At 46.1% G+C, this 71,430-nt stretch overlaps 1 protein-coding gene and 1 long non-coding RNA gene across 4 annotated transcripts; one reads left to right on the forward strand and one right to left on the reverse strand.

Annotated features, from left to right (window-relative positions):
* Positions 1–3,640: 3,640 nt before the first annotated feature.
* MINAR1 (membrane integral NOTCH2 associated receptor 1) lies at positions 3,641–28,910 on the forward strand. Its single transcript, XM_080980335.1, has 4 exons — positions 3,641–3,810; positions 14,990–17,338; positions 21,388–21,642; positions 25,927–28,910. Exons 2-4 carry the CDS (start codon positions 15,041–15,043, stop codon positions 26,122–26,124), a joined length of 2,751 nt encoding a protein of 916 aa, XP_080836461.1. The 5' UTR covers positions 3,641–3,810; positions 14,990–15,040; the 3' UTR covers positions 26,125–28,910.
* A 6,369-nt stretch (positions 28,911–35,279) lies between these two features.
* On the reverse strand, positions 35,280–58,168 carry LOC308462739. Of its 3 annotated transcripts, XR_013979292.1 has the most exons (8): positions 56,484–58,168; positions 52,334–52,413; positions 51,700–51,786; positions 45,274–45,364; positions 44,055–44,234; positions 36,104–36,298; positions 35,690–36,005; positions 35,280–35,471 (listed from the first exon to the last, which is right to left on the reverse strand). It is a non-coding gene; the product is annotated as an uncharacterized lncRNA (long non-coding RNA). The 3 variants fall into 3 exon arrangements; XR_013979293.1 differs by having other exon boundaries at positions 35,280–36,005; XR_013979291.1 differs by lacking the exon at positions 44,055–44,234 and having other exon boundaries at positions 35,280–36,005.
* Positions 58,169–71,430: the final 13,262 nt, after the last annotated feature.

Consider the following 71,430-nt stretch of genomic DNA (forward strand, 5'->3'; position numbering starts at 1 on the left):
TAACAAATGTTGGAAATGTAAAGAAACTGAAGGTACATTTTTTCACCTTTGGTGGACGTGCCCAAAGATTAAGGCTTTCTGGGAAATGATATATACTGAATTAAAAAAGGTATTTAAGTATACCTTCCCTAAGAAACCAGAGGCCTTTCTCCTGGGCATAGTCGGCCAAATGGTGTTAAAAAAGGATAGAACTTTCTTTATGTATGCAACAACAGCAGCAAGAATACTCATCGCAAAGTATTGGAAGACACAAGAACTTCCCACGCTGGAGGAATGGCAGATGAAACTTATGGACTATATGGAACTGGCGGAATGACTGGTAGAATCCGTGACCAGGGAGAAGAGTCGGTGGAGGAAGATTGGAAGAAATTCAAAGACTATCTTCAGAAACATTGCAAAATTAAAGAATGTTAGAGTGATGTTGGACTGAAAATAAGCGGTTTCCAGCTGTACAGGTTAAAGTTAATGATAGACTAAGATTAAGATTAGGATTAAAGATGTTTAAAGAAATGGAAATTTGACAATTAAGAGGGAAAACTTTAATGTTATATTATACTAAGATTAAAGATAGGTTTAAAGAAGTTGAAGTTATATATTACAATATTATATTAAAGTTAAAGATTGGGATTAAAAAAGTTGAAAAGAAATTGCTGGACAAACAATTTGGATTGGAATACAAAAGAGGGAGGTATGAGGAAGTCCAGAAAATAAGTAAACTAAAAAAACGGAAATGGAAAAGAGATATTGTTTTTAATTGTTATGTTTTTTGTTTTTTATTGTTGAATTGTGTTTTTTGTGTGTGTTCTTGTTATCCTTTTTTTTTTGAGATATGTATTGTGTATGTTTTTCTTTTCTTTCTTTGTTGTTCAAAACCTAAATAAAAATTATTTATACAAAAAACCTGCTGTTTCTTTTCACACAGACACCTGGGTTACATCATCCTTAGCTGGGATGTGGGAAGAGTTATGCCCTGTTTCCAAAATGGCTCTCAGGAGACTCTCCAACTATTTCCTTAGTCATCATGGGCCAGCAGTTGAGAGCAATCCACCATTCTCTCCAATCTTAAGATATTCACCAACCATGTCCCTGGATCCATTAACCTTCTGCTATCTAACCCCCACAAAACTACAATCTCACTGAGACTGCAGACCCTCTAAGTGTCCCTGTTTTCCAGGGAAAGCCCTGGATTTACAGAAGCCATCCCAGTTTCTGATTTGATCCTGGAATGTCCTGCTTTTCCTTAGGATGTCCCTATTTTTATTGGAGAAATGTTGGAGGGTATAGAGTTATGTGACCCCCGAGCCAAGGAGATAAGTAACTATACAACCTTTAGAAGACATCTGAAGGTGGCCCCGTAGAGGGAAGATTTAAATGTTGAATGTTTTATTGTGTTTTTATATATGTTGGAAGCTGCCCAGAATCATTCAAGCAAGGTATGAGCCACTGCCTGACTTGAAAATGATCCTCCCTGTAGTTCCACAAGACTTTCCTTTAGTCCACATACTATGGAAACTCTTTTATTTTAATTTCCCCCCAAAGTAAACTTTTTTTCAATCTCTCTATCTCTCTAAGGGTTCTATCCAATGCAAGTTCCTCCAGACGCCATTAACCTTTGTGATGGCTTCTCTCAACTATTGGGTTGTTGCTGTTGTTTTCTGAAAGCTACACGAGGCCACGATTTGACTAAAATTGGGGTGGAAACAGAAGGTGGTTTTCTAGCATTCGATGCCATCATATGAGCACTGGATAGTTTTAAAAGCTTTTTAAAAAAACACATTTTTAAAAGCCTATATAAACTTAAAGACAGCGTCCGGTGGTCTCCTATCCAGCACTAATTGATGTCCATCACATGTACCTCCTCAGCCTCACCACTGCCCTAGAATAAAAGCATCCCAAGCCTTCCTTTTGTATCATCCCTGATAGTAGGAATCAGCTGTAAAGCTGCACATTGTCATTTAAAATGCATCAAATAAGAGCACAGCATACAGGTTTTGGACGACCTCCAAGCAAGCCATATCATACATCAAGTGCATCGGCAATTTAATTCTGCAGAGGAAGTGACAGGCAGTGACAGAGAGAGGATGGGGCAGCTGCAATACTGTAAGAAAGTAAGAAATGCCCTACCAGATCAGGCCAAAGGCCCACCAAGTCCAGCATCACAGTGGCCAAACAGATGCCTCTTCAGGGGAGCCTGCAAGCTGGACCTTGATCTTTTGTTTTCCTAATGGCACATTCTCCCAGGCTATCACCTTATGAGGAAGTTAGCTATTAACACCTGCTGATTCCAGGCTGTTAGCATTGTCTAGCACACAGCTTAGAACACAAGGGTCTGGCTTAATACACACGAGCCTGGCATCCAGTTTTAACACTCCAAGCATTGATTAAATTCTAAAACCCAGGATGATTTCCCTACCAGCAGCACCAATTGCAAATGGGGCAGAGCGAGACAGAGACTGAGAGAATATGCTTGCAACAAAATAAATATCGAAAAACCAGCAAATCCAAGGAAACAAGATTTATCAATGAGTAAACACTGTGGTGCAGTTAGGCAATTTTCATTCCATCCTAGTTTAATGGGGAAAGGGGTCTGCTGAATGTTGGAAGATTCAGAACAGCCAAAAGTACTTTTGCCTAGTTAAACTATGGAACACTTCCACATGTGATAGTGACGGCTATCAACCTAGATAGCTTTAAAAGAGGAAGAGACAAATTCATGGAAGAGACAGCTATTGAGGGCCAGGCCAGCTATTTTCTACCTCCGAGTCCACAGTTGCTGAAAATCACCAGAGGGCAGAGTGCTCTTGTGTTTTAATACTGCTCGTGGGTTTCCCACAGATATCTGGGTGGCCACTGTGGGAACAGGACGCTGGACTAGATGGGCCTGATCCAACGGCGCTCTTCTGATGTTCTTACGGATGGGAATGTGCATGTCTTTCCTCAGCCCTACCACCACGTTTTTAGGGGTAGCCTTCTGCTGCGTGGGCCCCTGACCCCACAAAGTACCGCTTCCCGGAGTAGCACCATGGGAGTAAACGCGCCGAACATCGCCTTGTGCGCCCTGGGGAGTTTGCAGCGGCTCCAGAGCCTGGGCTTTTGCCTGCCCACCCCCCCACTCCGCCTATATACTGTGGGGCTTCTTGGCCAATGATTTACGAGCCACTCTTGCAGGGGGAGCTTTGGAGACGGGAGAAAAGGCCCCGGAGAGAAAGAGAGAGAGGATGAATGAATGAATGAATGAAGGAGCGTGCATGTGCGTGCTTGCTGACTTGCGCGCAAAGGAGACTGTGCACAGCAGCCTCCGTCTTGCTCCTTCTTCCGGGCTCAAACGAGGGTCCTGACGTCTCCAGGCTGTTGGGGAGCGGCACACCCACAGACCCAGGAGGCGGGGGGTGCAGAGAAAGAAACATCCAGGAGGGAGCGACCCCCAGCAGCAGCGGCAGCAGAAACGTCCCGAGCCGCCCGCAGTGTGCGTTTTGCGTCGCTAGTTTGCAACGACGGGGGTTGACCATTGCAGTTGCGCCCCCTCTCCAATGCCGGAGGAGCGCTGGCCTTTTCTTGCTTTGCCTTTTTTTATTGGATTGCAAACCGACGCTTGGGGGGGGGGGAGACTCTGCTGGGGGGGGGTTGCTTCCCGTTCGCTCCGCTTTCCCTCCTCTCTTCCTTCTTCCTCCTCCTCCTCCTTGCAAGGTCCCGGCTGCAAGAGCCGCGGCAGAAGAAGACCCTGACGTGAAGGGGACATTGAGGGGAGGGGAGGGGGGAGAAGCAGGCGCCGATCATCCCTCCCCAACTCCGCCACAAGACAACTTCGAGGTAAGAAAGAGAGGATCCGGGATCCTGCAATTCCAAATGCGTAAATAGCCCAAACCGCCACAGTTGGCTTGGACAAGGCTTGGTTTGCTTTCCTGAGGAGTGCTCCCTCCCTCCCCCCCTCCTTCCACCCACCCACCCCACCCCAGACCGCATTTATAAAGTAGGGGAGAGAAATTTGGGAGAGGTTGGAAAAGGACAATGCCAAGGAAAAGCCGTGTGGGAAGGCCAGGGCCCCCAGTTGGCGAGGAGAGGGGGACAGAGGTATTCATGAAGGCATCCTTTGCCTCTTATAGATGTTTATTTTGGAAAGAGGATTTTGGCAGGTATGGGGCTGGGAGAAAAGCTGTACCTGCTGAAATTCCCCACTCTTAAAGGTACAGGAGTCCATTTCCTCCCTCTTGATTGAGCCACCCAAGCCAGAGTCTGGCTGGATCAAGTAGGGAGACTTTTCAACTGACACGGAATAGATTTGGAGTAGGAACACTGGGCTGGCTCTGCCGGCTCCTGCCAACCTCTTTCTCTTTTTATCCTGGCTTCCTCATGGAGCTGTGAAGTGGGGTCCTGCTGTTTCTTGGTGCTTCAGACTCCCAGGGGGGCAAAGAGAGGGAGGGGGATACAAAATTGTTGCAACAACTTCAGCTTTTGTTGGTGATACTTCTCTGACTGCTTGAGTTCCGTAGGAGCCCAGCTGAGGCTTGGTGATAAGTTGATGGCAAGAGAAAAACAACAGCCCAAACCCTGCCGCCACCGCCTTTCCGGATGGGCAATGGCAATGGCAGTACCAGAAATCAAGGCGAAAATCTGGGGGCTGTAGAGGTCTGGGATGAGCGGGTAAACATTGCAAAAGAACCTGGCTTGCAGGAATGAAAAGACTGTTGTGGATGGGATAGTCAATTCTGGCCAAGTCATCTTTGTTTTGCTTTGTGAAATGGAAACACGGGGAAATGGGCTTCAGGGAGGAGGGGGTGCAATGTTTTGGAATCTACGGTGGGATTGTATGCTTTTCCACTTGTTCCATGCTGCAGATCCTCAATATTAAAAACAACAACAACAACACAGAATTAAGGTGACCATGTTTTAATATCTGTGTGGGCAGGAGAGTCATTCTTGTGCTGAAACTGTGTATACATGTGACAGCGATTGTGGAAGGATTGTTCTCAGGGTGTGAGGGAGTCAGGAACCAAATCATAACATTCTGTGAGGTTTTATTATGGTGTTTTTTTACTATCATAATTTGCCCCGCTTCCCCCACCCTCCCCACACATGTAGATCACTTACCTAATACAGGGGGTTAGTTGCATAACACAATAACAACAGGTATTAATTTAAAGTGTTCTGTAAGGCATTAAGCATTCTTTGAACTTGTGCAGAGAGAAAGAACCAGGGAGGGAATGCTGTGTGGATATACAATGCATCCTCTTTGGAATGTGTGTGTTCAGTCGTGTAAGAGGCGGTGTGTTTGACAACATGGCAATCGAGCCAGCACAACCTTCTTTTTTTCCCTGTGTAGGAAGCCGGGTTTATATAGAGTTTTTATCACCGTTCCTATATCAGAGAAGAGACATAAACCTCACAACTTCCTTGGCATCCACCTATGCTTCTTTGTGTGATGGATGCTTGATGAGAGAGATGAGGAAGCAGATCCACCGAGTGTTGTTCTGTGCAAAGCTTGCTTTTCTTCCCCTTTTCTCCTGCTGCGGAGAATGCAGACTTGCAGTAAACTGTTTGCTGATGAATAAGCCTCTAGCAAATTGCATTGCTTTTTGCTTCCAGGCTGCAGGGCATTGTCCTCACCTCACCACCACCCCGAGCTCCCCATTGGCTTGAGGAGAGTGAATAAAAATCACATTAAGGAGGCGCCTTGCCAGCAAAGTATCTCATACCTGCCCCATGGGGTGGGGATTTGCAGAGAAGCTGAAAGCACAAGCTGGTGGCCCTGGCATTGTGTTCCATTGTGTGTCACACAAGGCTGGCTAGAAGCAAAACTCAACCCCCTGCCCTCCACCTCCTCGCTTTGTAAGAGAATGGGACAGGTTGGATTGGAGTGAGCCTGCATGGGGCTCTCTACCTCCTAAGTGCTTTCTTCTCTTCTTCTCCACCAATTCAGAAAGCAAATGGGCAGGGGCATTGTTTGGCAACATGTGAAGCCACGGAGTGGTCAGGTCTAAGAACTGGCTTGCAGCCTGGTCTTTTGTATATTTACTCTAAGTATTAATGCTTATTTTAATGGGGCTTCTTCCTAAGCAAATATACCCAGGCTGTTTCGATCACGTTTGGGAGAACAGCCAAGAGTCTTGTGGGATCTTAAAGGCAGTGTTAGAAGCTCAGATATATAAGCTAATCACCAAATGGTACCTCAAACCTAGGTTACACTTGCCACAACAGAATGTCTAGGCACCATTTTTTCCTCAATGAGTTTTATTATTATTATCTTTCATTTCATTTCTGTACTGCTTTATATTTTAAAGGGGGGATCTCAGAATGTTTTACAACACATTAAAGCATCAAATAAAACAATCCAGGATAAAATAAATTCAGCCTTCGAGGGAAATATTTCAAAGTAACATTTTGCTTTCCCCATATTTATTTACCTGCTTAATTTATATAGCTTCCCCCTAGCAAAACTTCAGGTTTATTGCGGCATACGTTTTCTGTGTAGGGCTTGTTTTGTGAAATGCTTTGGCTGTTTTATTCATGGATACAGTATATGTGTGTGTGTTTGTAAATAGTATGGCCAAGAGGCTATGGCATAAAAGGGAGTCTCTAGGAACAGGAGCAACCCCACCCAACACAACTAAGCTGCACTCGGAGTAGACCAGTTGGAGTTAATGGACCTAACAGAGTCATGTTGATTAATGCCACTGGGTAAAACTTGGTTGAATGCCACCCACTCACTGTTTAAACTCCTGTTGTTTTGGCTATTTAATTTATTTATTCTTCCATTTATATCCTACCTTTCCTCCCAGGTAGCTCAAGTTGGCTTACATGGTTCTTCCCCCCCCCCTTCATATTATCCTTGCAACAACCTTGTGAGGTAGGTTAGGCTGAGAGTGGGTGGTGATTGGCTCAAGGTCGTCCAATCAGCTTCATGGCTCGAGTGTGGGATTTGAACTCGTCTCGTCCGACACTCTAACTGGTTCTGTGCTGTGTGTATTGCTAACTGAGGAGAACGCTCCGTGTATTTGGCAGAGTGGATTGTCGTCAACGAAGGCTTATGTCGCAATAACATCTTTTGGCTGCAATCCTAAACACAGTGACTGGGGAGGAGGCACCATTGAGCACAATGGGAGTTACTTCTGCTGAGACATGCTTGAGATCGCACTGTCCATCTCTATGGTGCTACAATACCAATTTCATTTTGGTTCCACAGACTAACATAATCTGAATTTTGGAGATAAGGATTGATGGCAAATAAGGACGGCCCTACTATTGGTCGGAGTGGGGCAGCCGCCTCAGGCAGCAGATGCTGGGAAGCAAGGAGAAGCAGTGAAAAATTGGAGATATTGCCGTTGTGGTTGACCCTCTGCTCTTTAAAGCTAACCTGCTGCCTTCACTTGTCATGCAGTATGCTATCCCATCACTTGCACTGAAGTAAGATTCAGTTACCAGGCCCCATCTCTGCTGTAAATTTAAAGCATTAGAGTGGTACCTCAGGTTACATATGCTTCAGGTTACAGACGCTTCAGGTTACAGACTCCGCTAACCCAGAAATAGTACCTCGGGTTAAGAACTTTGCTTCAGGATGAGAACAGAAATCGTGCAGCGACGGCACGGCTGCAGCAGGAGGCCCCATTAGCTAAAGTGGTGCTTCAAGTTAAGAACAGTTTCAGATTAAGAACGGACCTCCGGAATGAATTAAGTTCTTAACCCGAGGTACCACTGTATTATAAAACTTTAAACAGTTATGGCTTCCCCCAAGAATCCTGGGAACTATAGAGTGTTAAGCGAGCTGCAGGGAGCCCCCTATTCTTCTCACAACTCCTAAAGTTCCCTGGAAAGAAAGGTTGACTGTCCAACACTATTCAACCAGCATGGTGTAGTGGTTGATGCACCAGACTGGGACCTGGGAGACCAGGGTTTGAATCCCCGCTCAACCATGAAACTTACTGGGCGACCTTGAGCCAGTCACTCACTGCCTCTGAGCCTTGTTGTTGTTGTTGTTGTTGTTGTGTTGTTTAGTCATGCCTGACTCTTCGTGACCCCATGGACAAGAGCACGCCAGGCACTCCTGTCTTCCACTGCCTCCCGCAGTTTGGTCAAACTCATGTTGGTATCTTCGAGAACACTGTCCAACCATCTCGTCCTCTGTCATCCCCTTCTCCTTGTGCCCCCCATCTTTCCCAACATCAGGGTCTTTTCCAGGGAGTCTTCTCTTCTCATGAGGTGGCCAAAGTATTGGAGCCTCAGCTTCAGGATCTGTCCTTCCAGTGAGCACTCAGGGCTGATTTCCTTCAGAATGGATAAGTTTGATCTTCTGCCCCTGAGCCTAGCTTAACCTCAAATGTTTGTTGTGGGGGGCTTGAATGAGGAGGGGGGAAATCATTGATGCCACTTTGAGCTCCTTGGAGAAAAGGGTGGGGTATGAATTAGGTATATGAATAAAGTGTAGCTCTGTGAGGGGAATAGAGGCTCTCCTAACAACTGTCAACACCCTTATCAGACTACAGTTCCCATAATTCTTTGGGGGAAGACACAGGTGTTTAAATCGGTGTGATACTGCTTTAAATGTATAGTGCAGATTGTGCCTCGGCCTGCATGTGGGATTGGAATGGGGCTCTTCTACGACTCAGGCAGCAAAATGTATTGTTCAGCCTACCTCTCTGCACCTGCAAAACATGCTACGTGAAAGTCAGTTCTTAGGATTTCTACAATTTGATTCCACATTGCTGTGTTGTGAGCTGCTTTGGGCATCCTTGTATGGCAAAAGTTCCCCTACAAGGTGCGATATTGATAATAGTGTTAGTAACAGTATGGCAAAAATGGGGCTAAGTGATCTGAAACCCAAGTATGCTTTTCTTGGTTTTAAGACCACCGGTCTCAAATGCCAGGTTCTGAAGAGTTGCAGCAATTCTCAAAGAATGATGGGTGAATATTGTGCAATAGCAAAAAAATCCTGAAGATCAAAGTAAGAGTGAAATTTTTAATTGGAGATACTTCTCTAGTATCACAGTATTAGCTCTGCTTGTTTGAAGGTGATTGCCTTAGTGCTGTCCACACACTGTAGCAAAGCGCTGGAATTTTGCATTGAAAAAGTAATGCATAACCTGCATATTGGATAAGGTTTCCTTAATATTGCCTAGTCCTGCAGGGTGTTTTTGGTTTTTTAAAGATAATTTTGTGTTGCTTTTCTTTTTTTGAAGACAAAATAATCTCATTGCCTCAGAGAAGGTAGTCTTGGGAAGGTAAAATGGAATGATTAATGCCACGGTCTGATCTCCCAACAGCTGAAATGCTGGGCTCAGGCTTTTTCCACCTTCACACAAGGAGTATGACGTGTAGTCAACCTGCTTTTGTAGAGGTCATGAAAGGATTGATCGGTAGTGAGCCCGTAGCTCGTCCTAAAGACCAACCCCGGTAGACTCTGGCAAGTTGTCAGGTGGTGTTCTCGTGTGTGCGTTTTCACGGCAGTGCGATTGCTTTGTTCCAGTTGGGAAAATTGAATCTGGGGAAGACTGATCTCTCTTCAAAGACAAAGCTTTTCCTTTATTGTTAATTGAACAGTCACAAGGCATTTCGTTTTGAAGGTGGCATGGAGCAGATAAGAGAATTTCTTTTGCTAAGTCAACCTCTTTTGATGTGTAATTCTGCAAGCTTTTGAGCTCACGCAGGACTCTTCGGCAGGTAGACTAGGAAGGCATTTAAATGCCCAGCTGTTCAAAAACACCCAAGTTAATTTGGGGATCAGATCAGCACTTGAGCTTCCCCTGATGCTTTTTTCTATAGTCTATTGCTTGACTCACTTGCTTGAGATTTGGGAAAGGGCCATTGCTGAAGTGGTAGAACATCTGCTTTGGAATCAGAAAGTTCCAGGTTCAAATCCCTGGCAGACCCATGTAAGGCAGAGGACAGAGAAGCCCCAGAAGCCAGTAAATTTATTTGGCAGGGGAGGTGGGCAGCATTCATGCCTTGGTAGTAGCAGGGGCAGAGCTGGGTTCTCTGGCACCCGGAGTGGCACACATGCCGTGCGTCTGGAGGTGGAGCCACAGGGCAGGGCGATCTGCCCACAGGCTGATTGACGTGGCTGCGCGATCCTCCCCTACAGAGAGCCAGGGGAAGGGGGAGAGTCGCAGCTTTGCCGCTCACCGGGGTTGGGGGAGTCGCAGGCAGGGGGGGCACCTACACCGAATGTCACCCCCCTTCAGGATGACACCTGGGGCGCCCCTGAGTAGTAGAGCACATACTTCTCAAGGTCAGGCCCCTGTCAAAGGATTCATACTACAGTGGTACCTTGGCTTACAGACGCTCCAGGTTACAGACACTTCGGGATACAGACTCCGCTAACCCAGAAATAGTACCTCAGGTGAAGAACTTTGCTTCAGGATCAGAACAGAAATCGTGCTCTGGTGGTGCGGCGGCAGCAGCGGGAGGCCCCATTAGCTAAAGCGGTGCTTCAGGTTAAGAACAGTTTCAGGTTAAGAACGGACCTCCAGAATGAATTAAGTTCTTAACCCGAGGTACCACTGTATAGAAATGGGACGCGGGTGGCGCTGTGGGTTAAACCACAGAGCCTAGGACTTCTTGATCAGAAGGTTGGCGGTTTGAATCCCCGTGACGGGGTGAGCTCCCGTTGCTCGGTCCCTGCTCCTGCCAACCTAGCAGTTCGAAAGCACATCAAAGTGCAAGTAGATAAATAGGTACCGCTCCGGCGGGAAGGTAAACGGCGTTTCCGTGCACTGCTCTGGTTCACCAGAAGCGGCTTAGTCATGCTGGCCACATGACCCGGAAGCTGTCTGCGGGCAAACGCCGGCTTCCTCGGCCCATAGAGCGAGATGAGTGCCGCAACCCCAGAGTCGGTCATGACTGGACCTAATGGTCAGGGGTACCTTTACCTTTACCACTGTATAGAGCAGGGGTAGGCAACCTAAGGCCTGTGGGCTGGATGCGGCCCAATTGCCTTCTAAATCCGGCCCGTGGACGTTCCAGGAGTCAGTGTGTTTTTACATGAGTAGAATGTGTCCTTTAAAAAAATAATAAAAAAATTATTAGTATTTTCCACACAACAACAACACGGAAAATATCTAAAAATAACAATACACAACACACTAAAACCAACATTCGAAAAACTAAAAAAGCAACAACTAAAAAAACAAAACAAATCCATATCTTACAAGTTAATAATATAAAAACTATAAAAACAACAACAAAACATTGACTTCCACCAATCCCACAGCACCTCCTTTATCTCTCTTTGTGTCTTCCTGTTTTTACTGTTTTCCTTATCATCTCTAGCCTAACATGTAGATATAAATCCCTTTCTTATCCTTTCACTTCACAAGGTTATTCCAGACTCAGCCAGATTTCTGTCCTCGAACCTTGACTTTTGAGGTATTCATTTAGGCACTCCCATTCTTTTTTTACTTTACTTTTTGGTTTTTGTCTTATTATGTCTGTCAATTTGGCTAATTCTAAGTATTCTGAAAGCTTACATAACCACTTAGAATGTGTCCTTTTATTTAAAACTCATCTCTGGGTTATTTGTGGGGCATAGGAATTCGTTCATTTTTTCCTTCAAAATATAGTCCGGCCCACCACATGGTCTGAGGGACGGTGGACCGGCCCACGGCTGAAAAAGGTTGCTGACCCCTGCTATAGAGTATCCTGTAAGAATGACACCACCGTTCCTTTCCTTGGTGTGTTTGTTTTCCGGCTTACCTGCTTTGCTCAGAGATCCACCTTCCCTGAATTCTACTTTCAGCTAGAATCCCCACAATTAATTTTGGAATTGGGCCATTTAGAGATCGACAAAGCAGAGGGGACGAATCGCTGAAAGAAATGGATGAAGGCAGGACACAGGCTGCATAAAAATGTGCATGCGCTAATTTATACGGATAGATGCAAATATGAAAAATAATCACTACAGTTCGAATAGAGATGCAAGAGACATGCCTGCTCAGTTTGCTGTTCAGGTATTAACTGTTGATGGGCAACTTCAAGGCCCTTCCTCTCCTCTCTTATGGTCCTTTAATCTGTCAACCAGACAGGACTTCAGATAGAAGACTCCTTCAAATACAGGACTGCCCTCTGTAGAGTAGGATGCATGGACCTTCCTGAAAAAAGGCTGCAGGTATTGATGCCTTTCTTCTGCTCGCGTCATTTCCCCCTCGCTCCCCATGGGCATTGATAAAACGCTGGGGAAAGTCATCCTAAGGTGATGTACGGTCAAGATTCCTTTGATGCAGTTTTACTGAGACGTACGTACACTGCAAGCATGTTAGTAAAGCATATCTTGAAAAACATCCTGATGCAATCATTTTTTTAAAAAAAAAAGTTTTTATTTATACTTTTCAAGTTTGTGCATTTCATTAGTATTACAATCAAATTAACATTTCAAAGTGTGACTTCCTTCCCCCTCTTTCTGCGGTTCCTTAAATTTATTTTTTAACATCTTCTGCAGATCCAAATTCAGTGCTTTTTTTTCCTGGGGGAATGCAGGGGTACGCATACCCCTAAACATTTTGTGAATCTAAGTTTGGCCTCATTGAGGGGCAGTGTTTCAATATGAGTAGGAAAATGAGAGTACTCCTAAATTTAAAAAAAAATAAAATAGAAAAAAGCACTGTCCAAATTCATTTAATTTGCTCATTTAATTATCTACTCTAAAATATATATTCTTATGAAACTGCAGGTTATTACAATAATCCTGCTAATGTTTTTTATCTGTTTGCAATTTATCTGTAAATATTCAGTGAACCATTTCCATTCTTTTATAAAAAGTTTGTTGTCTTGATTTCTCATTCTTCCAGTAAGTTTTGCCATTTCTGCATAGTGCGTAAGTTTTTGTATCCATTCTTCCTTTGCTGGGACTTCTGCTTTTTTCCACTTTGGGGCAAGTAGCATTCTTGCTGCTGCAGTAGCATACGCAAATAAATTTCTATACAGTTTAGGTAGTTCTGTCCCCATACAGTGGCACCTCGGGTTACATACGCGTCAGGTTACAGACTCTGCTAACCCAGAAATAGTACCTCGGGTTAAGAACTTTGCTTCAGGTTTAGAACAGAAATCGCACTGTGGCGGTGCAGCAGCAGTGGGAGGCCCCATTAGCTAAGTGGTACCTCAAATTAAGAACAGTTTCAGGTTAAGAATGGACCTCCAGAAGGAATTAAGTTCTTAACCCGAGGTACCACTGTAATTCTCAAAATTTTGGGAATTGATGCAATCCTATTGCCAGATTGCTGACTGGGGTAAGGTATTCTGAGGACATAACACCAATCCTGGCATGGCTGCAATGGCCACCAGTTATATTTTGGACTACAGTGGTACCTCTGGTTGCGACCGGGATCCGTTCCGGAGCCCCGTTCACAACCTGAGCAGAACGCAACCCGTGTCTGTGCTTGTGCGGGTCGTGATTCGCAGCTTCTGCGCATGCGTGTGACATCATTTTGAGTGTCTGCGCATGCACGAGCGGCGAAACCCAGAAGTAACCCTTTCTGGTACTTCCAGGTCGCCGCGGGACGCAACCTGAAAAGATTTAACCCGAAGCATCTTTAACCCAAGATATGACTATAATTCAAAGTGCTGGTTTTGACCTATAAAGCCTTCTGCAGCTCAGGGCCTCTGTGTTTCCTCACACATGAACCAATTTGAACTCGGTATTTAGGGTTGGGTGATACAATATACCTATGTATCATGATGTCTGGAATAAGGATGGAGCTATGTAGAGGCATTGGCTGGCTTCGCGGTGTCCCCCTCATCGTGATTATTGCCTGCTCTAGTGATTCCCTGCACCCAGCATGAGGTCAGCTGGAGCTGCAGGGAATGAGACACACATTGACTGGCTTCAAGGTTCTCCCCACAGCCTGTTAACTAGTCATGGCTTCCCCCAAGGAATTATGGGAACTTCGTTAAGGGTGCGGAGATGTATTAGAGGGGCATCCTCTTTTCTTCTTCCAGAGATGAGGGATTGAATGTTATACCGCTCTGGGAACTGTTGCTCTGTGAGGGGAGCAGAGGTCTCTGTATTGTGAACACTGACTGTCAACAATTCTCCAGGGTCCTCTCCCAGACCCACCTGGAAATGTTCGGGATTGAACCTGCACCAAAGCAGGTTCTCTTCCACTGAGCTATATCCCTTCCCTTCTACTAATCAGAGGCATTAACTCTATGATTGTATGTAATTGTGGTTATTTATACTTTTAAATTTGCTATATTGTTGTTTATTGGATGCTGTGAGCCGCTCAGGGCGCATACAAACACAAATATGAATTAACAAAAGAATTCCCAGTGTTTGCTACAGTGTGACTGAGAAATGCAGTGGTACCTTGGTTCTCAAACTTAATCCGTTCTGGAAGTCCATTCCAAAAGCAAAGCATTCCAAAACTAAGGCGCGCTTTCCCGTAGAAAGTAATGCAGAATGGATTAATCCGTTGCAGACTTTTGAAAACAACCCCTAAAAGAGCAATTTAACATGAATTTTATTATCTAATGAGACCATTGATCCATAAAAGGAAAGCAGTAAACAGTGTACTGCAATCACACAATCAATCAGTAGCTGAACTGGGTTCCACACAGTCACAAAAACAAAAAAGAGCCACAAAAACTCAAAACAAATAGCAAAAACAGCTTAACACTCAAAACGGAAATGTGGCACTCAAATTGGAAGTGTAACACTCAAAACAGAGCATGTTCAGCTTCTGGGAAAAGTTAGCAAACCGGAACACTTACTTCCGGGTTTGCAGTGTTTGGGTTCCAGGTTGTTTGAGTACCAAGGTGTTTGAGAACCAAGGTATCACTGTACTGAGATAGATGATATGGTATAGCTTCTTGTGGTCTTAGTGTACATCATTTTAAAAGAAAAAATCAACCCATAGAACACTTAATGACATGAATAAAAGAAAGTGTGTGGGTGAGTTATGGTTGATCATTTTATTATTTTAAAAGTTGCTGTTTTGTTTTAGAGATTTTAGGTGGCTTACGAAACACAGCTTACTTTGTTTCTCTTTCCTGTTGTGTGTTCATTTAGAACTGGAATAACACGACTGGGATAAGCGGCAAAGCCTGATCTCCACCAGCCATGGAAACCAGTCAGGACTCTTCTCTGTTCCTTGTGAACATTTTGGAGGAGCTGGATACCAAACAAAACTCTGTCTCCTACCAGGATCTCTGCAAATCGCTATGTGCTAGGTTTGATCTGTCCCAGTTGGCCAAGCTGCGGAGTGTGCTTTTCTACACTGCCTGCCTAGACCCTAATTTCCCTGCCACCTTGTTCAAGGACAAAATGAGGTGCAGTGTGAACAACCAGCAGTCGAAGAAGATCATGGTTGCGGCAGACATCGTGACGATATTCAACCTCATACAGATGAACGGCGGGGTGGCCAAGGAGAAGCTTCCTGTTTCCCGGGGAAAGATGGGGAAGAAAGAGTCTCTGGAGTCCTGCCGATCGGACACAGAAGTGTGCAATATGGTGGACTGCGTGCTCAACTGCGAGCTGAGGGATGGAGAATTTAACAGGGGGTATTCGAACAGGAGGTCGTCCAAATGCAGGAAAGGGGATTGCAAGGACTGCCCGCAGTTCGTACCTGCTTCCGAGCCCAACTTTCTGCTTGGGGTCAATAAGGAGATGAAAGGGCGAGCGGCTTCCCTCGACCGACTGCAGGCCTTGGCGTCCTACACCATTGCCAGCTCTCCCCCCTGCGAAATGCAGAGCACATATTTCCCCATGAACCTCGAAACTGAGTCTATATCTGACCAGGACTCCTTGCCCATCAGCGCGAGCATCAAGGAGGCGTTCATTTCGAATGACGAGCCATTTGTGATGCAGTCGTGCGTGCAGAAGCGGAACATCTTCAAGGAGGACTTCCACAACCTCATAACCATTTCGCCCAGCTTAATGTCGCCCACTAGCAAAGCAGAGGATGAGCTCGTCGAACCTCCGGGCAGGAAAGAGACCTCCAAGCAGGCGTTTTTCAACCACAGCTTTGAGATGCCCTACAGCAGTCAATACTTGAACCCGATTTATTCGCCTGTGCCTGATAAAAGAAGGGTCAAGCATGAAAGCTTAGACGATCTCCAGGCTTCTACTTACTTCGGCCCGACGACCGTTCTCGGACCGCAAGAAACCAAACGGTGGCTGGGGAAGCCAAGCAAACAAACCCCGTGGCCGGTCAAAAGCTGGAGTTTGAACACCGAAGAAGTACCTGATTTTGAAAGGTCCTTTTTCAACAGGAAACAGTCTGAAGAGAATCCACGGTACCAGGGTTCAAACAGCCAGCCTTCCAATTTCCCAGCCACAGAGAGGCGCCAGCCTTATCTCAACCCCAAGGATCAGCAGTCAATGATGCAGTCTGGCTACGCCATGAAACCGAACGGGCATAAACCCAAAGACATCCCCTCCATCTTGGAAGTGGAGAAACACGAGCCCATGAAGAAGTTTAAAGACAAGAGTATTAACTGCACCTCTATCCAGCTTCTCAGCATTGACAAAACGAACAGTGTTGGGACTCAGACAGACCAACAGGGGCTGGAACACAAGAAGTGCAAAGAGATGGTCCACCCCAGTCAGAATAAATACGGAGAGAGACATTCTCTTAAGCAGTCTGATGACGACTCTGAAATTGTCAGCGACGACATCAGCGATATCTTCAGGTTTCTGGATGACATGAGTATCTGTGGGTCTACTGGGGTGATGCAGTCGTCGTGTTACAACAGCACCGGCTCGCTTTCTCAGATACACAAATCAGACTGCGAAAGCTCCCCTGAACACCACTTAGCTAAAATCTCCAACGGCAATGCCGGCAACAAGCTGGAAAAAGTGTCGCGGCTGGAGATCAGCGGCACAGACGACGAGCTGAAAACCAGCGTCTGCAAACTGGTTCTAAGGATTGGGGAAATCGAAAAGAAACTGGAGTCTCTCTCCAGCGTCAGGGATGAAATTTCCCAAGTTCTGGGGAAGCTAAACAAGTTGGATCAAAAGATTCAGCAGCCAGAGAAAGTGAGCGTCCAACTGGATCTCAATTCCTTGACCAGTGAGGTTCAGTCTGAAGAAAGTACCTCGCCCAGGATCTTTTCGTGCCATAATTCTTCGCACGGAGGCAAACTGGAGAATAATCCGGACTGGTGTTGTTCGGATGCCAGTGGCAGCAATAGCGAAAGCCTCCGGGTCAAAGCCTTAAAAAAAAGCTTGTTCACCAGGAGGTCTTCGAGGTCACTGACAGAGGAAAACAGTGCCACAGAATCCAAGATAGCTAGTATATCTAACTCCCCTAGAGACTGGCGAGCTATCACATATACGAACCAAGCAGGCATTACGGAGGAAGATATGAAAGACAGGGGTGGAGGCGAGAACAAAGACTGGCACAGAAAATCCAAAGAGGTAATTTTTCAATTTCTGCTCAGTGAATTATATTTTTAACTTGACTGCATGAAAAGGATCTGGTGTAATTCGTGAAAGGCTCCGAGGATTACAACATCTGCCTACTACTACACTACTGTTAGAATTGTTTTAATGAATTTCCGTCTGTTTTCTTAACCCACTTGTTTTTTTCTTCCCCACGGCAATATCCAGAATACATAAGGAGCTGCAGTCTAAAAACAACACCGATCGTATAATTTGAGATTGTCCCAAAACAACACTAGCCGCCCCAAAATGTAGATTTTTTTAATTTACATGGTATACTTAGAATCATAGAATTGGAAAGGGACCCCATGGATCATCCAGTCCAATCCCCTGAAATGCAGGAATATGCATCCATACGGGCATCAAAATCGCCACCTTGGCCAACTGAGCTGACCTGAAAGCAAATAGACTTGTATAGTTCATTTAACAGTTCAGTTTGCATGTTAATTCTTTACAGATAGGACTCACCTGTTGGTGAGAAATGCCTTTAAGAAGTGTATACTCACATGTGCTCTTCCTCTGTTTAGATATCTTTGTATTCTGACATTGTTATTATTATTATTATTACTATTGTTATCTGATGTTAGTCTATAATTATAGGGCCGCACTCATGGCCTTATGTTAAGGGTAAATTGGCTGAATTAAATCCCACCATTATAATGAGAAGTCAAGTTTCCCGGGGATAGTTAGAAAATGGTTCATCGGACTGATTTGAAACTGGGCAGCATAGGAGAGGCATTTTTCAGGATGGTTCAAATCAAATTTGGGGTAGAAGGGGTAAGGAATGGCTTATTCTGAAGAGGTTTTTAAAAAACCTAAACAAAATACCAGTTTCTTGATGGGTACCTTATATTTTTATTTCTTAGACTTTGCTCAGGTGATTTTTCCAGAAATATTTCTCCATTTGTACTGCATCTTTTCTGTTAGGTCAAAGGGAATGCCTAGAGTGTGCTTTTGTCTAATAGTAGTGTAATATGTTTGTAGATTGGGTTAAAAATAAATAAATCAAAAAGGCATTTTTGTGGCCAATGTTGGTCAATGGGATTTCATAAGGTTGTTCCTTGCACATGCTCAGTACGAACTTGTCGTGAGAGAAGGTTAGGTGGGGGAAAGCTGGATGGAGTGAGAATGTCTGTCAGACAGGTCAGTTGGAACATGCCAACACGGATGTGTGAAGGACAGAAAAGAACTGTGAGAAGGAAATGAACGTTTATTGTTATTTTTAATTATAGAGCCACAGCGGTTAGGGGTATGTGTGTTGACTGAATCGTGTTCCTCCATTTATGATGAGAAATTGGAAGGGCAGTAGTAGGTTCTACGACTTACAGTTTGAGCATATCTCAGTGGAATGATATGAAACTCAGCAGCATAGGAGAGACAGCTTCGAGGACAGCCCATGATGAATTTGAGGTGGCTAGGATAAGGAATGGCTTATTTTGAATGAATTCAGCATTTGGTGAGAGGCTTCAGCTTGTTGACAAGTTCTGTGCATTATTCTTTCATAGATTTTGCTGGGGTGGTTTTTCAGGGGAAAAAATTGTTTGTAGTGTGTGATTTGAGGAAACTAGGGATGGTTTAAAGATTAAGAGAGTATGTAACATGTGCTTGTCACATTGTGTAACATGTTTGTAGTTTGTGGGCATTTTAAAGAAGATCCTTCTTCTTGGTTGAGCGGTACAGAACTTTATGAGTATATTAAATAACTTATACAAATAACTTTCTTCTTCTTTTTAAACAGGCTTTAAAGTTTTTCTCGTTCACAAGGCTTTTATGAATGATTAAAGCCTTGCTTGCTCCTGTGTATACTATTATGCTTATGGGTTTTCTTTTAGTTATTTATCCTGTTTTGAATTGTAGAAGTTTTGTTTGTTTAGTTATGTCAGGTGCCTTGAGAATCTTTTTATTTTATTTCGAGAAATCCAAAGAAGAATGTTTCAAATTGTATATTATTTCAGAAGGTGCAAAATTGGTAGATTCGTATTAAAATGTGAACGGAGCCAAATTTCTTACCCTGTTCCTAGTCACTTTCACAGTCACTTCCTTCCGCACATAGCAGGCAGAGTTTTAGGGAAGAGATCAACCCTCCTTAGCCAGCCAACTGACTCACCTGTGTGGAGTTTCATGAGCTCTTCTGCATGAAATTCCTGGTTGACTAGGGGTGCATTCAGAAATGGGGAATAGTGCATGGGAAGTGAGTGGCGCTGTGATCTAAACCACTGAGCCTCTTGGGCTTGCCGATCTCAAGGTTGGTGGTTTGACCCCACGAAGGGGTGAGCTCCCGTTGCTCTGTCCCAGCTCCTGCCAACCTAGCAGTTCAAATGCATGCCAGTGCAAGTAGATAAATAGGTACCACTCTGGTGGGAAGGTAAACACCATTTCCGTGCGCTCTGGCTTCTGTCACAGCATCCCATTGTGCCAGAAGCGGTATAGTCATGCTGGCCACATGACCCAGAAGGCTGCCTGTGGACAAATGTCGGCTCCCTCAGCCTGAAAAGCGAGATGAGTGCCGCAACCCCATAGTCGCCTATGACTGGACTTAACCATCCAGGGGGCCTTTGCCTTTTTACCTTTAGTGCATTAAAGGTAAAGGGACCCCAGAACATTAGGTCCAGTCTTGACCGACTCTGGGGTTGCGGCGCTCATCTCGCTTTATTGGCCGAGGAAGCCTGTATACAGCTTCTGAGTCATGTGGCCAGCATGACTAAGCCACTTCTGGTGAACCAGAGCAGCGCACGGAAATGCCGTTTACCTTCCCGCTGGAGCGGTACCTATTTATCTACTTGCACTTTGATGTGCTTTTGAACTGCTAGGTTGGCAGGAGCAGGGACCGAGCAATGGGAGCTCACCCCATCGTGGGGATTCGAACCGCCGACCTTCTGATCGGCAAGTCCTAGGCTCTGTGGTTTAACCCACAGCGCCACCCGCGTCCCTTAGTGCATTAGTTTTCCTGATTATAACAGTAGTGCTACTGCCCTGTTCTCTAATGTTCCTTTCACACTGCAGTACCTGTTGTGTTATGGAACTGTAGCTTATTGACCCATAAACCAGCATGTTGCATTGACTTTCATTCACACCACTAGACATGGTATGACACAACCAACATCACTGGACAACGTTTCTACAGAAGCTACATGTGTGCTTCTGTTCCTCCATAATAACAGCAGGAAAGAACTATATGCTGGTGTACTGCCCCAAATTTTGCCACTTTACTCCCACAATTTTTCCAGGTTAAGGGCTGCAAATGGTCCCATCCCCCCCCCATCAAATAACATAGAAATGAGCACTAAACAGGTACTGAATTTCAGTAGTTTTCCCATAAGTGGCTTCTGCGTTGTGTATAATGCAGAAATAAACAGCAAGGGAAACATTGGGGAAATGGAATAAACCAATAAATTAAAGTATAGCTTTGTTGTACTTCTGTTAGATGAAGGTCCTGAATGATGGGTGTGTATGTATATTTTGATTAACTGAATTGGCGGGCAAGTGTGTGTGTGTGTGTGTGTGTGTGTGAGAAAAAATAGTATTTAGCTTATTTTTTAGTAGTAGTATTTAGGGCTGAGCGATACCTGGTTTTCAACAGCAGCTAAACATCATGATATAGTGATATAGCAGAATGTCTGAAGGGTTTTTCCTGCATCGTGATTTTTGCACAGCACAGAACACACACACATCGTGATTCACAATAAAAAATTATGAAACCAATATCACAATATGGACTTCAAACCAGTCTTGAATGATATATTGATATATCACCCAGCTCTAGGTGTAATACATATAGTAACCATTTTATGGATGATATATAATACGACTTGTGCTGTACCTGTGATGTTCTATTATGTAATTGCCATTTGTTGTTTGCAAGCCGCTTTCAGATTTGTTTGAATGGAAAGTGGCATAGAAACACATTGAATGAAATTAAAAATGAATCGAATAAACAGCCATCTGGATGCAGCCAAGGCGACTGAGTTGTTGAGCACAAAACTCCTTTCTTTCCTTCTCTGAACTCCTTGTGCGACTCCCTGCAGGCAGATAGGCAATATGAAACCCCACACGCCCCAAGGCACTCCAAGCAACCCAAAGATGGCTTCTTGATTGAGCAAGTCTTCAGCCCCCACCCTTACCCAGCGTCGCTCAAGTCGCACATGAAGACCAACCCCCTCTACACGGACATGCGGCTGATGGAACTGGCGGAAGTGAAGCGGGCTCAGCCGTCGTGGACCATTGAGGAATACACGAGAAACTCGGGCGAGAAAGGAAAATTGGCCGCTCTGGATCTACAAGTGAGTCACGTTGGTTTCCACCGTGGGTGGCCTGTGCCAAAGTGGAACCTACCCAAAAGAAGGGGAAACCTGAATGTTGAAGGGTATAGAGATTCATATTGTCAGTAAGTATGTCAGACCCTCTAAGTGTCCCTGTTTTCCAAGGACAGTCCCGGATTTACAGAAGCTGTCCTGGTTTCTGATGTGATCCCGGAATGTCCCGCTTTTTCTTAAGACGTCCCTATTTTCATCGGAGAAATGTTGGAGGGTGTGGAGTTATGTGACCCCCGAACCAAGGAGATACAACATTTAGAAAACATCTGAAGGCAGCCCTGTAGAGGGAAGTTTTAAAATGTTTAATGTTTAATTGTGTTTTATATATATATCGGTAGCCGCCCAGTCAGATGGATGGGGTATAAATATTATTATTATTATTATTATTATTATTATTATTATTATTATTGAATAGGACATCCCTATTTTCAACGAAGAAATGTTGGAGGGTGTGGTAGGTTTGGATTGCAAACCTGTATCTGAGAGGTGCGGGAGATTTTTCTTCCTATGAGCTGCATTTCCTCGGGAGAAAGTGGTCAGGGTCTACATACCAGGAGTGGGCGGGGCCCATTCCCATATTAATTAATTAATTAATTAATCTCTATACCTCCCTATACCTGAAGGTCTCAGGGTGGTTCACATAAAGCAGGCATCCCCAACCTCGGCCCTCCAGATGTTTTGAGACTACAATTCCCAGCATCCCTGACCGCTGGTCCTGCTAGCTAGGGATCATGGGAGTTGTAGGCCAAAAGACATCTGGAGGGCCGAGGTTGAGGAAGCCTGACATAAAGGATCACATACATATAATCCAAATACAAACGACAACCCAATGGAACCGCCCTAAAAAGAGCCAGCATTTTAAAAAGTGTGTAGGATGTAAATCAGATCAGTCAAAGGCCTGGTTAAAGAGGAATGTTTTTGCCTGGCATCTAAAGGTGTATAATGAAGGTGCCAGGCGAACTTTCTTGGAGAGAACATTCCACAGATGGGGAGCCACTGCAGAGAAGGCCCCGTTTTTGTGTTGCCACCCTCCTGACCTCTCAAGAGGGGGGACACAAAGAAGGGCCTCAGAAGATGATCTCAGGGTCTGAGTAGGTTCATATGGAAAGAGGTGGTCCTTGAGGCATTGTGGTCCTGAGCCGTTTAAATCACATTCCCTCCCTCTAGGGGCAGAGGCAATAATGCAGTGATATCAACTGCAGGAACCCACTGGAGGGGAGAGCGCTGTTGTGCTTGGCTCCTACTTGAGGATTTCCTCCTGCAGGCATCGGGGGGGGGGGCTGTGAGAACAGGATGACTAGATGGGTCATTGGCCTGATCCAGCAGGTTCATCTCATGTTCACACAAATTCACACACATGTAAGATGTGCGCAGGTGTCCGCATGAACGCCTGAATGATCTCAAGTGTGGATTGGGGCACATCCTGGCTGCATGCCCAATGTCCTTGTGTGCATTGCCTGCCCCCACTCAGTCCACAGTCTTCCGCGTGCCCTGGTCCTTGATCATTCAGAGAGTTCTACTAGCATTCAAAGGAACACAAGAAGAAGCCACACAGAGAGGTTCCTTGAACAACACAGGCAAGATCAGGGACCAAGCACGGAGAATAAATGTACACAAGGACATTGGGGTGGGCCTTGTGTGTGCACCTGAACATGCCATACTTGTGTGTGAATTGGGTGTGTGCAGTGATAGGGTGTCCCATCATTCAGCCTGGTCCCTGAGGTCCAACTCCGAGGGCCTTCTGGTGGTTCCATCACTGCAGGAAGTGAAGTTACAGGGAACCAGGCAGAGGGCCTTCTTGGTAGGGGCGCCCTCCCTGTGAGATGCCCTCCCATCAGATGTCAAGGAGATAAAGAACTACACAACTTTCAGAAGACATCTAAAGGCAGCCCTGTATAGGAAAGTTCTTTAATGTTTTATATGTGCTGGAAGCCACTCAGAGCAGCTGGGGAAGCACAGCCAGATGGGTGAGATATAATAATAATAATAATAATAATAATAATAATAATAATAATAATGTTGATCCCTTCTAGTTTTGGTATTTATTTGGTCTGCCCACTGCTAGTATGTACATCCTGACTACTTTGGACCATTTGCATACTAAGGCGCACAGCTGACTAGATCTCTAAATCCACCCACACTACGTTCACTCACAACCCATTCTCAACACATTCACACCAGCTGCTTGGCTTCTATGCTACAGTGCATAGAGGGGGCTTCCTTTCTCAGCATGCAGTATGGAAATGTAGCAAGCTGCCCACAGAGATCAGGACCAGTCTCTTACTCCATGACAGCCTCAGCAGCAGGAGAGCAATGGAACAAGTCCATGCTAGATAGGATTTTGCAGTCTAGCAGCAAACCGCAGTGCAACAAGTTCCCCATCTCTCACTTTGCCTATTCTAAATCCTCAGAGCACGTCATGCATATTATAACTAGGGTTGTAGCGTTCAGTCAATTATCTGTTTTAGAAACTGACCAACTGGAGAGGTACAAATCAGCTAGCAGGGTTGCTGCTGCTTAAAAATGTTGATTGCTTTGTTTTTGTTTGTTAAAACTCATTTATTCAAAAGTTACAATGCAGCTTTGTCCCCTGCTGTAACATCACAGAATTCCTCAATCCCTCATCACTGTCATTTTGGCTCGCTGGATACCCTCAGTAGGAACCCAACAACCAATCTGATTTCAATTAATATATTAATTGTTTTTAATAAGATACTCCCTTCTAGGTTTGAGAAGACCCAGGGCAAAACACCCAAATGGACTTTGCATATGGCGGTCAGTAGTTGCACTCCAAATCAGCACCAGATGCCATTTTAATTTCCCACGATGCCTGGTGTTGAAATAGCTCTGCTCTGAGATGTTGTGTGGGAAGCTAAATTGACTGTTCCACACCACCTGGCCCAGGTGCCTCAGAGCTGGCAAATAATATTATGGTTGGTCCCTGGCAACTGACCGAGGATTACGAATGCAGGTGTCAGGTCTAGTCGGCCTACGTGGCTGGTAGGCTCCCTTCGGTTCTGTGGGTCGCTTGTTGTGCAGGCCTGCCCTCCCTCAGAATTTTACACATGAGTTGTATTTTAAATAGTAATTTCCCCACCACCACTAGATGCTTTTCGCAGTTTCTGTCACACACAGGTGGCAAGATTCAGGAATAAATCAGCCGTTCTGAGACCCAAGAGACTGGAGGGGTTAGAAGATTTCAGTCACAAGGTGTTGCTAGGACTTGACTTAAGGACATCTTGCAGTCTGTTTTTAGAGAGGCTGCTGAATTGAGAGCAGGAAGCGTTGCAACAGGGGAGCGTGAGGCAGCCACTTTATAATAAGCTTTGTTGTTTGTTGCAAATTTGAGAGCGTGGCAACAGAGGAAGCCATCTTTGGAAAGCTGCCTGTCAGCCTGAATTTTTAAGCATAACCAATACACTCTCTTTTTATATTCAGTGGATGCTCAGGTTGCAAACGTGATCCGTGCGGGAAGCACGTTTGCAACCCGCAGTGTTTGCAACCCACAGAGCCGCATCTGCACAAGCATGGATCATGATTCGGCGCTTCTGCACATGTGCAAAGCACGATTTAGTGCTTCTGTGCATGTGCGATTGCTGAAACCCGGAAATAACCCGTTCCAGTACTTCCGGGTTCGGCGTGGTGCGCAACCTGAAAACATGCAACCTGAAGCGTCTGTAACCCTAGGTATGACTGTACAGTCATACCTCAGCTCCCAAACGCCTCCCTTTATGTACGTTTCAGCTCCCGAATGCCGAAAACCCAAAAGTAAGTGTTCCGGTTGTCGAACATTTCAGAAGCCGAACGGGCTTCCAGAACGGATTAAGTTTGACAACCGAGATTTGACTGTAGAAGGCTTCAAAGAAGAATCACTTCTTGCCTGTGTCTGCTTCACTATCACTAGCCACGATGTCTATGTTTTGCCTCCAGTGTCAGAATACTGTTTGCTGGGAATCAAGCAGGAAGAGTCTCCTCACAGAACTATAATTCCCAGAATGGTTTAACAATCAAGCCTTCTTCCAGGGAACTCTGGGTGGGAATTGTGGTTCTGTGAGCAGAATAGTGGTTTCCTAGCAAACTTCAGGACCCTTAACAAACTACGCTTTCCCAGAATTCTTTGGGGGAAGTCGTGACTGTTCAAGGGATACAGCAGTGCTTTAAATGTATTGAGTGGATGTGCGTATCCTTATTTAGAGCTGGAATTCAAAGAAAGAGACTCTTAATGGCTTTCTTCTTCTTTTTACTTTCCAGACTCAAGAATCTTTAAACCCCAACAATTTAGAGTACTGGATGGAAGACATCTACACCCCAGGCTATGACTCGTTACTAAAGCGCAAAGAAGCTGAATTCAGAAGAGCGAAAGTTTGCAAAATAGCTGCCCTGATTGCAGCCGCAGCCTGTACTGTTATCCTTGTCATTGTCGTTCCCATATGTACTATGAAATCGTGAATTTGACGATGGATGAATAAATCCATCCTGTAACATTTGCTCCAGATATTCCATTCAGTCTTTTAAATAATCACCTTATGGCAAAAATTGTAACCGTGAACTGGGAAGGATGCGCTGAGCGATCCCAGCGAGGGAGCATGTAAAGACATTTGGGGTTTGTTTGTTTCTGTTTCTGTTTTGTTTTTTTGTTTTTTTTAAAAAGAAGAGTCTTTTTAAAATAGCAAAGCACCTGGCAGACTTAACGCTAACTAGGTTTAAATTTTTACACGTTATTACAAGTGGAATTCTTTTCCTCTCTTTTCCCCCCACCCTTTGAAGAGAAGATAAAATATTTTGCAAGACTGGCTGTGGATGAAGAAAGAGGTCCCTCTCCCTCCTCTGTACCGAGAGAGATTTTATACTAAAGTTATCTAGATTGACTGCTAACCATCCTGTACAAATATGCATCTCGTCAGACAGATAAGAGCAGTGATACTGCACTCCAAAGTATGAACAACCTGAATGTATTTTTGTGCTGGTTCTGTTACGTATTCCTTGTTTGTCCAGTTTTGAAAGCAGATTGGTTGCCATGGGACGGGTGCGTTCCTACATTTGGAATCGATAAGGGCTCTTTGTAACAAGGTCTTCCCCTCAGACCCTCCTTTGTTATCACTGAGTACTTTGGTGAAGCATCATCTGCTGTAGACCAAAAAGATCCAAAAGGGTTTTTTATTGCTTGCATTAATAATCACATTTCCAAAAAAAAAAGCCGGCATGTGCTTCCAGCCAAAAAAAGGTTGCATTGTTGTTGTTTTACCTCCACCAATGGCGTACAAATGTTGCTCTTTTGTTCCGTTCCAGGCATGGCGAAATCCAACAAATTCAGGAGGTGTCCATTGTTCTTCTGCGATGGTTGGAATGCTTATAACCAGAATGGTTGTAACTTTAGAGAAGTTTGCACAGTTGCTGTTGGTTTCTTGGTGTGGAGAGGAAAGGATCCATGCACAGGCAACATAATTCCTGGTGACATGCATGTTGTCTATGCAGTCCTATCACTTGTGCAATCGGTACACATGAGAAAGGCCATGTGCATGTGTCAGATGTTTGCGCATGGAGCTCTGACACATGAGGGCTAGTCTTGGACCCATCAGGATCCTCCATTGTGTGGAAAAGCTCTGTGCATGTGCATTGATGTGGCAGATATGCCCAATGTACGTATGGGTGGCTGGATCTAGCCGGTTCAGTGCATAGGCAGTGGGAGGCTGGCTATTGGCTGGATCCCCTGTCACTCTTCTCTGTTGAACTTGTGAGGAGGTTTGTCAGAATGTTACTTTCGCAACAAACATTTTGTGCCTTTTTAGAATGTAAACGAACAGGATGGGTCATTTGTGTTTTGTGGTGATTGGGTTGTCGTTGTCGTTTTAATACTTTTCATTTCATAACAAAGTCCTGCATCGGGCGGGCAGTGCAAATCCTGCATTATGTTTTTCAGATCTAGAACTAATACAGTATTTTCAGTGCATGCTTAAACGCACAAACCAAGAGTTGTCTCCAACTAGGTCCTGCTCAGAGTAGACCCACTGAAATTAATAGTCCTGCATTAGTCATGTTCATTAACTTCGGCGAATATACTCTTGAGTAGAAATAGCACTGGCTACAACTCCCAAGTGTTTTGGGAGAAGTATTGTAGAAAGATGCTGAGAGGCCTTATGGGATCCCCATTCGCCTCTACAATTCTCTGTGGAAAGGAATTGGTTGTTAAACCACCCTGTGGAGAACAGGGTTCTACTAACAACTCTCAGCATCCTTAATGAACTACAGCTCCCAGAATTCTTTGGGAGAAACCATGACGGTTTTAAAGTGGTATCACAGTACTTCAAATGTATGGTGTGAATGTGGCCTAACTTAGGTTCATTGTTTTTTGTGGTTCTCCTGTGGATTCCTATTCCTCTCAGAAAGCTACGTTTCCCAGAGTTCCCTGGGAAAGAGCATGAGCTGTTAAACCATTCTGGGAATTGTAGATCTGGGAGAAGAACAGTGGTCTCCTAACTACTCTCAACAGTTCCCAGGATTCTTTGGGGTTGGGAAGCCACGATTGAAGGGCAGTGCAGTGAACAGTGCAGATGGGACCATTGTTTTTAGGGTTGGATATTGCTTTCAGCTGTCTGTGGTAAGTGTTCCTCATATTTTGAAATAGTGGGTGCTATTTAGCCCCAACTACAGCTGCATATCATGCACCCATGCGCTGTAATGTTTTGACAGTGCTCAGATCAGCCCGGAAACAAAATGTCTCCTTTTGAAGCGATGACTCCTCTATGACGACTGTGAACCAACCAGTGTCTGGATCCAAGTGTGCAAATTTCAGCGTATGACGTTTGCTCTGCTTGTTTCTTTTAGTGCTGGCCAGTGTCTTTTCATGCACTTCTTCAGGTGGTCTCGCTTTCCAGGATATGGAATGAGTAAAACCTAAAGGTTGCTTCAGACATTGTGACAAGAGGCTGTGCATTGGGGAAACCACAGAATCAGGGTATGGTGTTTGTAGGGATGGGCAAATCCTGTCAATTTCAATTTCTCTCGCTTTCTCATTTTTCCCATCCTAAATTCACTTCAGGGATGCGGGTGGCGCTGTGGGTTAAACCACAGAGCTTAGGACTTGCCGATCAGAAGGTCGGCGGTTCAAATCCCAGTGACGGGGTGAGCTCCCATTGCTCGGTCCCTGCTCCTGCCAACCTAGCAGTTTGAAAGCACGTCAAAGTGCAAGTAGATAAATAGGTACCGCTCCGGCGGGAAGGTAAACAGCATTTCTGTGCGCTGCTCTGGTTTGTCAGGAGCAGCTTAGTCATGCTGGCCACATGACCCAGAAGCTGTCTACGGATAAACGCCGGCTCCCTTGGCCAATAAAACAAAATGAGCACCGCAACCCCAGAGTCGGTCACGACTGGACCTAATGGTCAGGGGTCCCTTTACCTTTAAATTCACTTCTCCACATTGCTGCATCTGTTTATTTGCAAAAATTCATCAATAGTTCAGTGTCCCCCCCTTAATGCACACATTTTTGATACAATTGTGTGTCATTTTCTCCTTTTTTGCAAGCAGTTCCCACTAACGCAATGCATTTGTGCATATTACTTTCACTAAGATTGATCTCCCACTTCCCCCTGGTAGATGCATTTTGGCTTAGATCATTTGGTAGGAGAACTTCACTACAAAATTCAGAGGAGTGGGAATTTTGAAGGATGGTTGCGTTTTGGTTTTGTGATGGGACGATGAGCTGCTTGTGTGTAAAATCCTAGTCCCTCAGAGTTTGGTCAAGTTTGCAAACCTCTGTCTGTAACGGAGCCCCTTAAACATGGCTCCGTCAGTCGCTGGCAGATTCCGACAGTGGTTGCTTTCGGAATCGCTTCCAACATAAAAGCTCCTTAACGGAAACACGTCTTCTGGACTCTCTGCGTGACAGTTTCCGGCGAGGAGTGGGTGTCCCTACAGGAGGTCCTGAAACCTCCCCACTGTTTTCGCTGGAAGTGTCTCTGAGCCATCCCTCCAGCTCCCTTTCCCTCAGCTCAGCTCCTCTCCCCCTACTGGTTCCCTCTTCAGCTGCTGAGTCTCTCCCAACCTGTGTGAGCCCTTTCACTTCCCTTCCTTCCGATGGCAGTTCCCTGACATCCACCTCCCCTCCAGGGCCCCCTTCATCCCCTCTCGCCCCCTCCTCTACGGGCGGTGAGGAGGCAAAACCCCGGAATGAACTTCCTTCATCTTCCGATGTCCCGAACACTTCTCTCCACCTGTTGCGGTTCCTGGTCTCGAAGTACTCCTCCTCCTCAGAGTCCATCTCCCCTTCCCCTTCCGATTCCGAGAATCCTTCCAACTCCTCCTCCTCATCGGTGGTCCCAAAGTATTCCCTCCGGAACCTCTCCACAGGCTGAGGTTTCCTTGGGAACCTTTGATGGAACGTTTCTATCAATACCTCGTCATTGATATCTTCTGCCATTACCCAAGTGTTTTCTGACTCCGGTTCTCCTTCCCACGCTACCAAATACTCCACCTGATCCCCCTTCCATCTGGCGTCGAGGATTTCTGCCACATGGCTGCTGCATTCCCTTTCTTCTATGACCGGTCCCCGAGTGGCCATCCCTTCTCGTCCCCCCTCATACGGTGACAGTAACGACCTGTGAAATACTGGGTGCAGTTTCATGTGGTTGGGTAACCGGAGCCTGAAAGCCACTGGGTTGACCTGTTGAATGACCTCAAAGGGACCCAATCTCCTGGGTCTTAATTTCTTACAACCTCCTTTGAACGGCAACCCTTGGGTTGACAGCCACACCCTATCTCCCACCCTTATGGTTTCACCTTCCCTTCGGTTCTTGTCTGCCTGCCTCTTGTATTCTTCCTTCGCCCTTTCTAAGTTGAGTTGGAGCTGACGATGGATTGCTTCCATTTCTTCTACAAAATGCTCGGCTGCCGGGACACCCCATCTCTCCCCTTCTCCCCCTGGGAAAGCCCTGGGATGACACCCATAATTAGCCAAGAAGGGGCTCATCCCTGTGGACACATTCTCGGCATTGTTGTAGGCAAATTCCGCCAGCGCCAACTTTTCTACCCAGTCATTCTCTCTGTCATTGACATAACACCTCAGGTATTGCTGGAGGACCCCGTTTGCTCTTTCCGCCTGCCCGTTGGTTTCAGGGTGCCGGGCAGTCGAAAAGTTGACCTCCACCTGCAGTAAGCTCATGAGCTTCCTCCAGAACCTGGAAGTAAATTGTTTTCCTCGGTCTGAGACCACCCTCAATGGCACCCCGTGCAACCTAAAAATGTGTTCTACAAATAACTTCGCTGTCTCTTCCGCCGTGACTGCATGCGAGCAGGCTACAAAGTGGCACATCTTTGTTAGTAGGTCTACCACCACCATGATGGCTGTTTTCCCCTTGGACTTCGGCAGATCAGTCATAAAATCTATCGACACTGCCTCCCAAGGTCGTTCTGGGGTTGGTAAGGGTTCTAATAGCCCCGCCGGTGCCCGCCTCTCCCCTTTGGCTCGCTGGCATTGCTCACACCCTCTTACATACTCCCGTACATCTTCCCTCACCTTAGGCCACCAAAATTCCCTGGTGACCAACCACATGGTTTTGTGTTGTCCAAAATGCCCCGCCGTGGGGCTGTCGTGCAACTGCTTGAGTACCCTCCCCCTTAAGTCTCCTTCAGGGATATACAGTGCCCCTTTGTAATACAAAGCTCCATTTCTTTCCTCGAAACCCCCTGGTTCCTCTCCCTCACCCCTAAGACCTCTGAGCTTATTCTGGGCGTATTCATCATTCTCTGTTTCCTCTACCAGTTCTCTTTGTCCCACCAATGCCGCCCCACACACCCAGCGGTCCTCTGGAATGACATGTCTCTCTTCGGGTGCTCCCTCCCCCTCCAAATATTCAGGTTTGCGTGAGAGAGCGTCCGCCCTAATGTTCTCTGGGCCTGGCACGTAACAAATCTCAAAGTTAAATTTGGAGAACTCCTGGGCCCATCTCACTTGCCGTTGGTTGAGCACTCGTGCCGTCCTCCAATACTCTAGGTTCTTGTGGTCAGTGCACACTTGCACCTTATGTTGTGCGCCAATTAGCAGGTGCCTCCATCTCCGGAACGCCTCATGAATGGCTAGTAGTTCTCGGTCATACACCGTGTAGTTCCTCTCGGATTTGTTCAGCTTTCGCGAAAAAAAGGCACACGGTCTCCACTCTGACTCCTCCTTCCCTGGCTGCAGAAGCACCGCCCCAATAGCTCTGTCTGATGCGTCAGTTTCCACTCTCATCGGTTTTTGTAAATCCACATGCAGGAGTTGTTGTTCCGAGGCGAAGGCCCTTTTTAGTTCCTCAAATGCTCGCTCCGCCTCCTCAGTCCAAACGAACTTCTTCTTACTGCTGAGACAGTCCGTAATGGGCGCCGTCAGGTGGGCAAAGTTTCGGATGAACTTACGATAGAAGTTCCCAAATCCTAGGAACCTCTGCACATCCTTCCTTGTTTTGGGTGTTTTCCATTCCAGCACCGCCTGGACCTTGCCGGGATCCATGGCCAATCCCTTGTCTGACAGGCGATACCCCAGGAATTCCACCTCCTTGGTATGAAACTGACACTTCTCCAGTTTCACCCACAGCTGGTTGGCTTGCAGCCTGCTCAACACTTCTCTGACGTCTCTCACATGCTGCTCCTCATTCTCAGAATACACCAACACGTCGTCTAAGAAGGCCACACAATTCTTGTAAAGCAAAGGCCCCAGGACATGGTTCATAAACGATTGAAAGCACGCGGAGCCTCCTTGTAGGCCGAAGGGCATAACTAAATATTCAAATGCCCCCAAAGGGGTGAACATGGTGGTTTTCCATTCATCCCCCTTCCTTATTCGTATCAGGTTGTACGCCCCCCTTAGGTCCAGTTTAGTAAAAATCTTTCCCTTCCTGACCCTTGTCAAAATGTCGTCAATCCTGGGCATAGGGAAAGCCACTGGTTCTGACACTGCATTTAAGGCCCTGAAGTCACACACAAGCCTCGGCTTGTTCGTGTTTTTTTTATCCACAAAAAACACTGGGCTGCCCCCCACCGCCCTGGACTCTCTGATGAACCCTCTCTTCAGGTTCTTGTCAATGAACTCTCTTAGCTCCTGCATCTCTCTGTCTGACATGGCGTACAGCTTGCCTACAGGGAGCTGTGCCCCAGGGAGTAAATTGATTTGACAGTCAAAGGGTCTATGCGGGGGTAGTTGGTCAGCTTCCCTTTCGCTGAAGACGTCGCAGAGATCTGCGTATTGTCGTGGTACCTTCACGTTCTCCGTTACTTCAGTCCCTGCTAGGGTGGCTTGGGCCCCTGCCAAACCCTTTCCCTCTTTGCAGTGTTCTAAGCAATGTGCTGAACCAAAAGAAACCACTCTCTGATGCCAGCCCACCAGCGGATCATGTAACGCTAGCCAGCTCATCCCCAATATAATGGGAGCTCCTCCCAAGGTGGCCACATTAAACGCTATCAGTTCGGTGTGCCTTGCCACCTTCATTATCATTGGGACGGTCTGCAAGCTGACTTCTCCTCCCAACAGCTCCCTGCCATCGATCGTGGTCACCTGCAGGGGGTTGCTTAAAGGGATCGTCTGTATCTGGTGTTCAGCTGCAAACTCTTTGCTCATGAAATTGCAGGAGCTGCCTGAGTCCAACAGCGCCTTTATCTTTAGAGGGTGTCCGTTTGGCAGCTCTAGCGCCACTTCTATCACTAGGGCGGGTTTAGGAGGTTCTGGCGTGGGCACTTTCACTGCTCTTTGGCCTGGCTGCTGTGCCCCGACGGTGGCAGCCAGGCGTTGGCTTTTACTTGCTTCGGTATTTCTTCCTCTCTTCCCTCCACAGCTCCTACCATCCCTTGCCATTCCTTCCTCTGGGGGCAGACTCTGGCAAAGTGACCTGGCTGTTGGCAGAGATAGCATTTCCGGGCGCCTTTTCCCTCCTTCTTTCCCCCCTCACTGGGCTTTGAAACTGCGCGCGCGCGCGCTGTTCCGATTTCCATCGGCTCTGCCGGCGGGAAAGTTGGCTCTGGAATGTCTGGAATGCGGAACTCCTTCCAACGTTCCCCCTTCCCTTCCCGCCTCTCCAATGCTCTCGCCTCCTGGCGCGCTCCTATGGTCAGCGCTGATTTGGTCAGCTGGTCCATAGACTCCGCCCTGGGCGCCCGGGAAAGTTCGTCTTTCACAGCCGAAGAAAGCCCTTCTTCAAAGAGCATTTGAATGGGTTCCGCCGATAGATCCCACCCCAATTTATGGATCAACATGGTGAACTCAGTCCAGTACTCACGGACAGATCGGCTCCCCTGTTTGCAAGCCATTAACTGTCTGCGGACCACTCCCTGTTCAATATCGCTGGAAAACATCAGATCCATGGCGCGAAAGAACTTCATCGTGTCCTTTAGGACGTCACTATTCGCTGCCATCAGGGGTCTAACCCAGTCTCTCGCCCCCTTTTCAAGATGCCCAATCACGAAAGCCACTCGTGATTCCTCGTCAGGGAATTCATCAAACTGCAGATTGAGGGCATATTGCATCTCTGTCCGAAAGCCATGATAGTCTTTGGGCTCCCCCCCAAACTTCTGCACCAATCCTGGTACCTTTCTGACGAGCTGGGTGTCTTTCCCCTTTTTGTCTGCATCCTGAGCCCTCCTCTCCTCAAGCCTCGCCGTCTGCAGCGCTAGCTGGACCTCCAACACCCGGTACCTTTCTTCCAGGCTTGGACCCGCTCCAGCTCCTGCTTCTGCGGTTCCGGCTGGGTTGCTCATGATGCCTTCTCCTGCACAAGCTGCTCACGAAGACTGTCGGAATGCTGTGATGGGACGATGAGCTGCTTGTGTGTAAAATCCTAGTCCCTCAGAGTTTGGTCAAGTTTGCAAACCTCTGTCTGTAACGGAGCCCCTTAAACATGGCTCCGTCAGTCGCTGGCAGATTCCGACAGTGGTTGCTTTCGGAATCGCTTCCAACATAAAAGCTCCTTAACGGAAACACGTCTTCTGGACTCTCTGCGTGACAGTTTCCGGCGAGGAGTGGGTGTCCCTACAGGAGGTCCTGAAACCTCCCCACTGTTTTCGCTGGAAGTGTCTCTGAGCCATCCCTCCAGCTCCCTTTCCCTCAGCTCAGCTCCTCTCCCCCTACTGGTTCCCTCTTCAGCTGCTGAGTCTCTCCCAACCTGTGTGAGCCCTTTCACTTCCCTTCCTTCCGATGGCAGTTCCCTGACAGGTTTGCATACAGTTTCAGAAAGCACAGATTAGGTGTATTCACCTGCAAATGCAAAGCGAATCAGATTTCTCCCCCATCTTTAGGTGCTTAGGCCTCCGAAGCTTCTTCAAGTGTAGGAGGGAATAGGAATGTTCAGCAGAGGCTCCTGCAATTGGCAGGCAGTAAGAAACCCTGGATTGATTAAAACTGGGATAAGTACTAGGAGCCAAGTAGTCCACACTTTCCTTACCTATAAGGTATAAGGTACTGAATCTGGGTGCAGCCACACACAGTCCTGACCTGACTCTGACACATGGCTTAGGAAGGCCACCTACGCATTGCCAAAAATAAAATAGAGAACGCATCGCCATACGAAGCACAAAAGAGGACACTGATCTGCATCAGGTTTCCCCCCCCCCACCACTTGATAATTTATACGCAGAGATGCCAGTTTGGAGAGAATTGCTATAATTTAAGTAGAAATACCATGCATCTCAGCATAATGAGGGAGACTGTGATCAGGAGACCCATCTGCTTGCTCAGTCTGCTGTCCAGATGTTAACTCTCGGTGGGCAACTTCAAGCACCCTCTTTCCCTTTTTCATGGTTCTTCCATCTTGAAATGTAGACCTTGCCCCGGTAACCTTTCAAATAGAAGACTCCTTCAGTAAGAGCAGGGGTGGCCCACCCCCAGGAGACTGCGATCTACTCACATAATTAAAAACTGGCAGTGGGGTGTACAGGTCAGAGTTGTTGACCTTTTTGGGGAAGGGAAGTCCCATTTTTGGAGGGTTCAGGTCAAAGTTGTTGACCTGAAGGAAGGTCCTGTTGGGGGGGGTGACCAAGAGAAACAGCCACTCACCAACAGATCGCTGGGGAAGCAATCTCACTGAGGAAACTCCGTCTTCCGTTCTGCAGATCGTGCAACAATGGAGGGCAGGGCGAGGGGGCAGGGGCGGAAAGGGACTCAGCGATCGACCGCGATCGACCAAAACCTCCCGGGGATCTACCAGTAGATCGCGATCGACCTGTTGGAAATCCCTGAGTTAGAGGATCGCCCTCTATAAAGTAGGACACATGGCCATCCTTCATGCACTGCCTCTTCTGCTGCTTGTACGTCATCTTGCCGAAAGGTCTGACGCCTCTCTCTTAACTGGCAGCATGCAGAAGAAGACGTGCTGGATAAGGAACCAAAAGAGCAGATCAACAAAATCTCAAACTGACTCCCCCCCGCCCCCCGTGTTGAGAATCCATCAGGTTTTTTCATTGTTTTTACCTTCCTCTCTTTTAGCATCTCGCTTTGCAACACTTCTTAAGTGAATTGAATTCTTCACTTCGCAATAGGTTATGTGCAATGCCCACTTGTAGAAGGTTGTTGTCTCAAGCTTGCTTTTTTGGGTGGGGGGAGTTGTCCTTGATTCCAGGATATTTCATGTCACGTGTTCTATTTCTATTTCATTTTGGCGTTTTGCTGTTTTGGAAAATTCATTGTAAATGTTAGCTGGCTGTCATGCGGAGGTTGTTCAAAAGTGCATCTTCCTGGGCATAATGCCCATGGCGCCTGCCATGTTGAAATACTTGGGCATCAGCCCAGACTCGTGCAACACCTCTATGCCAGGATGGTGCCTCCCTAGTGGCCGTTGGTGTATTCGGGTTTGTAACGTAACATGCCGTGTGGCACATTTCCAGCAAGACCCACAGAGTGGCTGTGCCACTTAAATTGGCCCTTGCCACAATGGCACAGAGCAGAGGCAAACAGTGGCCTTGAATAGGGTCAATTGCCAGTGGAACAGACAGCCTCCTGACCTGATCACTGGTATACAAATTCTGGCCACTTACTTTCCGGTGGATTTCGTACATGGCCAGAGTTGTGACGTGGCAGTAGCTACCACAGATGAAAAGACACCAGCAAAGGCTAGGCCAATTGGCTTGGAGAGACCCTGTAAGTTTGCTCCCATCGAAATCAATTGCTTTATTCCAGCGTTAAGTAGCCGAAAACTGCAAATTCTGCCAAGGGATTTTTATTTTATTTTTTTAGTTCTCCAAATAGTCAGCTACTGGGTGCTTATATTAAGGACCCAGGTCTTAAGCACAAATGGGAAACATTGATATACATGCAATATATACTTCAGAAGATGCTATTCTGTAATTTAAGTGAAAATGCTGCCAGGTTCCTGCAAATTTGCAGACCTTTGTATAGTGGGTGTGGATTGTTCCCTAAATCCCCTCTGCTGCTCAGATGATACATAAACAGGGTGTTCCATGGGGACGGCTGGTTTTGTGGAGGGTGCTGCTTGCACAATTTCTGACATACACGCACTAAAAAGGAGGCAAGGGAATGGGGCACTGTCATAGATCCCCTGGCTCACACATGGGTCGTGGGCAGGGAGTGTAGCGCAGCTCGTCCTCCATGAGATGGCCTTGCAAGTTGTATGTGCCAGAGCATTGTAACCGACTCAGCAAGAAGTTTTGCCAGAGACACTGGCCACTTCTGGACCAATTCAGGTTCAGCGGTTGAAGTGAATTTGGTGCTCTTCCTCAACAAACCCATTTCCATTTAAAACACACACACACAAACTTTTTGTAGGAAGGTCCACGATGGTGAAATGTGCTCGGAAGTGTGGGGTAACGATTGTTTGCCTTATATAGCCTCGCCACAAACAAATGGGAAAGAGTGATCAAGAAGCCACTGGCATCATATTTTTATTTTTATTATTTAATATAATATAATATAACAATAATAATTTATTATTTATTCCCCGCCCATCTGGCTGGGTTTTCCCAGCCACTCTGGGCGGCTTCCAACCGAATATTAAAAACAATACAGCATCAGACATTAAAAACTTCCCTAAACAGGCCCTCCCTCAGTTGTCTTTTAAAAGTAAAATAGTTGTTTATTGCCTTGACATCTGCTGGCTATTATTATTATTATTATTATTATTATTATTATTATTATTAAAATTTGTATGCCACCCTATACCTGCAGGTCTCAGGGTAGTTCACAGAATAAAATCACAATATAAAAACACAAAATACATGATCGAAATAAAAAACAAGAACAACCCTATAACACCCCCATATAACCTCCCTGCTAAGGTTCTGCAAACAAATCGGGATGAAGGCTCAATCAACAGGTTGTCTGGAAGTGACCAGTGACTGCAACCACAATTGCAGTCATTGTGCATAATCACTGTAGCACAAGACATAGGCCTCCCCTTGAATGTCGGTGCACTGCATCTTGGACCCAGCCCCGAACATAGGGGTTGATCAGGGAGGTTTTCTTGCTCCACGTTGCAGTTGGCTTGTGGCAAAAGGGGTTGCATGGACGGTGTTTTAAATATCAGAATATTGCAGCAGCACTCATCCAGCTGCTTCATCTAGTCCATTGTAGAAGCCATGTCCGTCAATGTCCCATCAGTGGCCAGCTTCCCATCTTGTCTCTATGCCCTATTAACAAGCTTCCAGAACATATATGCATCGACTTCAAGGGCATTTCTCTGGGTCTATCAAGCAATATTTTGATTCCCCCTCCCCAATTCCCTTAAAAAAAAAGGTTGCCGCTTCTGATCCAGCTACACCTGTGGGCAATTAGCATAACAAATTATGGCCCCAGATGGGGATACCCCTCCCCTTTCAAATTCCTCCAATCACTTCAGAAGGGAATATATGAACATCATGATACAGGTGAGGGGGGTTGCACTCATGGTGACTAAATATGCAGGCATCTGCACACTTGTGCAGATTTCCTTTGCTGGATCAGGGTGGTGATATTTAAAGAGTTGTAGTGTGATTCAAGCTCACTGCGAGCGTTGAAATTCAGGGAAGGTGGATCCTTATTATTTTTTGTATAGTAGAAATAATCTGGCAGCAGTAGCTGGCAAACTATACTGTGTTCAATCTTGTGTAACAGTTATTTTAACAAAAATGCTATAAACTGTATTCTACATTATAGACTTTTATATGGAGATACTACTACTACTACTATTACTACTAATAATAATGCAGCTATAGGTACATTATAATCCTTAGTGTGACTGAGAAAAAAAATGTACTAGATGGTATTACTTAAAATAATAATGATGAGCGTTATTTCTTTTTGTATTTATGCCTTATAAATAAAACGGTTATATACACAACGAAAGGGTACTGTGAAAATTAATAAAGTCAACAGACTGTTTAGAACCGATCCTACTTCTCTTAGTGTGTTTTAAGGGTTGCACTTGACTCAGCTGGTCACAATAAATGTTCCATCGCAACTAATTCAAGAAATTAGAATTGTAAATAACTTTGGTCCCATGGCTTGCCATGGGATGTGGTTCACACCAAATTCTTGCTGGGTCAGGACCACCATATGGAAATCATCCAGTTTACTTAAAAGAGTAAGGCAAGAAGGATGTCTCCATCCTTCCCAGGTTTAGATTGCATCTGTTTTAATTTAAGTGGGGCATTTGGTAACTGTCAGATGTAATGATGCCTTTCTTTTACAAAGTTACTGTACAATGTGGCCTTTCAGTTCATTAAAATGTGACATCCAATAAACTTTTAAAAATGGTGCACATCCTTCGAAGTCCGCTTAATTAAACAGAAATATTAATTCATCCCTCGGTCATGTTTCCTCTTCCCAGGGACATCCAAGACAATGCCATAAGCCTGATTGGCGAAGGGTTGGCTTAACAACACGTTCTGTTTCGCATCGGCAGGGTTTTTCATGGGACCTGCATCAGGGAAATGAGGAGATTGCTGTTGCTTATGGGGGAAATGGATTTTTAAAATTATAGGTTCTTGCCAAGGGATTTGCAGGTCTGCAGGAGGGATCACCTCTTGAATTCTCAATGGATTATTTTATAGGTTGTTTTGCAATTTGAGTGATGCCAAGTCAGTCATGAGCCGGGGCTCTGATTCCCTATCCTCAGGAGAAGAGGCCATGCAAACAGAGGACATCTTTGACCAACTTACATTGCAGAGTGCCTTATACAAGTCAGACGACTGGTCCTTCTAGCTCAGTGTTGTCTAAACTGACTGGCAGCAGCTCTCTAGGATTTCAGATGGGGAGTCTTGCCTAGCCCTTCCTGGAGACGCTGGGGACCGAACCTGGGACCTCTTGCATGCAAAACAGATGCTCCACCACTGAGCTACAGCCTGTCTTCATAGAGTGTTTAGGACCATAGGAAGCTGCCTTACACAGCTGCCATGGTCCACCTACAGTGACTGGCAGAAGCTCTCCAGTGCTTCAGACCAGGAGGCAAATTGGACCTTCAGAACTAGTCTTCAATGCCCCTGCTTCTTCAGGAGTTCTAACACCACATGGTGTCGGTGGTTGCATTGTTTACTGTGGACTTCAGAAGAAATAGCAGAACCACAGCCTCCTCCTCGCCACTGGAGTCAATGGTACTAAAATAGGCTGGGTCCCTTGATAGGGGTAGAAGTTTCAGTCATCAAGATCTGCAGTCCTACTTACAGCCAAGGCTTGGTTTGGTCGCCTGCTGGAGTCATACTCAAACTGGCCTTGTTTCGTTGGCTAGGCCCTCTTCGGAGCTGTCCAGGGTGCTACCTGCCTTGCTCTCTTGCCTTTTGGATCCTGAGCACGGCTTTGCTTGACCTCACTTACCGTATTTTTCGCTCTATAAGACACACTTTCCCCTTCCTAAAAAGTAAGGGGAAATGTGTGTGCGTCTTATGGAGCGAATGCAGGTGGGAGGCTCTGCTCAGCGCTCCCTTTAAAGAGCTGCATGGAGCATGTGTGCGGCTCTTGGGGGCTTTTCCCCGAGGAGGAGGAAGGGCTGCCCTTCTCCTTCCTTGGGGAAAAGCCCCCAAGAGCTGCACACACGCTCCATGCACTCTTTAAAGGGAGCACGGCTCTTGGGGGAGCCTTCATCCCGCTGCCTGGGAGAGGCTGCGCGCGGCTATCCCATAAGCCAGGACAGCTAGAGGAATCACTACGCAGTGACCCCTCTTGCTGTCCTGGCTTCTGGCTTAGCCACATGAAGCATCTTGAGGGCAGGGAGAGCCTTCATTCCGCTACCCTCTTGCTGTTCTGGTTTCTGGGATTCAGAATATTTTTTTCTTGTTTTCCTCCTACAAAAACTAGGTGCGTCTTATGGTCTGGTGCGTCTTATACAGCAAAAATACGGTATATGGAACTACCCTCTGCTTACAGGAACCTAATTTGACTTTGTTTCCAGGATTCTGAAGTGGGAGTAGTGGTATGTGACCTTGTTTCCCAGCCATGTGCATCTGGCATGGTCTCCTGCCCCCACCATTTATCTAAGCCACGCAATCATGTATCTCCCACCAGTTCTGTTCAAATGAACAAGGGTACTTAGGATGCCTGCCTGGTAGAAATGGCATCCATGGTAAATTGACTGTGGTCAGAAAAAGCCAGAGGCCACTCCCTCCACGGAGAGGGAAAAGAGCCTTTAAAAGTGGAGCCACCCTTACAGCTTTGTCCTTTGCACCAGATCTGGGCCAGATTTCCCGTGCCACCAGGAAGCTGATCATCCCCACTTGTCTTGACGCTTGGAATCCATTCTACGAAATGTTTAAGAGCAGAGTCGTAATAAACCAGCATGTTCTTCTGAACTCTGGGAGAGGCTCGGGGAGCATGGGCTGCCTTTACACGCTGAGCAAACTGGGAGGGAGTTCTCTGGGAAACTCAGGGGGCATTGGTCTCAGAGTTCCTGGGCTTTAGTATATCTGAAGGAGCGTCTCCACCCCCATCGTTCTACCCGGACACTGAGGTCCAGCGCCGAGGGCCTTCTGGCGGTTCCCTCACTGTGAGAAGCCAAGTTACAGGGAACCAGGCAGAGGGCCTTCTCAGTAGTGGCACCCATCCTGTGGAACGCCCTCCCACCAGATGTCAAAGAGAACAACACCTACCAGACTTTTAGATGACATCTGAAGGCAGCCCTGTTTAGGGAAGCTTTTAATGTTGGATGCATTACTGTATTTTAATATTGTGTTGGAAGCCGCCCAGAGTGGCTGGGGAAAGCCAGCCAGATGGGCAGGGTATAAATGATAAATTATTATTATTATTATTATTATTATTATTATTATTATTATTGAAGTTGGTTGGGGTCTGCAAGCTGCTTTGATCTCTTGGATGGGATAAGGCAGCTGGAAGACAGCCCCGATTCCCCCAGCAAGTTGTGAGCAGGTTGGGCCAAGGAGCGGAGGTTGCATTAGCATAGAGCAGGCATAGGCAAACTCGGCCCACCAGCTGTTTTGGGACTACAACTCCCATGATCCCTAGCGAACATGACCAGCGGTCAGGGATGATGGGAACTGTAGTCCCCAAACATCTGGAGGGCCGAGTTTGCCTATGCCTGGCATAGAGCTTTTTTTATTTTAAGTAATTGCTTCAGTGCAGCCCAGTCCTTTCCCATCTGGGCTGTGAGAGTTGAGAGGGTGGCGGTGGCTGCTACTGGGTAGCAAGGCCCAGCAGGCAGCACTGCAGGGCTGTTGTGCAGCAGCAGGGCAAGGAATGTGCTAGGAGAGACTTAGCTTAGCATCCTCTGTTCTCTGCATGCTACCTGCAGGCTGCAAACCTGGCTGGTGGCGCCGCCTGGCACAACAGGCACAGTATGCCAGTCACTGACAGCTCTAGGTGTTGGATAAGCAGGAGAAATGAGTCTACCCTGAAATATATCAAATGCACTGCAATAAGATATAATAGATTGGTTTCAGGCCAGCCAAGGATTATCATTAGCTGGCAAGGTGCTTTGCTTGAACAGTTTTGACTCTGATCCAGCTCTGCCTTGCTTCACTAGCTCTGGAATCTCCATTTCATTCTTCAGCAAGGAAGGGGAACCTGTGACCTTCTGGGTGATGTTGGGCTGTAACTCCCATCATCCCTGACCCTTGGACAGGTGACTGGGGAGTCCAACAACATCTGCAGGGCCACAGGTGTCCTGTCCCAGACCTACAGGAACCATCAGTTCATTCTGGCTTGGATCCAGATTAACTTGGCAGCATTTAGGTCTAGTTGAATTCACCGGGGCAAGTTATCCGTGACTTAGTCCCATTGATTTCAATGGGAACCAGGGGCATCTAGCTTGGTCTGGATCCAAGCTTCTCTGGGCTGTATTGAAACTTCACATGTGCTTTAAATTCTTATGTATTCTGTACAGTGGTACCTTGGTTCTCAAAAGCGTTGGTACTCAAACACCTTGGTTCCCAAATGCCGAAAGTAAGTGTTCCAGTTTTCGAACGTTTTTTGGAAGTCAAACATCTGATGCAGCTGTCGGCTATTGTTTCCGGGGCACCTGCACCAATAAGAAGCTGCGCCTTGGTTTTTGAACATTTCAAAAGTCAAACGGACTTCCGGAATGGATTAAGTTAGGCGCTTTTGTTTTAGCTATTTATTTTGCATTTTTGTTTTTGAGGCTTTTTTGGTTAATTTGTTTTTGTGACTGTGTGGAACCCAGTTCAGCTACTGACTGATTGTGTGACTGCGGAAATGGATAAAAGACCCCCATCCAAACAATGACTGTCATCAGTGCAGGTAAGAAAATAATAAGAATTTTATTTTTTATCATCTACAATACTGTCTTCTTTATTTTATAGTACTGTACATTGATTATTGCTTTCATTTTATGGACCAATGGTCTCCTTAGATAGCAAAATTCATGTTTAGGGGTTGTTTTTAAATGTCTGGAATGGATTAATCCATTTTGCAATACTTTCTATGGGAAAGTGCGCCTTGGTTTTAGAACGGACTTCCGGAACAGATTAAGTTTGAGAACCAGGGTACCACTGCATTGCTTTTCCAGGCATCTCCAAGTAGGGCTGGAAGAGGACACTGTCTGAACACCCCTGAGAGCTTCTGCCAATCCGTGTAATCCATGCTGAGCTAGATGGACCAATGGTCTGTCTTGTTATAAGGCAGCTTCCCATTTTTGCATGTTTCCATTCATCATTCCAGGCCTCCATTCCCCATTCTGTGGGTGAGTGGATATCTGCAAAGGCTGCAACTTCCCTTCATCTAGAATCAAAGTAAAGTGTGTGAACTTCTGGTACGGGGATGTTGCTGCCTTGATTCTCATTCTCAGCCACCAGAAAAGACTACTCAGTCATGTTGAATAATTACACCTTGGAAAACACATGGGCGATTCTGGGTCGTGCTAGCGACTTGAGAAATGATTAAATGGCTGCTCCGAAATAAGTTGCTCTAATTAAACAAACAGTGTTGACTCAGAGTTAAATTTCAGAGTTTTTAGTTGTGGGCTGACCTTCAGGAGAACGGCAATGGCTCCATGGGGAAGTATGCTTTGCACTGGGGACATCTGGCCAGATCTGGCGACAGCGTACATAACTAAGATCATTATGGAAATGTATCATCCAGGACTCTGGGTAGTTAGCCTCAATTCCATGGGACCAGCAAAAAAAGGTAGAATTCAGGTCCTTGAGAACTGCAGATTCCGATAAAACAAAAAACCTAAGATGCTACTCCTTATGACACCTGAAAATAAATGGTTGTTACCTGCTGGAATCTTGGGAGCCAAACAGGTATACAGTTACCAGTGAATGATCCTGGGGGGGGGGGGTCCAATGATTTATCTAGCAATCTGTTCTAAATTATGAAATAGTAAAACTTGCAGACCACTGGTCCCATCACCTCCTGGCAAATAGAAGGGGAAGAAATGGAGGCAGTGAGAGATTTTACTTTCTTGGGCTCCATGATCACCGCAGATGGTGACAGCAGCCACGAAATTAAAACGCCTGCTTCTTGGGAGAAAAGCATTGACAAACCTAGACAGCATCTTAAAAAGCAGAGACATCACCTTGCCAACAAAGGTTGTATAGTTAAAGCTATGGTTTTCCCCGTAGTGATGTATGGAAGTGAGAGCTGGACCATAAAGAAGGCTGATCGCTGAAGAATTGATGCTTCTGAATTATGGTGCTGGAGGAGACTCTTGAGAGTCCCATGGACTGCAAGAAGATCAAACCTACCCATTCTGAAGGAAATCCGCCCTGAGTGCTTACTGGAAGGACAGATCCCGAAGCTGAGACTCCAATACTTTGGCTACCTCATGAGAAGAGAAGACTCCCTGGAAAAGACCCTGCTGTTGGGAAAGATGGAGGGCCCAAGGAGAAGGGAACGACAGAGGACGAGATGGGTAGACAGTGTTCTCGAAGCTACCAGCATGAGTTTGACCAAACTGCGGGAGGCAGTGGAAGACAGGAGTGCCTGGCGTGCTCTGGTCCATGGGGTCACGAAGAGTCGGACACGACTAAACGACTAAACAACAACAAAACTTGCAGAAGGATTGATGGAAAACAAGAGATATCACTTGTATTTCTCAATTTGCAAAGTGCATTCAGGTTAGGAATGCAGGAATCTGTCTTACACAGAGTCAGACAATTCGTCCAACTAACTCGGTAGAGTCTGCACTGACTGGCAGCAGCTCTCCAGGCAGGCTTTCAGACCAGGATCTTTCTGAGTCTTACCTGGTGATGCTGGGGATTGAAGCTGGCCCTGAGATCTCCTGCATAATTTCTCGACAGAAGGACCCTTTCCTTGAGGTGGAATTTGGATTATCTGGGTGCATAAATCAAAAAATGTTTACTTAAACCAAACTACTTTAAAAACCAGTTAAGAAAATACACTGTTTGGTCTCATCAGACCTGCATCAACTCATTAGCTCAGGGTTGAGGGCCCAAAACTCAGTTTTAGAACTGCTACTGTAAGCTCCTGCTCCACATTTCTCCTTTCTTTAATTCTCTGATTTGGACTTGTGAATGCCGATTGGTTGAGGAGAGCTGTAGAGCAATCACCACAAAGGGATTTGCATAATCATGACACTCTTGTTTCTCAGCTCTCCTGATTGGCTATTGTCACTTCCTTGATTGGATGGGCTATTATAATCTTCCTCTTCCAACTGGTTCCATTATTAGAATCTCCCCGTTTCCCCCCTCCTTCTTAAAAAAGAACAGTTTTGCTAGCAGCAGCAGTAGCAACAACAAAAAGAAACCTTGTTTTCATTCCCCGAAGCTTAGACAGGAAGGTTAAAAACATACAGAAAGAGGGAAGGTGTTTAATACCAACAGAAAATCTCCAGTTGTGGGGAACCTTTTTCAGCTTGAAGGTCGGATTTCCTCTTGGATGACGTACTGAGGGCCGAGCGCCAGCGGTATGCAAGGCCAGAGACATTGAGGTTTTTTTTAAAAAAAAATAAACAAGCAGTGTATAAATTTTATTAAACAAACAAATCAAATAAATAAAGGTGGGCATGGCCAGAGGCAAAAGTGAGTGGAGTCAAAGAGGGAGGTTTTTATGCACCTGCCAAAGACAGTTCTCCACATGGGTACCGTAAACGCTTCTTTGCGTTTTTGTAAACGGTAATTGCTTCCCCCAAAGAATCCTGGGATGTGTAGTTTGTTAAGGGTTCTGAGAGTTGTTAGGAAACCTGTAGCCCCTCCTTGAGTAACAGTTCCCTGAGTGGCTGAACATGAATTCTCCCTTCCTAGGGAACTCTGGGAAGTGTAGCTCTCCACACCCTTAACATCCTGCCAACCTAGCAGTTTGAAAGCACGTCAAAGTGCAAGTAGATAAATAGGTACCACTCTGGCGGGAAGGTAAACGGTGTTTCTGTGCGCTGCTCTGGTTCGCCAGAAGCGGCTTTGTCATGCTGGCCACATGACCCGGAAGCTGAACACCGGCTCCCTCGGCCAATAAAGCGAGATGAGCACCGCAACCCCAGAGTCTGTCATGACTGGACTTAATGGTCAGGGGTCCCTTTACCTTTACCTTTACACCTTTAACAGACTCCAGGGTTCTTTGTGGGAAGCCATTACTTTTTAAAGTGATATGATACTGCTTTAAATGTATAGTGAAGAAGGGGCTTGTGTGTGTGTGTGTTTTCTATTTTTTGAATCAGTGAAGCTGACAAAAGAACCACTGGCCAGTTCCTGAGACTCCTGTGCCTCTCTTGGTGTTTTTTTAATCAGAAAAAAAGCCCAGAATAATAAAATTGATGGTTATGGCTGACCATTCACTTGCTACCACAAAGCCCAAGGTGATGATCAGGGCAAGCCCTACCATTAGGCAAAGTGAGACAACTGCCTCAAGTGGTGGATGCTAGAGGGAAACACTGACAGCCTTCCCACCAGCCCTTCTCAATGCCCTGGCTTTCCTTCTGTGCTGGAGGACAGAACTGTGTGTACTGCATGAGCTGCCCTGCCCCATCTCAGCCTCAAGTGCAAGGAGAGATGCTATCTTGACACTGTTGTTCAAGGAAGATTCAACTGCTAGTCCACTTGGCCTTTGTTCGTGGGTGAGTGTTGCCATCTGGTCCTTTGACTTGGGCTGCAAAATGGCGTGTGCTTTGTCGATAATTCATTTAGTGACCTCCAGCAGAAGATTCGTTCATCCATTTCTTTTAAAGAAATGTTAGGGACTGCCCTTTGCAATGTATATACCCAAAGCCTTGTTTGTAAGCAGAGCGGTTAAACCAGAGTTTCCTGGTTCTGGTGCAATGGGAAACAATGGTTTAAACAAACCACCACAGAAGTACCCAAGCTGCCTAGGATTCAACAAGGAAGGGACAGAGCATGCAAACACAAGGCTCCTGGTGTTTTACAAGATGGTTGTCACATCTGAACTGGCCCCACTGTGTTAAAGTAAGGTAAAGGGACCCCTGACCATTTGGTCCAGTCGTGACCGACTCTGGGGTTGCGTTGCTCATCTCGCTTTATTGGCTGGGTCATGTGGCCAGCATGACTAAGCCGCTTCTGGCAAACCAGAGCAGCGCACGGAAATGCCGTTTACCTTTCCGCCAGAGCGGTACCTATTTATCTACTTACATTTTGACGTGCTTTCAAACTGCTAGGTTGGCAGGAGCAGGGACCGAGCAACAGGAGCTCACCCCGTTGCGGGGATTCGAACCACCAACCTTCTGATCAGCAAGTCCTAGGCTCTGTGGTTTAACCCACAGTGCCACCTGCGTCCCAAATGCATGTAAGTACACACCGATAAAGCATGGAGATAAAGAAAGCATGGAAGCATTACGAAATGTAGGAATTGAGTAGTAACAGAATAGTCATTAGAAGGTAAATATAGAATGAGAATGAGATGGCTGTTACTAGGGCAATAGTCCCCAGATAATAAAGGCGCTTTATATGAAGCTATCCATCTGTGTGTGCTTTCTGTGCAAATACTATTTAAAGAGTTTCAGTTTGCTGGGGAATCTTTCCTCTTGGTTCAGCAAAAAAACACCACATGGCACTTTTGAAAAACTAAACTATTTTCCACCCTCCTCGTCTGTCATTTTTGCAAGGAAGCAAGAGAAGGCACGTAGCTTTTCTGATATATTGGAACAACACATCAGTTTCTTCAATTTTGCGAGGTAATAGAAAACCTCAGCCCTGACTGTGTCCATTACCTGATAAAACCCATCAATCCAGTTGAGGATCAAAAATCCGTAAAAGACAGAGCTGCACCACAGAACTTGATGCTGTTTTGTGTTACTGAGATGGGAAGGGTGCGGGAACCTGAGGTGCACCTGCTACAGGGGTGTGCCAAAATTATTCCCCCAAAATTCACAACTCAGTTTACATTTCAGACTGCGGGGCATCCATTTCACCTGTCTTTTGTAAAGCAAGATACTTCACCCTTCTCGCTCTATGCAGTGTGCCAGTGTGGTGTAGTAATTAGATTGTCAGACCAGGACCTAGGAGACCTGGGTCCAAATCACCACTCTGCCATGAAGCTCACTGGGTGACCTTGGGCCACAGTCACTATTTCTCAGCCTACCCTACCTCAGTGGGTTGTTGTGGGGATTAAATAAGGAAAAGGAAAACCAGGTATGCCAAACCCCTCAAGTGTCCCAATTTAATGCAGAATTCAGCGGCCGGGTTGCTCACCGGAGCAAGACGGTTTGAGCATTTTACACCGATCCTGGTCCGACTGCACTGGCTACCAATTAGTTTCTGGGCCCCATTCAAAGTGCTGGTTTTGACCTATAAAACCTCAAACTGCTCAGGACCGCAATACCGCAAGGACCACCTCTTTCCATATAAACCTACCCTGAGATCATCTTCTGAGGCCCTCCTTCACGTGACTCCTCCTCGAGAGGTGTGGAGGGTGGCAACACGAGAACGGGGCCTTCTCTGCAGTGGCTCCCCATCTGTGCAATACTCTCCCCAGGGAAGTTTGCCTGGCACCTTCATTAGACACCTTTAGGCACCGGGCAAAAATGTTCCTTTTTAACCAGGCCTTTGGTTCATTTGACTGACATCCTATGCCCTTTTAAAATGTGGGGTTTTTTGGGGGGGGGGGTTATTGGGTTGTCGCTTTTATTTTTGTTATGTATTTTGTGGTTTTATACAGTGGTACCTCGGGTTAAGTACTTAACCTGAAGCGTATATATAGGGTGGTATATAAATTCTAATAATAATAATAATTGTGACAACCCAAATTTACAGAACCCACCCAATTTGGGATGTTACAATTTTCCTGGAGGCCGCTCTAGTCTGAGCAGCATCTCTGGACGTGGCAGGGCTTAGTGCGACCTTCCTGAGGCCGCTCTAGGCCTCTGAGCAGGAAGCCAAAACAGCAAAGGTGAGAGAGAAGGAAAATGGAGGGGCCGAGTGGATGAGCGACAAAGCGGTCAGTAGCAGGGAGGGGGCAAGCGATGGAGATGGGGGGTGCCCCATTTTTTTCTTGCAAAATGTTGGAAGGTATGGTATGCTGGGAAAAGCTTGGGATATAAATGCAATCCATCAATTGTGGCACCCACGCTGCACTTGTACAGTGGTACCTCGGGTTACATATGCTTCAGGTTACAGACTCCGCTAACCCAGAAATATTACCTCGGGTTAAGAACTTTGCTTCAGGATGAGAACAGAAATTGTGCTCCAGTGGCGCAGTGGCAGCAGGAGGCCCCATTAGCTAAAGTGGTGCTTCAGGTTAAGAACAGTTTCAGGTTAAGAACAGACCTCCGGAACGAATTAAGTACTTAATCCGAAGTACCACTATATAGAGAAGCCTGTCTTACATAGGCATCATGCGCCAACTCTGAATGCCTAATTGCTCAAAACTGTGTAGGATGTAGAGGTGCCAGCTTGCAAGGGCAATCGGGGAGGCCAATGTCATGCCCGTGATGTCAGGGCATTGGGAGGAGCTGGGGGCGGAGTTGAACATGGCGGCCTTGTGGCTTCGATAACTGGCGGCTTCCTCTTCCACTGGCGGAAGGCTGCTTCAACCCTCCTTCTCCTCCACGGCAGGAGAAGGAGGAGAAGGAGCTGGCCACTTCGCTCCATGCTTCTTTTACTGAAATTGAAATACTTTATTGTCACTTGTACAACTTGTATACAGTGAGATTACACGAGCACCCCCCCCCCACTCAGCTCTCTTAGTCTTAATTCCCCTCGTTTACTGACGCACACCCACCAAACCTGAAAGCCAGTTGCCCTGTTGTTATCTTTTCCTTCAGCAGCCTAACAGCCCATGGATAGAAGCTGTTCTTTACCCTGTTGGTGCGACTAATCATGCTTCTATATCTTCTGCCTGAGGGCAGGAGATCAAGAACGTGCCGGCCAGGGTGTGAATCATCCCTGAGAATTTTCCTCACTCTCCTGAGGCAACTTTCTTCCGCTATTTCATCCAGCAGATTCACGGGACAGCCCATAATATCTTGTGCTGTATTCACCACCCTCTGTAGGCATTTCCTATCAGTTGATGTCAAACCAGTGTACCACGCTGTGATGCAGTATGAAAGGACACTTTCTATTGTGGACTGGTAGAAGGAGATCATCAAATGTTGATTTCTTGGACATGGGGGAGGGGCAGCCCCTACCCCCAAAATATAGGGCCCCCCAAAGGGCTTGGCCCCAAGGAGATGGCACCCCTGGTTGGGTGTGAAGTCAAACCAAGCATGCAGGGCTCACCAACTTGTTGCTGGTGCACATTTGGAATGTTTCTTTTAGGGGAAGTTCACGTTAAATTGCAGACAAACTTTCACGATTTTTTTAAAAAATAAAGATCATAAATTGATAGGTGACCTTCTATCATATGTGGTGGAATTGTAAAATGATAAAGGAATTCTGGGAAATGACATATAATGAACTTTTAAAAAAAGTTTAAAATAATGTGTTTTTTTTTGAAAAACCAGAAGTCTTTTTGTTAGGAATTGTAACCAAAGGAATTGAAAAGACTGTTCATGTACGCTACTACTGCTGCAAGGATGCTGCTTGCCCAGAGTTGGAAAGATGATAAGATACCTACAAAAGCGGATTGGCAGATGAAACTACTGGACTATGCAGAGATGGCAAGATTGACCGGGAAAATTAGAAATCAGGAGGATCAAAACTTCAATAGAGAATGGGATAAATATAGACTATATCTAAACGAACTATGTAAACACTTGAACTCTTTGGCATGCTTTAAATAACTCTTGCAATGTGACAAAGACTTTGGATATTATGGAAGACTGAAATTTGGAAGAATTTATAATATGCAGTTGACAGAGGTATTTAAAGAACCCACGGAGGGGAAGTCCTAAGATTCAGCAGAATCTTGTTTTAATTTTAATATTTGCAAGAATGTTAGTTGTGTCAACGAACTTGTAAAACCAAATAAAACTTTATGGGGGAGGAATTAAGTTTGGGGGTGGAGGATACCACCAGAATGGACAGGTTTGCCTATCCCACTTGTCGTGTTTTTCTGAATGTACTCGGAACCCACCAGAAAGTCTGGAAACATTTGGAACTGCATCTGCCTGTCCCAAAAACTAGGAAGGATGGAAATCCTTGCATCCTTTCTGCCCAACTTTGTTTCTTTCTTCCCATCAGGGAGTTTACTGGCTTTCCTAGATGCTGATCGCAGCTCAGCTTCTGACAACAGAAATTCCTTTGGCTCGCAATTACTGTACTTACGATAGAAGAGATCCCTTCTGGCCTGACCCAGATTTTGGCTTCCATCTCACACTTGTAGGTATGTATTCCTATGCGGAATCCAGGCTCCTGGAAGGGGGCAGAAGACTGGTCTTTTTTCTAGCTTAGCCAGAGGCATCGGAAGGGGGGTGAAGTGGGGGCAGCCCGACCCAGGTGACATCCTGAGGGGGGTGACATTTGATGTGCTCCCTGCCCATGTGCCATTGCCCCCGCTTCTGGCTGAAGGAGCAGGCAGGGGAGAATACGAGCTGTGCGATGTGTTCATCCCCGAGCCCCTGGCAATGCTATTCCAAGAGTTTTCTCCTGGATTCCAAGTCCTACTACAGGGGAGGGACACCCCAGGCCTTGGGAGCCAATCCTCGCCTCTTGCCCCCAAAACATGGCTCCCCAGGGAAGGTGCCCCTCCTGCTGACAACTACCCCCCACCTTGCCCCGCAGCCCAGCCCCCTGCTTCCTCCATCGGACCCCACAAAACAGGGTGGTTGGGTTTCCAGACGCTGGCCCAGATGGACCTTGGGTCGGATCCAGTTATCTGGCTCTGTGCATCTTTTGACTAGCTGCTCCCCTAGCCCATTCCTGCCCTCCTCTGTCCCAAAAAGAAGGGCCACTTGCTCACCTGATGCCACCGGCTGCTCCGGGCCTTGCGGGGGGGCCACTCTGTTGCTGCGGCCGATCAGGCATCTTAAGCACCTGAACCTAGAAGAGACGAGCAGAGAGAGCGACTCAGAAGCTGGCAGCCCCCATTCTTGGGGGGTGTTTGTGTTTGAGGAGGGGCGGATGGGCCAATTCCTTCCATCTCTCTGTAGTTCAGTGACCTGAAAGAGACCTGAAAGAGGAAAGAGGCAACCCAGAGCATGAAGGGCTGGCAGAGAGAGAAAGGAGGCCCCAAGTGCTATGGGTTCAAGAGCTCCAGCCCAAAGAAAAGAGAAGCATTGCCAGCTGTTAAAGGGCTGCTCTGCCTCGTCTTCTTAGGACAGACCTACCCTTCCAGGAGAAGGAGGGTGTTATGTATTGGGTTTAACACATTTTATGTTACAAGGTGCGTTCTAACCAATTGTATAAGCGTTGGTAGACAAACGTCCTAATGGCAAGTAAGCGCATGCACTTCCAACTGTCAACTGTCAACGGTCAGTTCATGCTCGGCATTATTATTGTGTTGTCCAGTCAGTTCGGTTCTTGTTTTCCTATGAGTGAGCTGTTGTCACTGACAAATGTTGAATAAACGTAGTTGAGGAACTTATACTGCCTTGGGCTTCTGACATTTCCCGAACATTTAACAGAGGGAGACCCCTAGGAGGGTTCTCCAAGCATCAAGGTGTCCCAGAAGAGGAGCAGAACATGAAGAAGGTGGTGGAGTCTTCCTTGAAGCCAGAGAGACCCCCAGGAAGGGGGAGAAGGCCGATGTCATAGGGCAGCTGGAGAGATGCAAAATGGAGCCAGACAGAGGTGTAATGGTTAGAGGGCTGGACTAGGAGGACCTGGGAGAGCAAGGTTCGAATCCCTACTCAGCCATGAAGCTCCCTAGTGGACCTTGGGCCAGCCTAGCCTACTTTGCAGGGCTGCTGTGAAGATAACAGTTGGTGGCAGAGAGAACCATGAAGGCCACCTTGAGCTCCTGGGAAGAAAGTGAGCTAGGAATGTCCTAGTAAATGTAAATGATGAGAGGGGATAGAAAAGGGGAAGGCAGGGGAAGAGTGTGGAGGAGCTGAGCTCTCTGGAGAAGACTGGCCGGGTCGATTTCAAGAGAGCTAAGGCTGTACAGAGGATCCCAGGACTCACGCCCCCCCCCCAGGAGACCAAGAAAAAGCAAAGGAATGCTACTTACAGTCTGCACATTTTGTTCACGAAAAATTCCCACCCTCCTCTCTAAACTAACGATCTAAAATGCCCACCCAAGCCTAACTCTGACCCCAACCCCAGCCCCAGCCCTAAGCCTAAGCCTAACCCTACCCTTAACTACTCCTCTATGCACAAAATAAATATATACAAAATATATACACAAATGTGCACAAATGTCCACAAAATGTAAAATAAAAAATATGTAAATAGAGAACAAAAAGTAAAATAAAAAAGGAAAATAAAAGTGTTAAAATAAAAAAGTAAAATAAAAAAATAAAAATTAATAAAATCAAATAAATCAAATAAAAGTAATACAGTGGTACCTCGGGTTACAGACGCTTCAGGTTACAGACTCTGCTAATCCAGAAATAGTACCTCGGGTTAAGAACTTTGCTTCAGGATGAGAACAAAAATCGCACAGCAGCAGCACAGCGGCAGCGGGAGGCCCCATTAGCTAAGTGGTACCTCAAATTAAGAACAGTTTCAGGTTAAGAATGGACCTCCAGAACGAATTAAGTTCTTAACCCGAGGACTCAAGGGCATCCTGATCAAATTTGCAGATGACACCAAATTGGGAGGGGTGGCTAACAGCCAGAGGACAGGATCACACTTCAAAACGACCTTGACAGATTAGAGAACTGGGCCAAAACAAACAAGATGAATTTTAACAGGGAGAAATGTAAAGTATTGCACTTGGGCAAAAAAAATGAGAGGCAAAAATACAAAATGGGGGACACCTGGCTTGAGAGCAGTACATGTGAAAAGGATCTAGGAGTCTTGGTTGACCACAAACTTGACATGAGCCAACAGTGTGATGCGGCAGCTAAAAAAGCCAATGCAATTCTGGGCTGCATCAATAGGAGTATAGCATCTAGATCGTGGGAAGTAATAGTGCCACTGTATTCTGCTCTGGTCAGACCTCACCTGGAGTACTGTGTCCAGTTCTGGGCACCACAGTTCAAGAAGGACATTGACAAACTGGAACGTGTCCAGAGGAGGGCAACCAAAATGGTCAAAGGCCTGGAAACGATGCCTTATGAGGAACGGCTAAGAGAGCTGGGCATGTTTAGCCTGGAGAAGAGGAGGTTAAGGGGTGATATGATAGCCATGTTCAAATATATAAAAGGATGTCACATAGAGGAGGGAGAAAGGTTGTTTTCTGCTGCTCCAGAGAAGCGGACACGGAGCAATGGATCCAAATTACAAGAAAGAAGATTCCACCTAAACATTAGGAAGAACTTCCTGACAGTAAGAGCTGTTCGACAGTGGAATTTGCTGCCAAGGAGTGTGGTGGAGTCTCCTTCTTTGGAGGTCTTTAAGCAGAGGCTTGACAACCATATGTCAGGAGTGCTCTGATGGTGTTTCCTGCTTGGCAGGGGGTTGGACTCGATGGCCCTTGTGGTCTCTTCCAACTCTATGATTCTATGATTCTATGATTCTACCACTGTAAATCAAATCAAAATCAAAATAACCATCAAAGAACACCTCTCCTTATCATCTCCACTACCTCTCTCTACTACTCAACTCGCCTCACTACTAACCCACAATGGCCTCCTGCAAGTCTCTGGCTTTTAAGGGAGAAGCAAGAGATGTCACACAGGAGGGCAGGTCCTTGTCACCGTGGCAACCCCCTCATCTGGCCCTGGTCCCTCCTGAGAGGTGATGCTCCACAGTCAGAACTTGGAGGCATCTGGTGATACGCCTGCAGCTGGGCCGCATCTTTTCTGGTCAGATTCACGTCAGCATTTCACATCCTTCTTCCTGTGGTCCCGTTTCCAAAGTGAGACCACCCCCACATCCTTCAAGGCAGGCTAGGGGGTCTCCATAGCGCAGGATTGGACCATCTGCTTTGCATACAGGTCTTCTGTCCTGGTCAGTATCTCCGGGGGGGAGGGGCTGGGAATGTCCCCCCCCATCCGAAACCCTGGAGAGCTGCTGCCAGTCAGTGCAGGCTAGTTGAAGAAGGATATTGAGCAGCTGGAAGGTGAGCAGAGGAGGGCAACCAGGATGATGAAGGGTCTGGAAACCAAGCCTGATGAGGAATGGTTGAGGTAGTTGGAAACCAAGCCTTATGAGGAACAGGTGGGTATGTTTAGCTTGGAGAAGAGGAGACTGAGAGGAGAGCCATCTTCCAATAGCTGAAGGCTGCAAGAGGGAGCAAGCTTGTTTTCTGCTGCTCCAGAGGGGAGGGCAGGAGAGGAGATTCGGACTAAACATTAGGAAGAACTTTCTGATGGTAAGACTCTCTGGGACAGTGGTGGACTCTCCTTCCTTGGGGGCTTTTAAGCAGAGGTTGGATGGTTTTCAGCAAATCCAAGAAAACTCGTTTTAGTTTAGTTTATTTTAAACTAAAACTCGTTTTAGTTTAGTTTATTTTAAACTAAAACTCGTTTTAGTTTAGTTAATTTTAAAAAGAAAATAAGATGAAATTTTGCAAAATTTACTCATTAACTGCTTAAAAGGTACTCCCTGGTGTTATTTTTTAATTTAACTTGCTAGTTTTCAAATGGCTGAAGATTTCGACAGATTCTTCTGAGCACTTGGGGTCAAGAGAAAGCAATTTAAAGCAACTGTTGTTGAGACATTTCATTCCAAATTTGCTAGACACAGGATGATGACAGGTGGGTGTCCTGCCCGCCCCCTAACATAAATCCTGGCTACGCCCATGCCTCCATGTATGAAAAATGTAGTTCTTTGATCGTACAGAGGATAAATTTCTGGAGATATCAAATTGAGCAAGAGTATTCTTACCTCCTCTGGGACAAGAGATGTCCCTGTAGACCTACATTAGCTAAGCTCTTCTGGCACTATTGACTGATGTTCATAAGAGAGATATCCTGATTTGATTACATCATCTGCCGAAAAAGCATTCACTTTTACCCAACCATACAGAATAAAATCGCACAGAGTGGCACATTATCCATTACCTCACGGCTGTTGCAGAGAGTCTGCCAAGTTCATCTCCTAAATGACAAGCAGGGAAGAGTCTTTGCTCTTGGTGCTACAGAACCATAAAACAGGTTAACAGCGGAGAAAGATAGCTCTGGAAGTGATCCCGACGATCTTTTGTTCATCATAATGGAATAATTCATGACCAGCATTTCCAGTTGCTATGGTACTGGAATTTTAATATTATTGTTCCAAAAGATGTCAAATAGCCATGTGCAGAAGATGTCAAAAGAGTGGAAGCTGAGACTGTACTCATAGTTAATAGATAAACAGCAATAATCTGGAATACATAAAGTCAACATGCTTAAATTTAGCTAGACATTTGGAAGTTGATGGGGTAAATCAGTTCATAATAATCTATTTCAGCTAAGCTGGGGTCAGCAGACTTTTTCAGCAGGGGGCCGGTCCACTGTCCCTCAGACATTGTGGGGGGCCGGACTATATTTTGGAGGGGAGGGGGAATGAACAAATTCCTATGCCTCACAAATAACCCAGAGATGCATTTTAAATAAAAGCACACATTCTACTCGTGTAAAAACACGCTGATTCCTGGACCGTCTGCGGGCCGGATTTAGAAGGCAATTGGGTCTGATCCAGTCCCTGGGCCTTAGTTTGCCTACCCATATGCTAAAGGGTGCTCTGCCTGAAGTCACTAGGATTTAAGAAGCTTAACTGACATCCCACTGACTCATGAGAAGAACCACTTTTTTTTTAGCTGGAACTCACCAGAACTCAGTTCCGGCACCTCTCAGGTGGGCACCATTGCCATTCTAAGAGAACAAGGTTCATGGTAAGTTCTTGGACAGGAATGGTTCTTGAAAGGGAAGGAAGGGCTGTAGCCTAGTGTAGCTCACTGATGGAACATCTGCTTTTCATCCAGAAGATGTCTGGTTCAATCCCTGGCATCTCCAGGTAGACTCTTCTCTGAAACCCCAGAAACCAGCTGCCAGTCGGTGCAGACAATGCTGGGCTATCGGTCTGACTTCAGTGTAAGGAAGCTTTGTGTGTTTCCTAAGAGCTGGATAGGCCTTCTGTATAGGAGAGGGTCCTTCCACACCCATTCCAGATGTTGATGCACAGTGCTGGACGTGGAAGCCACTGTCTTCTGGCATCCACATCTGTATTTGATGTATGGAGAAGAGCCTTCATGAGTGAACTGGGCTACGGTTTCGTAAGATGTACAACTGCTCTGATTGCTTTATCTTTTCTTTACTTTTTTATACATAACTTTTATTATAGTTTCTGTTTTACAGTTCTAAATACTTATTTAAACATCCTTACAATATCAATGACTTTCATTCTCTTTCCATGGTTCATTTTGCATACCATAAATCCCTGCATATTTTACATAAACTAAACCATTCAGTATTCCATTATTACATCAATCAAAACTTGTCTACGCTGTTGAGTTTATCTTAATACTACCCACATTTTCAAGTGTACACAATTCCCCCCCCCCATATATTTAATAAACATTTTCTAATCCTCTTTAAACGTATGTTCTTCTTGTTCTCTTATTCTATATGTTAAGTCCACAAGCTGCGCATATTCCATCAGCTTAAGTTGCCATTCTTCTTTAGTTGGGACCTCACTCATTTTCCATTTTGGGGCTAAGAAAACAAGGGCCACAGTAGTGGCATACATAAATAACCTTTTTCGACACCTGGGAATTTCTGTTTGAATTATCCCCAACTAAAGGAACTCTGGTGTGTTTTTTTTGGGGGGGGGGAAGTACTTTTAAACATTTTTTTTCAATTCATTATGAACTATTTCCCAAATCTCTTTTACCCAGATTGCTTTATCTTTTCAAATAGCTCTTATGAATGAATGGGTGTTATTTATTGGGAGGGGTTGTTTTAAATTGTTCTGAAGTGTTATGTGTTAATTTGTATTTGTATTTTTTGGCTTTATAAGGCTAATTCTTATTCTGGTGTAACCTGAAAAAAGGTAAAGGTAAAGAACCCCTAGATGGTTAAGTTGCGACACTCATTCACTTTCAGGCCAAGGGAGCCGGTGTTTGTCCACGGACAGCTTTCTGGGTCATGTGGCCAGCATGACAAAACTGCTTCTGGTCCAACAGATCACCATGACACAAGCCACAGCGCATGGAAATGCCGTTTACCTTCCCACCACAGCGGTACCTGTTTATCTACTTGCACCGGTGTGCTTTCGAACTGCTAAGTTGGCAGGTGCTGGGAAACAATGGGAGCTGACCCCGTCGTGCAGATTTGAACTGCCGACCTTCCAATCAGCAAGCCCAAGAGGCTCAGTGGTTTAGACCACAGCGCCACCCGCTCCCCTTACACCTGCTTAACACACACTGGTCTGCTTAATGCTGACTTTATGTGTATAGGAGGGTTCCCTAAACCTGCCACATCAGCAACAGATCTGCCTGTCTGCTGTTCTTTCTTCTCAGTGTGTAGAGCAGTGTGATCCCTGACCCCCTCAATAAACCAAAACAGCCACCCTCAATTCTTCCCTATGGCTGAGGCAACAATTTCAGCTCACCTCTGCCAGACTTGCACGGATGTTCCATGAGGTTGGGAACTCTGCACACTCTGAATTTCCTGACCACATGAAGCATCTCTGTATACATGCAGCTGTGTGTCAAGATGACAGAGGTTCAATTCTGTTTGCATTCTGATGAGAGGCTACCAGTCCTACTTCTTGAAGCAAATACACAGCACCGTTCTCCTCGAAATTCACACTTGTCCAAAATTTTGCAATGCAGTTATCCAACCAAACAGTGTGTCTGAAAATGCTAGGCAGAAGTGCTCATAAAAGTGTGCATATTGATGAAAATACCATACATTAGGGGGGATGGCTTGCAAAAAAAAAGTGTTTTTATTTAAAATTGCCTGCAAAAATGTGTCCATTCACACTAAAATGCCGGTACATTTTCACAAGGGACGTCTAAAGAAAATCGCAAGCTGCTGTGATAATGTGGAGAACTGAAATTGATGGACATTGTAACCGACAAATGAGGCCATCTCTAGCATCTGCCTTTGCCGTGCCTTTTCAGACATGCTGACTACACCCATGTTGGGGCAAATCTAGTGGGCTGTTGCAATGATGGAGCAGAGTGAGTGGGTGCGAGTCTTCCCCCCTCCAAGTGTAAATTAAAGGGACCCCTGACCATTAGGTCCAGTCGTGACCGACTCTGGGGTTGCGGCGCTCATCTCGCTTTATTGGCCAAGGGAGCTGGTGTACAGCTTCCGGGTCATGTGGCCAGCATGACTAAGCCGCTTCTGGTGAACCAGAGCAGCGCACGGAAACGCCGTTTACCTTCCCGCCGGAGCGATACCTATTTATCTACTTGCACTTTTGACGTGCTTTTGAACTGCTAGGTTGGCAGGAGCAGGGACCGAGCAACAGGAGCTCACCCCGTCGCGGGGATTCGAACCGCCGACCTTCTGATCGGCAAGCCCTAGGCTCTGTTGTTTAACCCACAGTGCCACCTATGTCCCTTAAGTGTAAATTGCATACACCCTATTTAAAGCACACCAAAAAACTGGGTTTCTTAGGTCCCAATTTTTTGATCTTCTGGGTTTTCATATAGGACAGGAAACAGGCCATGAATGGTAGATCTACCAGTCCTTCCATTAAGCATTAACAACATGCACCAAGAATTCTCAAAGCACAGCAGAAAATGCTGCAGCGACAAGGCAATCGTTTGCCTCTACTGTGTTGTGTTGTGCAGTATGTTGGGGGGGGGGAGGAGAAGCACGGTGTTGACAACAGCAGAGAGGAGAGCTTAGATGATGAAAAGGAGCCAGGAAAAGATTACCCTACTCTTTCTGGACTCATTTAGGAGATTAATCCAGCAAACCTTGCCTTGCAGCCCTAATGCCATATTGCACACTCTTTTCCTTTGCAAGCACCGGTGCGGAATAGCACAAGCCGTTTAAACACAAAAATAGCAGAGGCTTATGTTGTTGTTGTTGCTCTCTCCACAGTCCAGGGAACTCCTCACTTCACAGCTTTCTGTCACGGGGCTGCTCTCCAGCTTGAACTTTTCTTGATTAAGGTGAACTTCATTTTCTTCTCTTTCCCGCATTTTTACTTCCATGTTTTCCTCCCTGATCATATGCCATCAGTGAATGAGAAAAGAAACAACATGCCAGTGATCAGTGGGGCAGATGAAATGGATTTATGAATGAATACATGCAGAACTGACAGTCTGATCCATCCATCCTACTGAATGGCCCCGAAGAGCTAGCAGAGCTGGAAAAACACAACGCACATATTTCAGGCAAGCCTCCAGCCGCCCCAGGAAGAGTTGGAATTGCACAACACTCGCTTTATTAATCTGATTTACACAGCTGAGAAACCCCTTCTCAGCAAAACAGCAACTTGTTAGCTTTCCTGAGCGGCTATGACAAGTGATTTGCAGCGGCATACAATAGCATTTAAATATGTTTAAAACAAACTTATTGCCACTGGAGAGAGGTGAGATTTTGTTTGTTTGCCTGTTTTTACTTGCAGGCAAAGCAATCAGCGATAATATATGGGGGAGTATCAAAAATAGATAAAACTCGACCAGGAAAAAAGCGAAGTAGGACTGAAAATGCAAGGAGCTGCTTTATATTGAATTATGACATTGGCCTATCTAGCTCAGGATTGTTTACACTGACTAGTGGTGTCTCTCCAGGATTTCAGAGAGGGATCTCTCCCAGCTCTACCTTGAAACGGCAGGGATTGAATCTGGGACCTTCTGCATGCACAGCAGAAGCTCTTCAAACAAACTGCAGCCCATCCCTACAAGTAATCTACTGTCAGGGGCTGGACTGAGGAGGAATGATGGGTACTACCCCCCCCCCAAGAAGGGGGCCTGGTAAGCCCAGTCCCAAATAATAGATCACAAGATGTGTAACATGAATACCACTTGAACGGCAATGCCCAGTGTTAGGTACTAAAGTCTCACCCTGGGCCAGCAGGGGGATACTGTAGATAGTTTTCACTCAGGTCCTCATATGCAAACAAGGAATTGAAAGTGACCTTCAGTGATTGGATAGTTACAGAAAGTTGTTACTGTTGCTTTGTAGTTGAGCTCTATATAAGCAGGTTGGCTGAACCCTTCAGTTCAGTTCTGTTCTGGCCTGTGAAGAAAAAAGAGCTGTCTGAAGAATCCCTGTGTCGTCTGATATGTTCACCCACAACTTAACACCCAGTAATTTGGGGAGGGGGCACAAATATTTTATTGGGGGGACAAAGGGATCTCGCACCTCTCCTGACTCAGTGCCTATGTCCCTCACTATAATCTATGTTATAAATATCATTTACATTTCTATCCCACCCTTCCATCAAAAGAGCTCAGAGCGGCAAACTTGTTAATACTTAAGCAATGCAATTAAAACTTCTTAAAAAGTTTAAAATAATCTTCTGAAAATGGTTAAAAAGATAAAGGACTCCTGACTGTTAAGTCCAGTCACGAACGACTCTGGGGTTGCAGTACTCATCTCACTTTACTGGCCAAGGGAGCCGACGTTTGTCCGCAGACAGTTTTTCTGGGTCATGTGGCCAGCATGACTAAGCCGCTTCTGGCAAAACCAGAGCAGTTCACGGAAACGCCGTTTACCTTCCCACCAGAGCGGTACCTATTTATCTACTTGCACTGGTGTGCTTTCAAACTGCTAGGTTGGCAGGAGCAGGGACTGAGCAACGGGAGCTCACCCCATTGCGGGGATTTGAACTGCCAACCTTCTTATCGGCAAGCCCTAGGCTCAGTGGTTTAGACCACAGCGCTACCCATGTCCCCACAGTGCCACCTGTGTCCCCTGAAAACAGTTAAATACCTGTAGAAGCAATCACTTGTTTGCTGGGGACAGGACTTTCAGATGTCAAATGTCTGGGTAAGCAGGAATGTTGATAAATTTCTCCTATCGGTCATTCTCAATGGGGCTGATGAGAGTTGGAGTGCATTGGCTCCTGCAGGCAATGGATATTTCCTCTGCTAGAGCCCATGCATGTTGCTTCTAAAGATGTTGTGCATGTGCAACGTCAAAGAGCACAACTCTGCCAGCCAGAGATCAGTTGCAGCCACCGCCGGAATGTGCTTTTGTCACCTCAGTTGTGACAGGCAGGGAAAGTCGCAACACCAGGCTCTTTGTCGGGAGCTGTGACAAACGCATCTAATTTCAGATTCCTCTACCGATCCTTCAAGTTGTTTTCATAAAGCTTTCACTCACAGTTGGCCACACCGCGCTAGCTTTGTTAGGCAACATCTCTGGGTAATATACTTTCCTGGCAGGGCTGCAAAATGTCAGCCGATGAAATTAATCTTGGTTTCTCCCTTTCGCTGCAATCAACAGCAACAGCAGAACAAATAATCCCATTTCCCATTGTGCCTCAGAAAGTGCAAGGCTCTCTCTGCCTCTCGGCTCCTCTTTTTCAGGGTCACCCAGCTAACATTTTTTCCTGCCCTCAGATGATCTTTGCACCATCCAGGGGAGCTTGCTTTGCTGAATGCCGACCTGGAAAACCCACAGAAGATATTAAACTCATACATTTATGTCGCAAAAATCACTCGGCCATTCCTACAGCCTCCAAACAGAAACTCAAGAAATTGTTCCTTCAGTCTTAATTTAATTTGGACAAATCAATCTATTTCCAGTCTACAGTCATTCATAAGTACATTTCATTCCATTCCTCCATTGATTTACATTTTTTATATATATTTTTAAAAAAAAACTGCATGGAAATTTGCATTTAAATAAGCATTTTTGAATGTACCTCCTCTCATCTTTAAAAAAAAGAATCTGCATAAAAAATTGCATTTAAATGCATATCTTTGGGTTCATTTTCCTCATTGTGATTTATTTCTTGAGCTGAGAACTGCAATAAAAGTATCCCGGATGTGTAAAAGCTGGAAGATAAAGCTGCAATCCTAACCCCACTTGCTTGGAAGTAAGCCCTGTTGAATCCTGGTGTAGCCAGGGCCGGCCCCGCTGTAAGGCAGAGTGAGGAGGCTGCCTCAAGCAGCTGATTTTAGATGTCACGAAAGGGCAGCAAATTATTGGTTATTAAATTTATTAGTATTGCATTTTTACTCCCATGGAAAGGCACTTGTGGGATTTCCTGCTTTGGGGGCCTGGATAGCTCAGTTGGTTAGCACATGGTGCTGATAATGCCAAGGCTGCAGGTTCGATCCCCGAATGGGATGACTGCATATTCCTGCATTGCAGTGGGTTGGACTAGATGATCCTCGGGGTCCCTTCCAACTCTGCAATTCTATGATTCTATGGAAAATAACTTGGCCAGTTTGGGGGACTGTGCATCTTGTTTTGCAGGTGGGGCACACGCTGCCTTAGGCAGCGAAGTCCCTTGAGCCAGTCCTGGGTGTCGTGGTTAAAGCAGGGATGGAGAAGCAGTGGTTCTCTAGATGTTGCTGTACTGGTAGATCGTGATCTACTGGTAGATCACTGGACGTCTGTGGTAGATCAGTGGTAGATCAGTGGCTCCCCCCAAAAGAAGCTTAACAGCTTTTGCTCCTCCATCAACTTTGACCTGAACCCCTAAAAATGGGTCTTACTCCTTCCTAAAAACAGCTCAACAACTTTGACCTGAACCCCCCAAAACGGGCCTTACTCCTGCCTAAAAACAACTCAACAAATTTGACCTGAACCCCTAAAAATGGGCCTTACTCCTTCCTAAAAACAGCTCAGCAACTTTGACCTGAAACCCCCCCCCCCCAAAAAAGGGGGTAGATCACTGCCAGTTTTTAACTCTGTGAGTAGATCGCAGTCTCTTGGGAGTTGGCCACCCCAGTAACTCCAACTGTGATCAGCCCCACTCAGCACAGTGTTGGATTTAAACTGTGCCATTGAAGTGTTTTGATCAACCTGTGTACATGCATCAGTGGTGCAGAGCAGGGGGAAAGGCAAGGAGCTAAACTGAGCCTGAGTGATGCTCTGTACTAACCGCAGAAGCATGACAGACCCAGAACAACACAAAATCCCCCAAAACATCAGTTCTATTTCAGAAGCAAGGCCAGGTAACCAAGAACTGCAAAACTGAAGGAGGAATTGATATGTGGGTGATTTTGGAGGCGTCGCTACCTGCCAGGTGAATGGCCTCACTCGCGCTGGGAAGGCAGGTTGTCTTGGTTTCGTGCCTTGAATGGGCACAGGTGCCACCACCTGCCGTAACCACAGCTCCGCACCTGCCTTGGCATTCAGACGGTGACAGTTTGTTGGAGCAAGAGATGGACAACAGGCTGCTGATAGCATCTGGGAGGGCTGTGGCAGCCAGGGATAGGTTGCCAAGAGCGAGAGGGAGAGAGAGCTTGAGCAAAGTTGTGCCAACAGCTCTATATCAGTGCCATGGCTCATTATGAGCAAAGCCTATAGCTCTGAGCACTTCAGAAACCAGGCAAGAGGTCTGCCCATCAGATGGAGCATCAACACACTGGAAATTTGGTGACTGGCAGGTGTGAGGTCCTTTTGGCAAACCTGGAGGTATGGTGTTCTCATTCTTAGATAGATAGATAGATAGATAGATAGATAGATAGATAGATAGATGATAGATAGATAGATGATAGATAGATAGATACATTTTCTGTTTTACAATTTAGAATATTCATTTAAACAACTGAAATATACTCAGAGTCGTGAGTGGATTTCAGCTCATAGTGGTGAGGAGGAATGGAAGTTCCCCCAGAATGTCTGCTTTATATACATTATTTACACAATGGACCTCACGTGATTGGCTGTTCATGTTGTTGTTGTTGCTTAGTCATTTAGTCGTGTCTGACTCTTTGTGGCCCCATGGACCAGAGCACGCCAGGCCCTCCTATCTTCCACGGCCTCCCGCAGTTTGGTCAAACTCATGCTGGTAGCTTCAAGAACACTGCCCAACCATCTCGTCTTCTGTCGTCCCCTTCTCCTTGTGCCCTCCATCTTTCCCAACATCAGGGTCTTTTCCAGGGAGTCTTCTCTTCTCATGAGGTGGCCAAAGTATTGAAGCCTCAGCTTCAGGATCTGTCCTTCCAGGGAGCACTCAGGGCTGATTTCCTTAAGAATGGATACGTTTGATCTTCTTGCAGTCCATGGGACTCTCAAGAGTCTCCTCCAACACCATAATTCAAAAGCATCAATTCTTCGGCGATCAGCCTTCTTTATGGTCCAGCTCTCACTTCCATACATCACTACTGGAAAAACCATAGCTTTAACTATACGGACCTTTGTTGGCAAGGTGATGTCTCTGCTTTTTAAGATGCTGTTTAGCCCCTTCATGGGGAATTGTAGTTCTGTGAGGGGAATTACAACTCTTGGCATCCTTAACAGACAACAGCTCCCAGAATTCTTTGGGGGAAGCCATGATTGTTTCAAGTGGTTTCATAGCACTACTGTGAACGTGGCCTAAGGAGGAGGAAGCTTGCAGGCAGAGCTACTCATTGGATTCATTAACAGGAAGGCAGGTACATGGGGGGTAGTTGAAGGCTAGCTGGGGTTGGTGGTGCCATGCCCCATTTGCCCTAGTAGACCAAATTCCAGTAGTATAGAGTTTCACTTTTTTTCAGTTGTTTCGTCTCCTCCTATGGCTGAGAAGGAAACTTCTCTCCCCCTTACAATTAGCCAATAGCAGCATAGGGAAAACCATGTCAGAGGAATCAGTCTTGTACCTGGTTACACCATTGACCTGTCCAGCTCTGTATGGCAGGGGTCAGCAAACTTTTTCAGAAGGGGCCGGTCCATTGTCCCTCAGACCTTGTGGGGGGCCGGGCTATATTTTGGAAAGAAATATGAACGAATTCCTATGCCCCACAAATAACCCAGAGATGCATTTTAAATAAAAGGACACATTCTACTCACGTAAAAACACACTGATTCCCGGACCGTCTGCAGGCTGGATTGAGAAGGCGATTGGGCTGGATCCAGCCCCCGGGCCTTAGTTTGCCTACCCAAGCTGTATGGTCTACGGCAGCGGCAGGGGAGCTAAAGCCCTCAAGAACTTCAATTCCCATGGCCAAACGGTTGTTGGATGATGGGAGTTGTAGTCCAACAACAGTGGGAGGTTCCACAGGTTCCCTTTATCCTTGACACACATTTCACATTCTTTGGTGGGAGCCATCAGGACTCTTCTTATGTCTGTAATGGGTATATATAGCTGCCAGCCATCAGTTTTGTTTTCTTCCTTTCATCCACCAAAGTAAATAACTGTCCTCAGGTAAAGGTAAAGGGACCCCTGACCATTAGGTCCAGTCGTGGCTGACTCTGGGGTTGCGGTGCTCATCTCACTTTATTGGCCGAGGGAGCTGGCGTACAGCTTCCGGGTCATGTGGCCAGCATGACTAAGCCGCTTCTGGTGAACCAGAGCAGTGCATGGAAATGCCGTTTACCTTCCCGCCGGAGCGGTACCTATTTATCTACTTGCACTTCAACGTGCTTTTGAACTGCTAGGTTGGCAGGAGCAGGGACCGAACAATGGGAGCTCACCCCGTCGAAGGGATTCAAACCTCCAACCTTCTGATCGGCAAGTCCTAGGCTCAGTGGTTTAACCCACAGCGCCACCCGCATCCGACTGTCCTCAAGTCTACCCTAATTTCCATCTTTTCCTGATAGATTGTTCAATGGTACTGTTTCCATATGGCCCACTGTTTGCAAGCAGCATTGTACTGCAAGCATTTCAGCATTTGCAAGATGTAAGTGAATATGTAGGTCACTGTGACAAGCTTCAGAGGGTACCTGGGTTTTGGCAAAGGTAGGGCCTTTGACCAGCCAGCAAACTGTCACTCAAGTGCTGCTTCTAAAATACTCTCCTTGCATTGAGCTAATCTCCATTCAGGATAGGGATAATGGAGATGCACACACACACACACACACACACACACACACACAACCTCAAAAAGGAAACTGTAAAGTTGGAAAGCGTTCAGGAAAAGACAACCAAAATGATCTAGGGGAAGAAGCCAATCCCCGATGTGGAAAAGTTACAACATTTGGAGTGTTTTAGTTTGGAGAAAGGGCAAGTAAGAGGGGACATGATAGAAGTTTATAAGATTAGGCACGGCTGAGAGAAAGTGGACCGAGAAAAGGTTTCCTCCTTCTCTCATAATACTAGGGACTCAGCTACATTAGTTTTTTTAAAAAGTGTTTTACATGAGTTATAACGCTGTGAATCCAGATAGCACTGTAGAGTTCGATCCTTCGGCAACGTGATTCCCATTAGGAGCTTTCCAACGCATTTTCCTGATATTTTAATTTTTTTTAATGTGTCTAGATCCAGCCGAGAACTCAGGCATGGCGGCTTGCCCCCACACTTGAGTGGGCTGGCGCCATGTGATATTTTAAGGTTGTTTCAATGAATATTCTAAAATGTGAAACAGAAAATTAATAAAATTATGGGGGGGGGGGGAGAAATAGATTACTGCAATGAACTCTACATAGGGCTATCCTTGAATATGGTCTGGAAGCTGCAGCTAGTGCAGAACTCTGTCGCTTGGTTATTGTATTGCAGGGGGGAGAACCAAGAGAGGAGGAGGAGGAAGGGAAGAAGAAGAAGAAGAAGAAGAAGAAGAAGAAGAAGAAGAAGAAGAAGAAGAAGAAGAAGAAGAAGAAGAAGTAAGAAAAGTACTAAAAATTTAATAGTGTAAGACAGACAATGGTGGAATAAAATCATTTTGGAGAGAGGCTGTATAAAACAGACTACACACATTGACCATAAAACAAGCTCCTGAGACTAGAACTGTTCAATGGGGAGGGGACCACTGCCTCTGCTAAGAATATGCAAGCAACACTTAAGACGCTCCAACTCAAAAATGCAAACAGCAGCAAGTTGAAATCAAAAAGAATAAATGAGAAATTACTGTGATTTGGAAGAAAGGGTGTGGATGGGGTAGAAGAGTGTGGAGGGAGCAAAATACAAACAGCAGCAATATTAAATCAAAGGGAATAAATGAAAAAGATCCGGAAGGGTTTGGAAGGAAAGGGACTGGTTTCAATTTGGAAGGGAAGCAAATGAAAAGTCTTCAATGGCTCCACCACAGTTCCATATATATATAATGCCCCTCAGAGGCAGAACTTGGAGAAAAGCAAGAAGCATGTGAAATCAAAGCTACCGGTATTTATTTCCTTCAGCATTTTCCCCCACCAAAAGCACTGGGATTGGAGAGCCCTGGCAAAACAATTCCCTCTATTTCCATTGCTTCAGTTTGGAGCATACAGACTCTTGAATAAAATAAAATATTTTCATCATGACAATAAAATACAAAAATGCATTATATTAGGGGAAATTGCTTTGCTAGACAAAATTGTATACAAGGATGTGAAATTTGCACTAGAATATTGATGTGTTTTCAGGAGGTTTTTCTTAGGGAGGAAAGGCTCAGCAACAGACACTGGGCTCAGAAATCACAATTCAGGAGCTCAGGAGAAGTTAAGAAATAGAGGAAAGCAACGAGGATGTTCCAACAAGTTTCCCTGCTCCTCCTGCCAAGCTTTTAAGGCATGACGTGTTCACTCACGAGACTCTCTTGTCTTGTGGGAATGTCAAACTTGCAAGGATGTGCTGTGTAAGGGTGGGTGAAGGTGGCATCTGGTTCTAAATGACCAGGCTGCAGCCTCCTGTTCTGGCTCCTCTATTGCTGATGCCCTCCTGCTTCCCCACTCGGTTGATTGCACCTTCTCCAACCTCCCCTGTGGTTCTCCACTCCGCAGCAAGTTCAGGGGATGGAAGAGTCAGCATCCCTATTCCCCCTTCCATAGCAGTGGATATCAGAACACACAAGGGAGACACAGCCCTTCCTCCAACCCATGTACCCACCATTCAGTGGCCTCCTCTGTTTCTTCCTCCTTCTACACCGGCGCTTGCCAATCCAACCCCAACCTTGATGCCATCGCAGGGTTTATGACAGTCGGATGCTCTCTGGTGTGCTGCAGGATGCAACCCTGCAATGAGAACCGAAGTCCAATACAACTGGACTTCTGTACATGTGTGGGTTTAGGGTGCTATCTAGTCCTTTGCCACAGGCAGCAATGTGTCCTGCCCAACTTTCAGGGCAAACCCTCACAAAGGTGGGTGTGAGAAACTTCAGTGACATCCCTGCTGAAAAGGGTGAAACAGATGGAGAAGCCCCGTTCCAAGTTCTGCCCTTCTAACTAACAGCTATTGCTTATGACTGGCAATGGAAGCAAGTCTCGGATCAGAAATCTTGTTCCCTCTCCATTTCTGAGACAGGAAATTTGCGGGTGATAAAGGTCTCGAGGATGCAGAAGGTCATAAAGGATATTGGAATAAGGGACAGAAAGTGCACTCAGCATGTAGCAATGCAGGGAGATATGAGAGATCCAGATAACTGGAGCTTGCCTGTTGAACATCCAAGTCCTAAATAGACCACCTTCATGTCCTTTAAATGGAGAAGGGTGAATCAATAAGGAATGTGGGTGAGTGAGCTATGATTTTGGAGAGATGTTCATCTGTACTTAGCTGTACTGCAGAACTAGGGGCCAAATGTGGCCATCCATACTTCTCTTTCTGGTCTTTGGGACACTCCCCAGTTCACTCCCAACCACAAGGGGAGCCCCGTGTAAACAGCATTGCAACAATTTGGTTTTGACGTTAGCAATGCCTCGACTGCTGTAGACTGCTGTAGACTGCTGTAGTCATGTTCTCCCTGTTCAGGCAGCATTTGGGGAGTTATTTGATCAGGGCAATTCCACTTACGTGAGAGTAAGCCCTGGTGAATTCAACAGGATTACTTCTGAGTAGACACAGTTAGGGTTTGTGGTGTTAATCTTTTTTTAAGCAGTTCATGGCCAACACTCACACAGAGAGAGAGACATAAAATGAGTCTGCTGGATCTCTGTGGGTCAGGCCCATAGCTCATTTAGTCCAGCATTCTGTTCTCACAGTGGCCAACTGGATGCCTATGGAAAACCAACAAGCTGCGCATGAGTGCAGCAGCACTTTGCCCACCTGCGACAACCAGCAAAAAGATCTTTAGATCAGAGTTTGCAGGACTGACAAATTCCAGCTGTCAGACTGGCCTGAAAAAAGATGTCAACAGCATCAGACTCAGCCGTGCCGCAAAGTTATGCGCCATGTCACTGAGTGTAACACTGGACTCCCATGTGAGCTAGGTAGCAAAGCCTTTCATATTGATTGGCTATCAGGCAACTTGCTCTATTTGCACATTTCCCCCTGCAAGTGTTTTAGCTGAGATAGGATGAGGACCAAAGGCTGACAGTTTGGCAGGCCTGCAATTAATGCCTTGCCGTTTCCAGGACACGCTCTGCTGAAAACAATAAACGACCCCGGCAGGAAGACAGAATGGGGGTAGCAGGAAGGAGGGAGAATGGGACTGTCACGGTCCAGTCAAAGTCCTGGCGGAAGACGTCAGGACCAGGGGCAAGACGGAGGGGTGGGAGCAGGAATGAGAGTCTGGAAACCAGGAGTCAGGAAGCCAAGGGTCCAAGGATCAGGAAACTAGGAGTCAAGAAGCCAAACGCAGCAAGGCAGGAAGCGTGTTGCTATGGTAAAGGTAAAGGTAAAGGTAAAGGTAAAGGGACCCCTGACCATTAGGTCCAGTCGTGACCGACTCTGGGGTTGTGGCGCTCATCTCGCTTTATTGGCCGAGGGAGCCGGCGTACAGCTTCCGGGTCATGTGGCCAGCAGGACTAAACCGCTTCTGGTGAACCAGAGCAGTGCACGGAAACGCCGTTTACCTTCCCGCCGGAGCGGTACCTATTTATCTACTTGCACTTTGACATGCTTTCGAACTGCTAGGTTGGCAGGAGCAGGGTCTGAGCAACGGGAGCTCACCCCGTCGCGGGGATTCGAACTGCCGACCTTCTGATCGGCAAGTCCTAGGCTCTGTGGTTTAGCCCACAGCGCCACCCGCGTCCCTGCTATGGCGAAGAGCCAAAGGGAAATGCTGACTGTATATCCCTTCCCAGCTCTTGCCACCACGTGCTGTGAGTTACCAAT

The sequence above is a fragment of the Podarcis pityusensis genome (genome assembly GCF_964106645.2).
Source record: "Podarcis pityusensis genome assembly, chromosome: 14".
Taxonomy (NCBI): Eukaryota; Metazoa; Chordata; class Lepidosauria; order Squamata; family Lacertidae; genus Podarcis; species Podarcis pityusensis.

What these genes read in the sequence shown, in the direction of transcription:
- MINAR1 (XM_080980335.1), top strand. Translation starts at nt 15,041, where the DNA reads ATGGAAACCAGTCAGGACTCTTCTCTGTTCCTTGTGAACATTTTGGAG. An exon ending in GGCACAGAAAATCCAAAGAG is followed by an intron (nt 17,339 to 21,387) that starts GTAATTTTTCAA and finishes GACTCCCTGCAG; the next exon opens with GCAGATAGGCAATATGAAAC. An exon ending in TGGCCGCTCTGGATCTACAA is followed by an intron (nt 21,643 to 25,926) that starts GTGAGTCACGTT and finishes TTTACTTTCCAG; the next exon opens with ACTCAAGAATCTTTAAACCC.